At 39.1% G+C, this 72089-nt stretch overlaps 1 protein-coding gene, 1 non-coding gene and 1 pseudogene across 3 annotated transcripts in view; all 3 read right to left on the bottom strand.

Moving 5' to 3' along the window:
* EFNA5 (ephrin A5) overlaps positions 1-12969 on the bottom strand; it is a 278020-nt gene extending 265051 nt beyond the window's left edge. Inside the window, exon 1 of one of the 2 annotated variants that reach the window (XM_027100379.1) lies at positions 10947-12969. In XM_027100379.1, coding sequence (XP_026956180.1) covers positions 10947-11071 — 125 coding nt within the window. In that variant the 5' untranslated portion in view covers positions 11072-12969. The remainder of the gene's footprint in view (positions 1-10946) is intronic. The other variant, XM_027100377.1, reaches the window with a different exon arrangement.
* Positions 12970-14774: 1805 nt separating this feature from the next.
* LOC113617763 (small nucleolar RNA SNORA62/SNORA6 family) lies at positions 14775-14924 on the bottom strand. Its single transcript, XR_003431769.1, has one exon. It is a non-coding gene; the product is annotated as a small nucleolar RNA SNORA62/SNORA6 family (small nucleolar RNA).
* A 4629-nt stretch (positions 14925-19553) lies between these two features.
* Positions 19554-70754, bottom strand: LOC113617648 (PR domain zinc finger protein 14 pseudogene; annotated as a pseudogene).
* Between the last annotated feature and the right edge of the window lie 1335 nt (positions 70755-72089).

Raw genomic sequence — 72089 nt, 5'->3', positions numbered from 1 at the left:
CAGGGAAATATACATAATAAACAAACTGAGTAATCAGTCCTCAAATAACCAGATACTAACTCAGAACTCTAAAGTGAAGGAAAGAAATAATTTGTGAAAGAGATAATTATATAGTAAATAATCAAATACATTAATAGCATAGATGTACCGGTAACAGGACCATTCCAAAATGATACTCAAAATAATGAGATATTCAGAGTCATGATTATTGCTGACTCTCTTAGGCCATATTTTAAAGGACGGATACTAAATCAGGAATACTCTCCCCAATAAAGAACTGCTTTTTTTCTATTTAATTAACTGAATTCAATTGTCCTTTATACATTTTTTTTTTTTTTTTTGCTTCAGGGAACCCAGAGTTTTAAGTTAAGCCATCAGATGTGTCTGACCCCATACGTATATAATCATATGGAATATCCTGTATACATATACACACCCCACCATACACACACACACACACACTGTCATGTTGTTGTTTTCCCAAGAGTATAGTCGACAATAGTGATAGCAGAGTGTGTAATTAGTTTTCATTGTTCCCCTGACAGCTATAGTTCCATACAAGACCCTTTTCTTTTTAGGTGGTAACAGCTATGGAAAAAATAAACTAATAATAATAAACAGGCATTTAATTATGGGTCCTGCAACCATAGTGGGAACATTGCCAGAAAAGACTGGAACCTCTGGGACAGCAAAAACATATATTTCCAGGGGAGGGGAGAATTTTGTTCTTCAATTATAGTAATACTTAAAATATTGATGACAGGCATATGATAGAAAAAAATTTTAATTTTTTCCCAAGTCTCTATCGAGGATAAAGTAGGTATACAATGCTACATCAATACTAAAACCAAGAATACTATTGTATCTGTACTAAAATATTAATAAGAATAAAGGCATTGCTTATTAATAAGCAAAATACATAAAGAATAGCTTTATGTTTTGATACTATCAGTGAAGAATACAAAGATTCAGTTTCAATTTTGGGTTTTGCCTTGCTTTATACAGACTTAAAAAAATTAACACTTGTGATATCAAATATCTGGGTGCTATAGTCCCTGAGGCTTACTTCAATTTGTTTTATACAGTATTTAAAATAAGGCATCTCCCAAGTTGCTGTCATGGCAGACACCAGATCTGTCACTGAGGTCCTTTATCGCCTGATTAATTAGTAATTGGGAGACACATTTTGGCAGCTTTCATTTCCCTATTATTTTCTCTTGTTTGACACAAAACCCTGTCAGGAGCACCACTATTTGAACTGTACCCTTCTTAGTGCTGGGTCACTAAATTTTAATAAATGGAGTCCCTGCCAGAAAACTACAGAAATAAGCATAAAAGTTTATTGCAGCAGTAATAGTAAACAAATATATGAAGAAAATACTGAATGCCACAGTATCTAAAACATTAATGGTCTGTCTGAACCCTGGGGTTATTGGCGAGATTGCAGAGCAGAGACTAAAAGAAAGGACCTTCAACAAAACCACTGCTTTCACTTGTCTTTTAAAAAGTACATATTAGCTAAATAAAGCAGATAAATACTTGGTGCAGCAGAGCCATACATCTGAGTTTCCTCCATTATCCCAACCCGATGAATAAATCTATTGGGAGGAAAAGATTGATAGCGACTACAGGGATACAGACCCCTTCTAGAAGTCACAAAAGCACTGTCTGAGCCAAACAAAGAAACGTTTTTCATAAAACGTAAGGTGAGGAACTTAAAATTGAAGCTAAAAAGAATGAGATTTCGGAGAGCTACAAATAGCTACAGAATCAGTTTCGGGTTCTCCATCTCAAGTGTCAGTCACTTCAAAAAGTGCTGCTACGATGGTGGCTCAGGACACTTGTGTGCCACAGCAGTGGCCATGCTGTGTGGGTCAGAGGTCACAGCTTCCACATTCCGACATCTGTCTGTATTTTCTTGCCCTGAAACAATAGATGGGAACTAGGCTCATTTGCTCCCACTTTGTTTAACCTAATTGTTAAACACAAGAGATAATTTCCCCATATTTAGAATTATTTTTCCTTTTCTCCCTAATCCCATTTGATTCCATACAATTAAATACCATTAAAAATAACTTAACCAAAAGGTTAAGTCCCCTATATATTATTAAAGTTAGGCAAATGTGACAAAGCCGTATATCCCGCCGGCACCTAAGTACCAGAAAACATCAAGTATCATGCCCACCACCATCAAAATCTAGATAACAATTAGCACTACAATTATCCAACCAAAATAAGCCACGACTGCATCAAACCACAAAACTGCATTTTTAATAGGAGAAAATACTTTCATTTACTTTTATAATATGTATTTTCATAGTAAGAGGCAAGAGCTAATTGTGAATTATAGTTTCCACATACATAAATCACTAATAAAACTAGAATGGCTATTCTGACACCTTAGAAACGGGAAGAAAAAACAAAAGTATTTGTTAGTTCATTTAAAACAAAAAGGTCATTTTGAACCCTTGGTTATTTTTGTCTTCTCCATCAGTCAAAGAAAAACAGATGATGGATAGCAGAGGAAAGCGTTTTGGTACAAAAACTGTCAACTCATACTTGGACTTTAATGAGAAGTCCATGAGATGTATATCCAATCTTAAAACATGTATTTTATTTATCTCCTTTACATTGTACTTGCAACCATCAAAAATCCTACTTCTAATGAACTGAAGCAATCTGTGACATAAGTAGTATTCAATTTGTGCCCAGTTTAATCAGACTGACTGAGTCAGGTTACTTTGAAATTAGTCTTAAGACGTTCTGTTTTTACTTCAGTACATGGGAATAATGTTCCCAGACATCGTCAAACAGACGCAGTGGCAAGAAGTGTAGTATAAATTTTTGGTAAAGTTTACTAGACCACATGTTCCTCCAAATGTATCCAGAAATACAAAACATGGTGGAAAATATAACAGTCTCAATTAGTATACTCTCATAATTTTTAAAAACAAATATGAATTTACTTCCAAAATAATTTTCTATAAGAACCCACAAGAATGGTTTAGTAATGAGATTGTGAGAGCCTATATTCCAGGGACCAAAAAGGCTCTGGCTTCATATAACGCTTCTTAAAGCACCCCAAATGCTTCAGTTTTGGAGGTAACTATATTTTTATCACTACCACTTACTAGAGAAAGATTCCTGCTAACGCTGTGCAATTTGGAAAAAAAAAAAAAAATCAACCAACAAACAAAAAGGACTGCTTAGTACAGTAAGAAAAAGGAAGTCAGGGTTTGGGGGTGGTGGTGATAATAGGGGCTACTAATATATCACTGAGAAATTAACAATAAATTATAAGCTTCAAGAGAAAACTACATTTGTAAACATGGTACAGCCCAATATTTAACATGAAAATATAATATGCCTAGGTTTAAAATATATAATTACTAAGTTAAAATACCCTCTTTTTTGTCAACTAAATACAAGAAGATAGCATTCTAGTGAGCTCACGAATAACTTAAGATAGAGCTTTAAATGTAGAGCACTGCCAAAATGATCCCAAAGTGGTTTAGTCCTTTTCTATCGTCCATATTCATTTCCGGACCATTTTCATGAAAGAAGTAAAATCGGTCTTAAAACAAGATGGCTGCTTCTAGGGGGAAAGAAAAGAAACGCTGATTTAACTGAAAGCCAAAAAACTAGCTTTTCTAAATCAAGAAACAAGAACTTTGGTATATTTTTTTCTAATCTCCAAGTATATATTCATGCACTTCCACATGGAAATTTACGGATTACTCTGTGCAGTTACTGAAAATTATTAATAGCAAAGCAATTTTTTTTAAAGTTTTGATCTTTATGTGCTAATAAGGTGATTGCCCAATGCATATACATAGAGATGTCACAAAACCAAAATTCCCAATTGTCCTTCGTATCAGAATCATGATCATCAGTCCCAAAAATCAGGTCACTTGATAAGCAGTAACAGGAATAATATTTATATCTTATATCTCTTACAGAACTCCATCATAAAATGTCCAGTGATAGATATCCTGTTACAAACAAATCAACTGTATTTGGCTTTTCAAAGGTAATACCCTAGGAACTTAGCAGTTAGACAACCTCTCCTGGAACTGCACTTTGATGACCTTCCCTGAAGCAAATGGCAAATTAACTCTGTGACATACATACACATAAAAACTGAAAACATCTTCCTCCATTTTGAAATAAGTTTTTAATAGATTTTTTTTTAAAAATCACTCAAAACTATTTTTATTTCTCACTTGAGGGGAAAATAAGACCTGACAGTAACATTTTCTTCAACCTGTCAACTGTCAATTGCATGAAGAATGTTTCTCAAGATGACAAAGGTTTATTTTTCCTTATTGAAAATGATAGAATTCTACCTGAATGAAAGCTGAGCTAACCATCACTGTAGTACACTACCGTCTCCCAGCAACCAGCTAACTCAAGGAGAAGTTTTCACTGTTTTAAAATAATGGTTTTATTGAAATCTATGGCTCACTGTTTGAATACTATATTCAAAAGCCTAAAAATAAAGAGTTTCCATCTACACAGATTTCAGATTAGAAAACAGTGTAGAGACTTCAGTAGTTCACAATAAACCCTTCAGAGTACAATAAGGAGTATAGATTATCAAGAATAGTAAAATAGAAGGAAAAATTTTTGTTTATGCTCAAAACTAGGCATAATAGTTGTGATACAGAAAAACCTGCATTACTACTTTTTACTTTTAAACTAAGTTCTTCTATGTCATTATGCTGCCTTGTTTGTAACAGACAATTTTGAAAACATGAATACAGGCAAAATCCAGAGGAAAAAGATCTCCTGGTAGTGAGTAATATCCCATTCAGAAACACTGGAAGTTCAAATTAATCACAAGAAACTTCCACAAAACAGCTCAGGGTATAGGTTGAGACGCAGACTAAAATATAAATCTAATAATATAAATCAGGCCCTTAAAAGAGACAATAATTTATTGATGTTTAGCTGTCTAAGACCACCATCATAAGACAAATTACTAAAAGTGAATATTAATATCTCATTTCTTACACTCCTCTTTGAGGTTTTATACCTGAATATGAAGGCATTATCTGTCACAAATGAGGAGAGGCAATTTTTTCTCGGTTTGGAAGACTAGTCCTGACTGAGCATCCTGGGTAAGTGGCCAGAACTTCCTCACTGTGCTTAGAGACATACAAGCTTCCTTTTCAACAAAGACATTCTAATCAGGGCTGCTGTTTTAACAGTTTGTATACTGTTTCTGAAAAGAAAATTGATTATATGGCATCAGTTAACATAGAGTGGTTCATTATCTAAGATAAAATATCATAGCTTTTTAAATCCTCATTACTGCTGGAAGTTATTCAAAACCAACACAAAAAATGAAGAGGGCTGAGGGGTATCTTTTTTCAAAAACTATTAATCAAATGATATATATTGGACAAAGAAAAAAAACTAAACAATAAACCAAATGTTAGCCTCACATAAAATTCTGTTCTTATCATATTCTTATGTTTTGTTCATTTTCTATTTCAATGTTTTCTCTTCCTCAAAGGTACATTCTTTTGGCATATACTTCTAAGTTTGCAAAGGCCAGGACTCCTGAAGGACTAATTGTATTCATTAATTTTCTTGGCCCAGCATGAAGCTGGTAGCTTGCTTGGTTCATAGCAACAGGGGAGAAAAGGAGGCGCTCATCTTTATCTGTCCCATCCAACAGGAAATCAGGCCAGTGGACAGAATGCAATGAAATGCCTCTTCAGAGGCATCTTACAAGATTAAATGGCAAGAAATTCACAAGGCTAATTTGCCCCCAAATAACTAAGTGCTCCCTCCAAATCTGATCCTCAGTCTTCAAAGGTGGAAGCCTCTAGAGCTATTGATCATCAGCCAGAACACATATGGCAACAAGATATTCGTTCAGTGAGCCAATGGCTTAGTTAATACCACTAAAATCAACGAACAGGGAGTAATGAACTACTGAAGGCTCTCTCTGATTCTTTTAATCATGAAGAGTATATTGACCTTGGTCTCACACGGAACAGCCAAGCGTGCCTCAAACAGCACTGATGTTCCAGTCACCTAAGAAAAAGACAGTTGACTATTTCTGATAGCTTATTACGAATACATAACATAATGTATAAAATCAATGGAACATAACATCTCAATGGCTTATTTTGCTTTCAAACTTCTATGGAAAACTGGCCAAAAATAAGAAGCACACTTTTCTTCTACAAATTTCTAGATTAAACAAAGGGTAAGAGGGGGAAAATTCACTTCAGGTTTCCTACAAATGGATAAGGGTAAAAACACTTCAGGTTTCCTACAGTGGATATAAATTTTCATCACTTTGTTTTTAAAGCAGATGTTTATTTTTATTTTTAAAGCAGATGTTTATAAAATTCTGATATAAATATCAAAATAACAAAATTATCCCATTACATCTAATAAAATGATACATTACACTGAGGTTCAGAGTTAATAAAGTTAAAAGATTCTAAGTAATGTCTTTTACTTGAAGAACTTTTGTTTCTAACATATGAAGTATTATTTAAAACACTTAAAATTTCAAAAATAAAGTTATCAGGGTTGGTGATACAACTCATTCAAAACCAAGATCAACTTTCCATCTTTCCTCAAAACAAATTCTTAGATTTAGACCAAACTGATTTCATTTGTCAGTGGGAAAGGCACAGTACTGGTATACTGGTGTATATATATATATATATATATATATATATATATATATATATATATATATATATCACTGGAAGCTCAGACTTTCTTTAAATGAAACAAGTGAATTTTGAAAGAGAAAAAATATGCAAGGGCTATATGATCAGGGAAAAATGTTACTACTCTCTACTTAGTCACATACATATCACCTATACTGCCTGAAAGATTTGGGAGTGTTGACCTAGAATTCACATCACTTTCACAACTCAAGATTACATGTTTGCAAAACTAAATGGTGTCAATTACCTGCTACTCTAACATGAAATGTTTAATTTACAAGTCCAAAGAAAACATATGGTTAGGCTGAAATTTAGAAAATCCCAGATGAATTATAGGGATATCTTTTCCCATAAGAGAATAACATTTTAAATTGGTGATTCTCAAACCTTAACAGAAGCAAAGTACTAAGTGAAGAAAATTGGTACTCTTAAAGTATGCTGGTTATATTTGCCACTGTATTATTTTACTATTCCATCTATTAATGCCAACCAGTAGGAGACATGTTTAATTATCCCAGCATCATTTTGGCAAGTGGTCAAATGAATCCAAGAACTTTTCAACATACACAGCATTTGAAAGAATATTATCTTTGGAAGCACCAAACTGTTTATAGCATGTTTCAAATTAAGCGACATACTCTTAATATTGAGTCACCTCTACCTTTATAAACGTAGCTACTAAGGGAGAATGTAAAGGAAGTTTTATTATTGAAAGTCTTTTTTAAAGTTACTTAAAAGCTTTTTCCATTATTAAAGAAATTAGACACAAATACTCTATCCATAGTTATAATCTCCTTGACTTGGATCTTCATTACTCAAACTTACTTAGTAACAGGCCGGTTCGGAATTGAGCATAACATTAAAAGGATCTTTCTATTACTCTCACGATTTAGGTGAAACTCATACAACTTTTCAAACGTTTAAAATATGAAATGTGCATTTACAAAAATGTTATCATATATTTTTATTCAGACTGTTAGGTCTCAGTTGCTATTTCAGAGATCTGTAGCAAGTCAATACATAAAATCAATGTGGTCCACTGCCCAATAAATACTGCCAATTAAAAAGTTATCAGCATTTAAAAATTAAACATCTATTTCCCAGAAGTGAATGCTTGGGAAGACAGATTCTAACAGCAAAACCATCTGACAGCAAATACATTTTATATTTTTTTCCTCTGTGAACTTAGATCTATGGACGCTTCTGTTATCAAAGCAGTCAGTAATGAAACCCAATGCAGCTGATAAACTCCTATGACTACACAAGTTACAAAATAAGAAATTTAAATCCCGTGATCAAGATGTAATACTTAATTTTAATTTTATCTAAACATAATTTCAAATGAAGTCCATTAGTATAAGCTAAAATATATTTACTTCATTTTGCCACAATATCCATTTATTATCAGCTTAACGTGTCCGCTGAACTCTTCTTCTAAGAGAAAAATCTTTAAAGTCTCTTTAAGTTGCAATTAAAGTTTTCTACTTTTTTCCACAAGACTGAAGTCTCCTGATAATATTATTAATTTAGCAAAATCTTAAAAGATAGGATTTATGTCAAACCAAAAAGCATGGTTAGCTTACTTTACAAAATGATGGCATAGATGAAAAGAAAATGTAAAACATTAAAAGTTTAAAATTTAGTAGACCCCTGCAAATTTTCTAAAATATTTTTTCACTATCTTTTGTGATAAACTTATTTCTAAATTACTTATTTTGCATTTGGCTCCTTTTAAATACATCCAAGCTGACTTTTCTTCATTCATCAGAAAAGCACCGTCTTATTCCACATTTCTAAGATAAATCTGCCTACCAGTATCTAGTTTTAAAATTATATTATTTTTTAAAGTAAGTTTTACTGTGATAACATATGAAGATAAACACAAATCCCTAAAAATACTAAAGTTAGAGCTGAATCTTTTTTTGGGGGGGTGGGTTGCATGATTCTTTCTTTTGAACATTATCAAATTGATAATGATCAGAGAAGTATTTCCACAAACTTCAAATTAAAACACTGACTTGAGAATACTCTTGGTATTTTAAAATTCTACAGGTTAACTTTGGGCAGGTTCAAACACACCATGGCATCCTGAGCAGAAGAGTTTTCCGCAGGCAGGGCAGATCTATTAAAAAACATGACCCGTGACAAAAATCAGTGTGCTAATCTCAAACCAAACAACAGTATCAAAAGCATAAAACAGAGATAACCTAAGATAAAATGTCCTCAAACTAACTCAGACTAGTTTGACAGGTTAAGAAGGAGGGGGTAAGAGTGGGGATGTTGCTGATTCTTTCTGTTTTAACCCAGGATGACTGGAACACCCAAGTACCCAAATAAATTAATACCATGAGAAAAAGATTACACTGTGAAGTTTGGAGTGGGAAACAAAAGACAAGCAAGAGTAAAATGTCCCAAATTCAACTAACCAATTTCACTGTTGTTTTATTTGATAAGGCACTAAAGTTTAAAATATAAATTCCTCTGTTTCGAATATGCTGTCTAATAAAGCCCAAAGGGGAATAAAACCAACCAACATAATGAGACTTGCTTTTAACGCCATCACAACTGGAAAGCTTGCTCTATTTGTCTTGTCAGCTTTAATAAAAGGCATCTCCTCTGGCAGGATGGCTTCTCTTTCTCTTTTCCTAATAGCGGTAAGTGGCATGTCAAAGAAGAAATAGCTTCCCATCCCACACCCACCTTCAGGAGACTTTTTAAACCAAACTTTGAAGGATGTCTCCACTTGGCCCAAGCGATTCAATCAGGACTTGGGCTACCTGGGTGTGACTATCTTTCCTGAGGTAGCGGGGTGGGGGTGGGGGGGACTCTATCCCCGTTCGGCAACCGGTGTACGGCTCGTAGGGAAATCTGCTCATCTTCAACTGAGAGAACATTACTTCAAGCGGGGGAATCCCTCCTATGCCAGCATAACAAAGGAAGGCGGGAGGCCGGCGGAGAGGGCCACCGGGAGGTAGGAAAAACTAGAGGCGCCCACCAGCCCCCTCTCCCCAAGCGCGCTGGGTGCGCAGCAACCAAACTCTTCCCTTGGCCTCCGCGTTTCTTCTCCCAACTTCCACGCCAGCCCAGGGAAAAACCTGGGATTTTAGGTATAATCGATGCTATTTCCCTTCTCCTCGGCGGGCACCGAGACCAGCCCACAGCTGGAAGCTGGAAGCTGGAAGCTGGCCTCGGTCCCAGAAAGGCAGAGCAATATGGGCCCAGCGGGGCCGACTGCTGCCGGGGAGAAAGTAGGGCTTGGACCTGCTCTGGATCGGGAGGGGTCCGCCCGGCACTCTGGACAACCCCACCCCTACCCCTCTTCCAGGGTCCGTGAACAAGCCAGGGTCCAGCAGGAGCGCTAGGGCGGCCCCGGGCGCCCGTCTCTAGGTTCCCGCGTACTCGGCTGGCTTCGGAAGCGCCCGAAAAACGTTTCCAGGTAACCGCGCGTTTTCCTCCGGCTGCACACTGCCAGGCTTCGGACGAAGGGCTCCCACCTCCCGGTTCGGCCAACTCCAGCAGCTAGCTCCGCAAGCATGACGTAACCCGGCATTAGATCAAACTTCCTGGCACCTTGAGCCCACCGGGAGGTGGAGGAGGTGGGAGAAGCCTCTCTACTGCCAAGAGAGCCGGGACCAGACTGACTTAGTGGTCGGATGATTTCCTCGCAGTTAAGGAGGAAAATATAAACCTAAAGCTTCCGCTTCCCAGCCCCCCACACTTCCCCCAGCCAGTGCGCTTTCTGAGCGCACCGGGGAAAAGGGAAGGAAAAAATTTAAAAAGAAAACAAACAAACAAACAAACACTTTGGGGATGTTTAGCGGGTTCCCTCCACAGTCCCTGCGCAGCCACGCTCCAAGAGGGAGCTCCTGGCGGCTTGCACCCGGGGCTCCCCGTGCCCAAGCCCCGCGCCTGGCTCGGGATGCTGGCCAGCCTGCCCGGGTGGGAAGCGAAGTCTCCACTCCCGGGCTCCCGCCTTTTCCGAGTCTCCCCGGGCTTCGCAGAAGCATCGGGTCTGGGCAGCCCCGGGGACGCCCAGGGGCGCTCAGGCTCCCTGCCGCACCTCAACAATGAGAGGCACGAAGTGAGCGTTTCCCGCGGGCGCCTCGAAAGCCATCCGCGCCCGAGCGACGCAGACTCTGAGAGTGCGCGCCGCTGTCGGCCGATGCGCGCGGATCTCCGGCGCCGCCGCTCCTTCCGCAGGGCCCCGAGGCCCGGGTAGCCCCGGCTCTCCGCCCCCCATTGCCTTACCTGGGGTTGCTGCTGTTCCAGTAGACGGCGTAGCGGTCGGCGACGGCCTTGGAGCCAGGGTCCTGGCTGAACACACACGTCCAGAGCACAAGAAACATCAGCGTCAACATCTCCACGTGCAACATCACGCCTGGCCAGCGGCGGAGCCGCCGACGCGCCACTCCGGGGAGAAATCAGGGATCCGGAGGGAGGGAGGGAGGGAGGAAGAAGGGGCGAGAGAGAGCGGGAGCCAAATAAATATGAATAAATAAAAATGAAGAGGGGCGAGAAAAGAAAGAGGCGCACACCAAGCTGAGGAGGGGGAGGAGAGACAGAAATAAAGGTGGAGGAGTGGGGGGAATAAAGGCAAACTCGCACCCCCACTGGAGGGCTCAGGAGAAAAAAAGGAATCACAAGATGGAGAGAAGCGTGCGTGTGTGTGTGTGGTGGCGGCGGCGAGGGCGGGGGAAGGGGTGCCAAGCTGTGTCTCGGGCGGCGGCGGCAGGCCGGTCACCCCGGGAGAAGGAGGTGCGCGCCGGGCCGGGCGGCGGCAGCGCGGGTTGGGGCAGGCGGCGGCGCACGCTGCACAGTCACCGGGAGTTGCGCGCCACGGCCGCGGGGAGACATACACCGGCCCGCCGGGCCCGGCTCAGCGTCGGCGCCGCGGGGTGCGCACGGCTCCGCCGCCGCCCAGGGCCCTCGCACTGCGCCCCGCTTCGCTCCAAGTTACTTTGGCGGTCTGTAGGAAACTGCAGGAAGAGGGCTCCGTGTGGATGGGGGGGCTTCCCGCCTGTGGTCCTGGGAGTCTGAGGACCCCCTTCCCCCGCCTCCTCTGTGCTTTAACCCGGTAACCCCTGGAAATCTCGGAGGAGTCTCGTAGGTGCTACGGGTTCGGGGCGGTGCGCCGAGAAGGGTGGAGATCTGGAGCTAGAAACCCAGCCCCGCCGGCGTCCTGGAACTGGTTAAGCGGCAGCTAAGCGGGCGAGGAGCGGTCTTGCCTCTCAAACCTCAAAGAAAAGTTTGGCTTTTCGCGTCTTTCGGCAGGTCCCCTGTCGGAGTCGGACTGCGACGGTGGCGGGAGGCGACACCCTGGCCGCTGCCTGAGTCTCGGGGATTTCTCGCGCGTGCTTTTCTTGGCCGGGAGTCGGTGCACCAGAGTGAATGGAGAGCAGAGGTCTGAACCAGCCAGCCAGGCGGAGCTGGGATGCCGAAACCTGCAGGACGATGCCAATCCAACTGTTCAGCTGGAGAGCGGGAGGGGAAACAATCACTTTCAAAGGAATCCCTCCAACTCCTGGATGGGCTGATGTCAGTCTCCGATCGCCTTCCGGGAGCAAGAATGAGCCCCCAGACGCGGTGCCAAGAGCCCTGGGTGAGCTCTCAGAAGTGTCCCTGCGACTCCGACTGGTCCGACCCCAAGCCCGGCAACTTGTAGAGAGGCATCAATCAGTTTGAAATGCGAAAGGAGAAAAAAAAAAAAAAGAAAGAGCGCACGAGAGCGTGTGGCACCTCCCCGATGACTACATCAGAAAACCTTCCCGATCCTCCCGCAGCTGCTCCTCTTTCCCTCCTTGGGCACAGCAGCAACAAGAGGTGAAAACCACCGACAGAATCCCAAAACCTTTACCAGGCGGGAAAATAAACTTGAGTGCAGCAGCAGCACGAGCAGCCCAGGAGGGATTGAAACGACTGGCGAGAAGTGGAAAGGGGTAAAAGTCAGTTTTGCAAAAGAGAAAAAAAAGAGAGAGAGAAAAAATGCTTTATGGGAAAAATTTCCTCGGGCACGCCCCCTCGTTAATGACCTGCGTGTAAAGCCGACAGCAGCGGCAACCCAGCAGCAGCAGCAGCAGCAGCAGCAGCAGCCGCCGCCGCAGCCGTACCGGAGCGCGAGGCCGCGCGCGTGAACGTGGACGTGGGCGGCGCGGGGGTGGGGTGGGCGTGGAGCGCAGGGCGCGGGGTCGGCGGGCGGCGCGAGCGCCGGTGTGAGCTCCGGACCGAGAGGGGGAGGCGCCGCCAGCCCGAGCCTAGCCAGCGCTGCTGCTGCCGCCGCGGCCCGGGTCATGTGGGCTGCTTTTTTTTTTTTTTTTTTCCTCGCAGTTTACTTGGAAAGGGGTGGGGGGTGGCTGGAGCAGCCAGTCAGGGAAAGGCCTGCTGTTTGCTTACAGATCGGGTTTTTTTTTTTTCCTCTTTACTCCAACCGGATTGGTCTGCTCCACGAGAAAGAGGCGTTTTCCTAATCTCCTCCCTTCCCCACGCCTCCTAACCCCCCTCCCGGGCCCCACCTTCCAGAAACCTGACTAATTGAATTACTGGGAGTGCTGAGGCGCCCTCTCCTCCGCCCGAACCCGGCAGCCGCGTGTAACCCTTTGGATGCTGAATTCCGTCTGGCCTGAGGAATGATTTGACATCTTTTTAGCTGAGGGTAGGGTCTTTCAGTTACAAAGGAACCGGTTCCCACCCTGTAGCCGGAGAGCCGAAATCTGTCTCCGGGGCCCCTCAAGTGACACGCAGTCCCAGCAGCCGGCTGGCAGGCAACGACAGTGACTACGTGTTTTTGGAAATCTCTGTCCTGTTCTTCACTAGGCGCATTGCCCGGCGCCGGGATATCTGAAAACCTGAGCATCTCTCATGTGCCTTTCAACTCCCCTCTTCCTGCCAGGGATTTAAAGGTTCATGAGCAGGAAGCAAGACTTTTCTTTAAAGTGATGCTTTGAAAACACATTTTTTTTTTAGATCGAGAAAATCACAGGGTAAAGTGATTACAATTCAGTGCGAATCTTCGGCAGGGAGGAAATGAATGCGGCAGGGGAGCCCACCCGAAATACCGTACACCTTTTCTATTTCAACTCCGAGGTTGGTTCACTGCCCACTCCCCAAAGGATAAATGCTTTGAACGAACCCGGTGGGGGAAGAAATGGAGGTCAGGGAAGGAATTCCTTTATTATTGGAAAATGCCTTGCGTTCCCGGGTTTCTAGAGCAGGTTGCAGTGCCTCGGGCCCTCGGCCGCCACCGTCGCGCGATCACCTGACAGCGAGGCGGTCCTCGCGCCTCGGGACGTGCGCCGGTGTCCTCCAGCGCCCGGGAAGCTAGCCAGGCGCCCGGCGCTGCGGGGCTACACACTCTCGAGACTCGCCCTCGTGGGGTTCCGCGGGCTGGGGCCTGAGTGGTATTAGTCTCTCTAACTCTCTAGGGAATTTGCTGCGTCAGCAAGAAGGGCTAATCCCAAGAAAGAAAACAGCGTACTTTTGCTCCCAAACCTGCCTGTTCTTCCCTTTACTTATTAGCCCAATAAAATCAAAGATCACGTTCTTCCTCCTGCGCTTTCCAGTCCTCGAGCTCTAGATTTCCAGGCGCTTCGGAGCTGTTTGGAAGCGTCCAGACGCCCTCCAGTGGTTGGCCTGCAGTCCGCACCCAGCGGGGCTATTACCTGTAGTTCAGCCGGGATTGAGTTTGATGGAGAATCTGGGGTCATGAACAATACCGATTTGAGAGGAAAGGAACAGTCCATATCGCATGGGATTACCTGGATGTCACGGGCTCTTGCCTAGAAGTTGAGTAGTTTCTCAATTACAGAAATTTTTCCTATCTGCAGAGACCTGAAATTGTCCTAGAAAAGTAACTCTTCTGTTTTGTGAGTAGATATAAATTGCAATCTGTGTAATTATAGATTGCACTACAGGCCACCCTAACAAACCAAACACCGTCCTAAATTAAGAAATGTAAATTCAGAATATTAATACAAATTCTTCTCTACCATCTGTATATTTCACAAAATTCCAACAGTGAGAAGTCGGAAAACTTAAGCTAGAGAACTGAAGGATAAGCTTTAATTTTTTTTTTTTTTTTAAATTTGTAGCAAGTATTACTATCAAACTCCACTCATTGGGCCAGAGACCCTTGCGATGTTAGCGAAAAACTTGCCCCTCATGTAGCACACTACCTATACTTGTGAGTTCATCGGCCAGGGGCCTCAACTCCAAGCTCTAACAATGTGCAGTAAGCTTTAGTTTTTTAAATCAAATTTTCACTTAAAGCGTTATCTGATTCCCCCCCCCCCCCAGTTTTGCTGATGTTCAAGTTCTTGGTCTATTTTAGGGTGCACTTTTTTTTTCTGTTGTAGGAAGGATGCATTTCTTCCCTCAGTCTTTCTGATGGTAGCTCTAATAGGTGCTCCTACGACAGACAGTTTTGCAGGAAATGTTCTGGACCCTTTTAAGGGACATATGTATCTTTAGGAACATGAGAATTCATGACTCCTATCTTGGGGAAAATGCTGATTCTCATCGGAGAGACTTTCTGGTCAGGGAAATATCAGGTATCAGGGAGTTAGCAAGCTGGCTTCCTGTGGCATCAAAGCCAAAAGGAGTGAAGAAAAAGAAATCATATCCACTGATTTCCTATTTAAAACACATACTGTAAGAAAATGTGAAAAATCAATATATCAAAAGAATATGGATGTTCTGATATTTTAAATATTTCCTATTTGTTTTAAAGTCTGGATAGTCGCATTTTAAGCAGAAAAAGAAAATCATTTTCCTTAAAATGATTCAGGGAGCTGGAATAAAATGCATTGGAATTTGCAACTGTTCAGAACATAATTCAAATGTCTAGGAGAAATAATTCATAAACTTAAATCAAATGCCTCCTTCTGGGATTATATACCTAAGAATTATTGATATTGGAGTAACTAAGCAGCAATATGACAGATACACACTTAGATAAAGTTTGAAGAGAGGTATTATTAAATATACGTACCATTAGATAATGTGGTTTTGTCTCCTCAGGAAAATATTGAAGTGATTTGAATTTACACAAATCAGCATTATAGAAAATAATTATGATTAGCCCAGTGTCACAGAGGCAATGACTCTAAAGTTGGCCATTTAAAGGATAAGTAGCGTTTTGCCAAGTTCAGAAGGAGGTTCCAGTATGTCAGAGAGAAAACAGCAAGAAGCTAAATCACGGAGGAATAAAGGTGCAGGGAGTGTTCAAATGCTTTGAGTTCAACAACATTGAAAGAGGGTTGTAGGGAGCTGAGACCTGAAAAGTTGGTTGGAAATGGACTGTAAAAGGGCTTGGCTATATTCTAAATATATTTGGATTTAAAGCTACCGGTAACCGAGTACACTGGTGGTTTTAAAACAAATGACACTGAAAAAATGACACTGAAGCAATGCTTCAAATTAAAATACAGATAGGGATTTATCTTTCTAGTTATTTATGTATTATTTTTTGGCCTTGAACTATTTAGGTGGGTGTTCTAACCTTGCCTATGAGTTAGAATCACCTTGAGAGCTTTTTAAAAAAGAACGTGCCAAGGCCCCACTCCCTGTTTTAGGATAGGGGCCGGGATTTTGGATCTGTAATTTTTAAAAGCTCTCCAGGGAATTCTAATTAGCATAGAGAATAGAGAATCACTGATCTAGGTAATTTCTTTTTACCTTAATGAGTTCAATATTTCAGGGAAAAAAAAAAAAAAAGTAAGTTCTGTACTTAGGAGAAATGTCCCAGCTATCCATGAAGGCAGGAATGTTAATACTTCCAAGAACTGAATTTCATGATCCTCTCTATTAAAATGAAGTGATACTATAAAAATAATTTTCACATAGCACAAAACACAATACCATCTCCAAGACGTGGTTGCAGTGCAAAGCTTACTTTTAAATATGGATTAGTCTTCCTTTTTAGATTAGTCTGGACTTCCTTTTTGTATTAGCTGCCTCCAGATAGAAGTGGAGATCTATTGAGTCAAGTGTCCAGATAAATAAATGAAACAAGCTGGTGTATCAAACCCCACAGTCCAGAGACTAAGCAACTCTTGTCTAATATAGCAGTTACATCCAGAAGAAATAATAAAGGAAATAAACTCAGGATCAAAGATTTAAAAAATGATAATTAGATGAAAAAACTTTCTAACAGGTGACTAACATAATGGTACTTAAGCTAACTCCGCTATCTATCTTCCCAGAACTTTAGAATTCATTCCAAAGGCCTAAGAACCCAGGTTCTATCACCAAACTGTCACCCAGCTATCCTGTGCACAGACTATTTGAAGTTACTTAATGAAGGCTCCTCTCTTCTTTACCCCCTTTTATAAGAGCTTTCTCAGAATCTTTAGGAATAACTCTTCACTAGCTTTTCTTTCCTTACAGACCTTAGGAAATGCTCCTTTTCTATTTCTGATCTAGTTGCCTCTCCTGGGTGCAGCCTAAAAAAGGGAGGAAAAAAAACCTCTACTAAATAGAGTACCATGTCTTTACCTTCAGCTTGTGACCTTCAAATTCCATCATGAATTTTCCACTTTTCCTCATTCTCTCTTTAATTTTCTGGCACTTCCTGGAGTTTGCTTCCCAGCATGTCTTTTCTTGAAGTCTGTGCATAAGTAGAAGCAGTTTTACAAGTTGCTGAAATATCCTTAAAGAGGCATTTTTAGAATTTCTTACTTATGAATTGCCTATGTGTTGTTTTGCTCATTTCAAAATATAGTTTAAATAAGACCTACATAGCAAACTTTTTAAACAGACAGAATTTTGAGCAGTCATTTTGATAAACAGCTAAACCAAATAATTAGGCACACATGTAAATATGTGTTATGTTTCTGTGTATTACAAATGTGTATGTGCTTACATATAATTTCAAAAGAAGCAAACAAGAACTGGTTGATTCAATTTCCACATCACTTTTCATTAGCTAGACTTCAGTATATATACCATAGAGCTATGTGGCCAATATTCAACCATAAAGCTGATATTGGTAGGTGATATTATTCCCATGAAATATGTTTGTCTTGTCTTTTACTATTTGAACATGTATGTACTCTTACAGCTCTGTATTTCCCCTCTTCAAATTTTTAAATAAAAATTACCAAATAAAATCTATCTGCATTTTAAAAATCTAATCAATCAACTAAGTATACTATCCTAAAATGGTCTTTGTGAATTATTAAATAACATTACACTCCTTTCTTAAAGGAATACAGATTACCATGAATGCACATTACAAAATAAATAAATAAATAATAAATAAAAATTTGTATTTATGTTTTATTACAATGGCAACATAGATATCTGCAGCATACCTTTATTTAAATAAAAAGAATATATGTAGACTTTTCAGAAATAAAGTTAACCTGTACTTTTTTCTCAAATATATATAAACTAATAATTAGGATACTTTTCTCCCACCAGCTACAACTACCATCATCCAAAAAGCATGTAAATTTGTGTGCTTTTGCATTTTTTACTTGTTTAGAGACACACCCCCCAAGGGGGCTAGAACATATTTAAAAATTTAATTGATGCCATTATGTACATACACATGTAGCATATTTATGAGCATATATACAGACAGAGAAAGAACTTTTTTGTTGTTGTTGTTGTGGCCTCTCCCATTGCGGAGCACAGGCTCCTGACGCGCGGGCTCAACGGCCATGGGTCATGGGCCCAGCCGCTCCGCGGCATGTGGGATCTTCCTAGACCGGGGCACGAACCCGTATCCCCTGCATCGGCAGGCGAACTCTCAACCACTGCGCCACCAGGGAAGCCCAAGAACTTATTCTTCAATCAATATTCACCCAAGATTTTCATCAACTTCTGTGAGAATTCTATTTAAAGACGAGCAGAGGATAACCCTTAGTCAGTGAGCATGATTTCATGAAATAGGAAATGCTGTTTCTAAGCCCCTTTTTAGCATTGGCTTTACTTTTTCTCCCCAGATCTAAACTGGCTAAGCAAAATAGAATTACGGCAAACTAAGAAACTCTTTCCTCAAATTATGTGCATATTTTTTACATAAAAGTCTCAGGGGATATTTTGGAGTATGGATTTTTTTTTTTTTTGTAGTCATCTAAATAATTGTCTCAAATTTTTTCCCATTTTTCTTGGCCATGGTAGAGATGGTTTTTAAAGTATATTATTTATTTTTTAGGAAAATTGTCCTCTTACTGCAGATTTATAACTCTAGTCTGAGACTTCCAAATACCTTATGCCAACATTGTAAATTTTATTGTGATGTCATAAAGTTACAGTTAGGGTATAATTTTTTAAAGGCATTTCATTTTGTAGTTTGGAATAATAGTTATAAAGCTGGTCTCTATAGAAACCACTGCAACTTGTGATTTTAGAACATCAGATAATAATGCAGAGGATTATTGGCCAAAACTTTTTTTTTTTTTGGATTTTTAAAGAATTTATTCTGTTAAGAAATATAACAGGGGATGATGGCCACAGACATATTACAATTGCGGGCCCGGGGCAAATAGTAGAGAAAAAGCCTCCTTTTTTTTAAATCGCAATTAATCAAAGACTCTACTCCCAGTCCCTGAAATGAAATATAGTCCCTTTCAAGGTTGATGTTGAGTTTCCAGACCTTTAAGCACTATTAACAGCCAGCTTTCATTATTTCTAGGTGAATTCAGCAATACTCCATTCTTGTTAGAAATTGTGAAAGATGTTTCTGTGAAAGCCGTTAAAACCACAATCAAGAAATCTGGTAAATTCTGCTAATTGGTCAGTTCCATTATTCTGTTTCTCATCTCAATCTAGCTATCATTTGTTTGTAAGATACACCCATAAACAAGAAACATTAAGACAGAAATACAGAGGCACTGTCCTCAAACTCTCTGAGGGCTAGCAGTCTTCATGAAACTTCATGTGGGAGTAGAAGGCTTCTTGATCTGGGAAGGTTTTTCCACAGATGTAACAGGAACGGTGCCACGCTACTTGTGTGAGCGTCGGATATGGCTGTCATGGGCAGCATGGGACGCAAAAGATTTGGCACGGTACTTGCATTTGAAGGGCTTCTCCCCAGAGTGCTTCCTGATATGTGTGCGGAGTATACTAGAGGCAGTGAACGTCTTGGTACAATACACACAGTGGTAGAGTCTGTCTCCAGAGTGGACTCTCATGTGTTTGTTTAGGTTGGAAGATTGAGAGAAACATTTCCCATACACAGAACACTTGTGAGGCCGATGTTTCTCACGAATGTGACGGATCCGGATCCGGAGCCGTTCTCACTTCTCAAAGGATCGTTGCATAAAGAACAGGGAAATTTCCTGTCACCCTTGTCCACACATGGGGTGTACTTGAGATGCTTGTCTCTGTAATGTTTGTAGGTAAATACTTTTCCACATCTTTCACACGTGTACCCTTCTGCAGACTCTTCCGAGGGCCCAGATGCTTGATTCCACTGCTTTATGACCTGCAGGCTCACGGGAATGTCCAAAAACTTCTCATAGCAATCTCCATACCACGCAAGGAGCTCTGGGTTCTGGGAGATCTCCCTGCAGCTTTCATAAAAGATCTGCCCTTGACATTGTACGGCAACTAAGTTCTGCTCCGTGGGGAAACAAACACAGTTGACATAGGACATCCAGTTCCCTGCACCTCCTTTTCCATCAATAAAGTGGCTCAAATGACCATCTTCAAAGAGGTCCCACAACAGGGAATTATCCCCGTACGTCCTGACTTAGCTGGTGTTGACCACTTTACCCTGAAAGGGCCCGAACCTGACTCCTTTGTTTGTGACAGGGCTACTGAAGAACACACCAAAATGTGCCACTTCACTGAATTTCGTCCGTCCGAGGCAGAGACCTTCTGGTAGCTGAAGGGAGTTGTTATCCAGAGTCTGAGGCAGAGAATCAGACCCAGAGCTGTCTATGGGGACCAGGAGGCCCGAAATTGCCTGGTGCAGGTGGGCGGAGTTCTGACGGCTGGGGATGACCCCATATAGAGCTAAGTGCAGGTCTTCCTGGGTGAAGTGGTAATGGTGAGATGCCTTCCCCTCTTGGTTCATGAGTTTGGGGCCATCCTCAGAGCGCTCTCTTTGAGAGTGCAGCAGCCGAGCGCTCCAAAACTTAAAATGAGAAACATGTTACTGAAATGACTCTTTCTAAACTCAAGTCTGGAAGGAAAATGTGCCGTTAAAATGATTACCTTTTAATCAGAGATTCTCACTCTCATTTTCCATTAGTCTACCTTTTTGGGGGCATATGATGTATACTAAATTAAATAGGGTTTATTGGTTCATCTAGATTCTGAATTACCCTCCGTTCCTATGCATTAGGAGAGTGCTTTTCTTAGCCCTTTTCCTTGAAATTCATCAGGATCTTTTATGTGGACTAGCTAGTATTCTGTACACTTCCAATGCTTAATAAATATTACAATATAATATTAGCATAATAATAAATCATCTTAATGTATTACATGGGCTATTAAGTGAGATCCTATTCAGTTTGAGCCAAGACATCAAAAAGTTTTGTTTTCTCTATATGCATACAAAGTAATTTAAAAACTCCCTTTCCATGAAATGTCCTTGCATCCATAAGATGTCTACATGTTACAGAGTGAAGTGGTGAAGTGTGTATCTTCCAGTTACGTATTTCATTGGTTCAATTTATTCCAGGGCCTGAATTTGCCATTTTAATAAGAGGAAATTTAAAATTGGGCAGACAAAAATGGAAATAGCACCATTTGTCAAGTAAATGCCCTTTTCCCAATGGCAATTCTGAACTCTTTATAAAGGATTTCCAGGCCAGCAGCTAGGTAGTGTTCCTTGCCACTAAGAAGTCCTGCTTTGTCTGTGATTGGTTATATCACACACCTAGACTAACAGCCACTGAAAACATGAGGATTTTCTTTATAGTTACAGAAACAAGAATGAAGTAAAAAATATTCTGTTAATAAAATCTCATCCTAACTGGTTGCTATGAGGGAGGTCCTAGTTTGAAACTGCCAACAAAGCTAAAAATAAAGACATTTCCCCTTCCAAAAGTATTGTTCAAACACTATACATTTTATCTACCAATATGTGACTCAAATAGGATAAAAATGATTCAGAATCTGTGATAGATAGCAGAATGGCCAAAATTTTTTCTCCCGTATGGTTTAACTTTGCAGTTAGCCCCTTGCATCAATAGACAGTCTATTTTTTCACCCCTTGAATCTGAGCTGACCTTGGACATCCTTTGGCTGAAAGGCTGTTGAGCCAATTCTGAGCCACACCTCAAGAGGCATTCAAGTTTCCACTCTTTCTCTAGGAACCCTGCCCAATGGCCATATGGACAAGTCGAAGCTAGCCTTCTGGTTGATGAGAGACACGTAGCTCATTCACCCCCACTGTCCCAGGCAATCCCCAGATGCAGAGTTAACCAGCTGACTGGCAGCGACCAGCAGATACATGAGAAATTTCCAGCTGAGACTAGAAGAGCTTCACAGCTGAGCCCAGCCTAAACTGCCCACCCAAAGAATCCTGTCCTCAATAAATGGTCCTTGTTTTGAACAACTAAATTTTGGGGTGGTTTGTTATATAGCAATACACAACAGATTCATCCATTTCTTAAATTATCGGAAATAAAATTTTGGATATTATTCACCTCAAATTAATGTTATTCTTTCATAACTTTGATTTCCATTACTGAGTTACTTGGTGCTAAATCTGTAATTGGGGAACTTCCCTGGTGGCACAGGGGTTAAGAATTCGCCTGCCAATTCAGGGGACACGGGTTCGAGCCCTGGTCTGGGGAGATCCCACATGCCACGGAGCAACTAAGCCCATGCACCACAACTACTGAGCCTGTGCTCTAGAGCCCGCGAGCCACAACTACTGAGGCCGCACGCCACAACTACTGAAGCCTGTGCGCCTAGAGCCCATGCTCCACAACAAGAGAAGCCACGGCAATGAGAAACCCATGCACCACAACTAAGAGTAGCCCCTGCTCGCCACAACTAGAGAAAGCCCACACGCAGCAATGAAGACCCAAAGCAACCAAAAATAAATAAATTTATTTATTTAAAAAAAAAACTGAAACTTTAAAATAAATAAGTAAATAAATCTGTAATTGGTGACATGGTTTTCTGAATATTTCTAATAGGAGTGTTTGTTTCTGCTACTTCATAAATTTCATAGGGAGTCTTTTTTCTTCAATAAAAACTTTACATGGAACCCTAAATGAACACAATTAACATTCAGGCCCTTCTGATCCTCTTAGCATAATGTCATTTGCTTAGAATAGCAAGCCTGAAGAGATGATTTATCCAGAGGCGATTCTTCTTCTAAAGTGGCGTCCAGCCAGAAAAAAATGAAAAGGTAAAATCAAAGGAAGCTATGTTTAGCTTCATCTCAAATCTCCACATCACTCACTACATTGATTTAACGTCATGGCACCTCCATCTTTCAGCAGGAGGATCTGGCACAAGACAGAAACTGTAGTGACCCTGTAAGGGTCATCTTGCTGTCAGCCTCAAATTACAACATCTCTGCTCTTGTCTGACAGCCATGGCAGGACTGGGGATGTACAGCCCTCTTTCCATAGGTGGAATAGATGGGTTTCAAGGAAGTGAGATATAAAGTGAAATGTCATATATCAAGTCTTCTCTGCCTATAATTTAAAGTTCTAAAATGGGAGAAAGTTTGGTCAAGTTCCTCATACGCAATCCACCTAAGTCTGTTTATTAACCTGAGTTTCTAATCTGTGCCACGTAGGGTGGAGTCTAATCCAGACTCAAAGCTGTCAGCATTCATCTCACTTTCTTCCTCTGCAGCAGCTGAACCACTGGCCACACTTTCTTCTCGAGACTTTCTTACTCGTTGATGTTTGTTACTCCACATTTTCAGAGTTCTCGTCTTTTGTCTCCAACTAATTTCTTCTGCCTGCTTGACTATGACTCACAGCCCGGTGCCAGGCACATGGTGAACACAATACATATTTGTGGTATGGATGCCCAGCCCTTAAATATAGGTGTTTTTCTTTAGCCCTCTTTTCTTTCTTTACTGACATGATCTTTAACAATCACATTCATATTCATAGCTCTAATTATATTTTCTTTGTGGATCGGGATAAAGACCCCCATCAGTTCCCAAAATGAGAACTTCTCGCTAACAGACTTGATAAAGCAGTGGACTCAGTATTCCGTCAAGGGATGTCACACTTCATTTCTCGATTTCTCATTTCTATATCAAGTTGCCTCCGAACCAATCTCAGCCACCCACTCTTACCTCCATCCGATATTTACTGCATTCTGCAGCTGGAGTGATCTGTTCCAGAGGGAACCGTCATGCTCTACCAGTTAATGTCTTCCCATACCTGTCAAAATAAAGATAAAATTCTTAACATGGCTACCAACCCCTGCATGAGCTGATCCTTGCCTTCCTCTCTGACCTCACCTTACAGGACCCTCCTCACACTCACTAACTCCAGCCATAATGACTTCCTCTCACGTCCTCAAAGAAGCCATGCATCTCCCTGTCTCCAGGTGCCCCCTCTGCCTGAAACATTTACAGTCCCACCTGTTTGACTCATTCATCCTTCAAGTCTCAGCTCAGATGCCATTTTCTAGGGGAAGTCTCTTCTGACTCCATAGAATAGAGTAGGACTCCTCTAACCACATGGCACCGAGTTCCCTTCATACTATCAACACTGGTCCCCTGATTGAAACTGTATACGTGTGTGGCATTTCCTCCGTTTCCCCTTCTAGTTCAGTTCCTCCCCATCACCTCTCCAGAGCTTAGCACTGTACACAGCACACAGTAGACACTCTATTAATATATATTCAGTGAGGGAGGGAAAATAGTGTACTAGTACTTTACACTGTGTTTTCCCTTGTGTTTTCTGTGAGGAACCAGATCTCAGGGCTATACAAAACTTTCTCCCTCAGAAAGTTTAACCAGAGAGGTTCTGCACAACGAATCCCAGCAGAGATGTACAAAAACAGCCTTAAGGAAGTACTTGCAACCTAGAGCCAGACCTAAAGGAGGGTCTCTCTGTTTCTAAAGAAGGAAGGTGGCAACCTCAAAGGGAGCCAGTCAACTATGGAGCAAAGAAAATGAAAGGAACTGAGGCAAATGCAGTTCTAATTCCTGAAGTAGTAGTCCCAGGAAAGGGTGCCTGGTCAGCTTGACAGGTAAATCCAAATTGTAAACATCTCCACCCAAGAGTCTCAGCATAATACCTGAAACATTTAACTCATCTAATGTCCTCCTTTGTTGTGAGGCCTCCAAACATTTGCACACCCTCTCCACCCACCCCCCACCCTCCGCTGCGAGTAGCTTGCCATTCATTTATTTTTTCATTCATTCATAAATTTATTGAGCATCTAATATGTGCTATGCCTTGAGGATATAGTAGTAAGTAAGACAGAGCTGGTCCTGCCCTCACAGAGTATTACAGTCTATCAAGTGACAGACAAGAAAGCAATTTACCATAAAAGTGTTGGGTCCTAAAGCGTAATAATGTTGCCTGCCTGCCTAAAATCCTTTCTTCAGAGAATCTCTCCTTCTCTCATCCGGTGACGCTATCCATTGCCATGACATAGCACACTACCATACCACCGCACCCTTATCACCACAGGGTCAATCAGGCTGGTCAGGGCCTCACTGAGATTTGTGAAGGAAGCCAGGATTGAGAGGGCCTCTCTTCTCTGGGGATTTTGAGTTATGTGGATATAGGTTTGGGGCTGCCAGCAACCATCTTGCCTATGCTGGGGAGAGAGCCACCAGATCTAACAAATTAAAATACAGTACACAATTATTTGTTCAATCAACAAACACTTATTGAGCACCTACTCTGTGTCCAGTACTTTTCTAAGAGCTGAGAATTCATCAGTGAACCAAACAGATTAAAATCCCTGCCCTATGGTGTTTCCTTCCTAGTGGAGAGAGAAATTAACAAATAAGACTAACAGATAAAACATATTGTACACTGAAGAGTGATACATGCCACGTTAGGGAGGTAAGGGAGCAGCCACATGAATACAGGGAAAAGCAATCCAGGCAGAAGGAATAGCAAGCACAGGGGTCTGAGTGGGGAAAGTGTCCAGAGTATTGGGGGATGCCACCCTGGCTGGGGAGAGTTGAATGAAGGGACCAGCAGAAGGAGATAAAGTCCTAGGAGGTAATAGGGGCCAGATCTTCCAGGCATCACAGGCCTTTGTAAAGATTGCGACTTTTACTTCCACTGTGACTCTTACTTTGAGTGAGATGGGAAGAGTAAAGCGTTTAGAGCTGAGGGTCAGACTGATGTTTCAGAGGCTCAATCTGGATATTCTGAGAATCCAGGGCAGAGCAGAGAAGCTGGGAGACCAGAAGGAGGACTTATGTTAAGGACAAAGTCTGTTCTTGGTTAGTTGCTACTATCATTAATTACATTATATTCACATTAGGTAAGTTGTACATGTCAGGATTTCAGAATTACTATACACTTTTATGTTTTTTATTAATTTTTTTCTTTCCTTGGTACCATTTGACATTGAAGCCCAACGACGTTCAGTTTGCGGTTAAGGAAATGGTAATGGAGATACTTACATATCAATAAACGATCCCTATCCCAGGATTTCAGTTTCTGAAGCATTATTATATGAGGGGAGAGTTTAAACGTCATCACCCTTGTTCCTTGATACGACAAGTCAAAAAGCAACCCCTCTACAGCCAGAGGGCAAATTAGTTGCTGGTTCCTGTGTAGATGAATTATGGCTTAAGGAGTAATAAAAATTTTGAATTACTAAACAACTTACATTGAAAGAAATAAGAAGAGAGGAAAGATGCATGAGCTCAGGGAAAGGATTTTATAATGTACCCCAGTCGACTCAATGATAAATGTACATAATTAATCATAGATGCCATTTTTGCAAGTGATATTTTTAAATGATAGAGGCAATTATCTGTACAATTACATATGCACAGCAATGCATTATTTTCTGCTTTCAACAGGCAACCTACCCTACAGAATAGGTAAGGAAGAGACTTACCTAATTTAGCATCCTAATTTTAACCTCTATCTCAAGAGGACATTTTTTGGTAATTAGAGGAGGTTCAGAAAAGGAATGTAAAATGGTGACTCCTTGGTTCACCTACTATCCTGGTGAAACTATTTAATCACTATGGTTTAAAGTCATAAAATATAAGTTACATTCTCTTTTTTTAAAGAAACATAAAATAATTTTCTAAATAAACATTTAGAATGTTTTCCAATAAACATTCTGGAAATAAATTATAAAACTTGTGAAAATGAAAGAATATTTGCTACTCTTTTTTGTTGTTGGGGAATGCTTTTTTATTTTTTTATTTTTCTTTTTTTTAAATTCACATCTTTATTGGAGTATAATTGCTTTACAATATTGTGTTAGTTTCTGCTCTATAACAAAGTGAAGCAGCTATATGTATACATACATCCCCATATCCCCTCCCTCTTGCGTCTCCTCCCACCCTCCCTATCCCATCCCTCTAGGTGGTCACAAAGCACTGAGCTGATCTTCCCGTGCTATACAGTTGCTTCCCACTAGCTATCTATCTTACATTTGGTAGTGTATATATGTCAATGCTACTCTCTCACTTCATCCCAGCTTACCCTTCCCCCCCCCCCCAGCCCCCATCTCCTCAAATCCATTCTCTACATCTGTGTCTTGATTCTGGTCCTGACCCTAGGTTCATCAGAACCATTTTGTTTTTAGATTCCATATATATGTGTTAGCATACGGTATTTGTTTTTCTCTTTCTGACTTACTTCACTCTGTATGACAGACTCTAGGTCCATCCACCTCACTACAAATAACTCAATTTCGTTTCTTTTTATGGCTGAGTAATATTCCATTGTATATATGTGCCACATCTTCTTTATCCATTTATCTGTCGATGGACACTTAGGTTGCTTCCATGTCCTGGCTATTGTAAATAGCGCTGCAATGAACATTGTGGTACATGTCTCTTTTTGAATTATGGTTTTCTTAGGGTATATGCCCAGTAGTGGGATTGCTGGGTCATATGGTAGTTCTATTTTTAGTTTTTTAAGGAACCTCCATACTGTTCTCCATAGTGGCTGTATTAATTTACATTCTCACCAACAGTGTAAGAGGGTTTCCTTTTCTCCACACCCTCTCCAGCATTTATTGCTTGTAGATTTTTTGGTGATGGCCATTCTGACCAGTGTGAGGTGATACCCCACTGTCATTTTGATTTGCAATTCTCTAATGATTAGTGATGTTGAGCATCCTTTCATGTGTTTGTTGGCAATCTGTATATCTTCTTTGGAGAAATGTCTACTTAGGTCTTCTGCGCATCTTTGGATTGGGTTGGGTTTTTTTTTGATATTGTGCTGCATGAGCTGCTTGTATATTTTGGAGATTAATCCTTTGTCCATTGATTCATTTGCAAAAATTTTCTCCCATTCTGAGGGTTGTCTTTTCATCTTGTTGATGGTTTCCTTTGCTGTGCAAAAACTTTTAAGTTTCATTAGGTTCTATTTGTTTATTTTTGTTTTTATTTCCATTTCTCTAGGAGGTGGGTCAAAAAGGATCTTGCTGTGATTTATGTCACAGAGTGTTCTGCCTATGTTTTCCTCTAAGAGTTTTATAGTGTCTGGCCTTACATTTAGGTCTTTAATACATTTTGAGTTTATTTTTGTGTATGGTGTTAGGAAGTGTTCTAATTTCATTCTTTTACATGTAGCTGTGCAGTTTTCCCAGCACCACTTATTGAAGAGGCTATCTTTTCTCCATTGTATATTCTTGCCTCCTTTATCAAACATAAGGTGACCATATGTGTATGGGTTTACCTCTGGGCTTCCTATCCTGTTCCATTGATCTATATTTCTGTTTTTGTGCCAGTACCATACTGTCTTGATTACTGTAGCTTTGTAGTATAGTCTGAAGTCCAGGAGCATGATTCCTCCAGCTCTGTTTTTCTTTCTCAAGATTGCTTTGGCTATTCAGGGTCTTTTGTGTTTCCATACAAGTTGTGAAATTTTTCGTTCTAGTTCTGTGAAAAATGCCATTGGCAGTTTGACAGGGATTGCATTGATTCTGTCGATTGCTTTGGGTAGTATAGTCATTTTCACAATGTTGATTCTTCCAATCCAAGAACATGGTATATCTCTCCATCTGTTTGTATCATCTTTAATTTCTTTCATCAGTGTCTTATAGTTTTCTGCATACAGGTCTTTTGTCTCCTTAGGTAGGTTTATTCCTAGGTATTTTATTCTGTTTGTTGCAATGGTAAACGGAAGTGTTTCCTTAATTTCTCTTTCAGATTTTACATCATTAGTGCATAGGAATGCAAGAGATTTCTGTGCATTTATTTTGTATCCTGCTACTTTACCAAATTCATTGATTAGTTCTAGTAGCTTTCTGGTAGCATTTTTAGGATTCTCTATGTATAGTATCATGTCCTCTGCAAACAGTGACAGTTTTACTTCTCCTTTTCCGATTTGGATTCCTTTTAATTCTTTTTCTTCTCTGATTGCATGGCTAAAACTTCCAAAACTATGTTGAATAATAGTGGTGGCTACTTCCTACTAAATTATTCTTTCTATTAAAATGAGAAAGAAAAATTCAGCAACTCCAATAGGCAATGGCCTTTTTTTAACTTGATAGAATGAATACATCCGCTCTGTGCTATTTCTTTATCCTGATGGTCTTATCTTACAAAGGCAGTAAGCTGTGGTGAAGGGTTCAGTCTGGAATCAGACCAAACAAAACTTCAAATCTGCTTCAGCAATTTACTATGATTCTAACCCTGAGCAACTTACTTAACATTACTAAGCTTCAATTGCTTTGTAAAAGTGAGTCTAATCATATCAATCTCATAAAATATGCTGTGAGTAGTACAGGAGATAACGTTTATCAAGTATCTGGTCTAATGTCAGGGATTCAACACATGTTCAATACTGTAGGTAGTATTAATGTTAAGTCCTCCCCCTCAAGTTCTTTAACATCTTACCCGACTAAAATAAATCGTAATGTCAACTATCATTCACTCATTCTACCGATGTGTATTGAGTGCTGTGCATACTTACAAGATATCAGTGTATAAATAAATGAGTCATTTTGGATGTAAGTAAAGAAAGGATGGATTATTCAGGCTAGCAATTTTGATCTCTAACTCAGATTGTCTATAACTGGGTTGTCCATACGACAGCTACACACATGGTTCTTGAGCACTTGAAATGTGACAATTTTAAATTGAGATATACTGAATATGTAAAATATACTCCAGATTTTGAAAACTCATGTTTTAAAAAAAGACTGCAAAGTATCTCTTTACGTTTTTTTTGATATTGATCACATGTTGAAATGATAATATTTTGTATATACTAGGTTACATAAAATATATTATTTAAATGAATTTTTTTCTGTTACTTTTTTAGATATATGGCTATGGGGAAATTTTAAATTTTGTTACTCACATTTGTGGCTACAATTATGTTTCTATTGGGCGGCACTTATCTAAATATTTAAATACAGTAAGAAAGGAGGAAAGATTGGAAAGGAGGGTGGGAAGGGGGAAGGAAGGAACATAAAAAGAATCTTCAAGATCTAAAAGATATAAGCCTTAAAAGATCACATAGTGGCACAGTCATTTCTCCACATAACACCAATGACAAAAATATCTGGGAGACTGAGATACTGTACTTATAGCACAATGCCAGTTACTTGGCAAATGCCAGCTTGTAATACTTATTTGTTTCATGATCACCTCTCATATTTTAGGCACCATACTAGTTGCTACAGTTACAATGATGAACAAAACAATCCCGTCTATCCAGGAGTACTCAGTCTAATGAGAATTACAAACAAGAAAAAATTTTGCAAACTTTTTTGTTTTGTATTTTATATTGTTCTCATGGACATAAAAGATACAATGTTCTAATTTTCTTTCAGAGTTTGTACATACTTCTCCACATCTGACCCTTATTAGCATAATTTCTGTTTTGTTCTTGTGAAAATTAAGAGCAAAGGGATATCGAAAGTCATTTTTAGTTCCTCTGGCAAAAATTTCATTGACTAATATACTGCAAAGTTGTTCAGTAACAAAAATCAATTTAGAAGCACTCAGCTGGCATATATTTCTATATCATACATATCATTCTCACGCAAAATCATTCCTGAATCCTCCTACAATATTTCAGGCTGCCTATGTAGTCATGCTTGTATATACGTGTATGCAAACCATTTGCATTCAAATATGCAGAGCAAACCCTTCATTTTGGAGCAATCACGGCTCTCGCCCACCCCCTTCCACCACCACCTCCCCCCCACCAAGCTCTAAGAGGAAGGAGCCCGCAGCTCTGGCAGCTCCTGGCCTTTTGTCGTGCTGATTAGAACTGAGCTGAGCTGCAGGATTTACATCTTAAAGGAAACCAAGCCCTGGCCCCAGAAACCGATCGATCCCTGAAGGAGGAGGAGAGAAAAGGAAAAGCTTACAGGAGCCAGAGTTGGGAAGCCGAGTTTGGGGGGTGGGGGGGGGGGAGAGAGAGAGAGAGAGAGAGAGAGAGAAAGGAAACAGAGAACAGTTACCATGGCGAGCCGTGCAAGATATTGAGATTTGAGATGAAACTGAAATACTGAGCTATTGATAAGGGATGAGATTCTGAGAGAGAAGAGAAATGAAGGCAGAATGAGCAGAGGCAAGAAGATCCCAAGACTTGCTGAGGGTTATATAATCCTTTGGTGATTTTCTGAGAGGCTGCAATGAGGATTTAAAATGCTTTTCATTAATTCTTGCCTATCCAACTGGTGTTTCTACCTGCTTTGTAACCATTGACGCTGGTGAGAGCAGCTGGGTTAAATTAATTAAACAACGAGGCTGAGGCTGTTAGACTGAAGGGGCTCTAATGCTGTGCCAGCCTGTAGGCAAACCTAAATCTAAGCTTGTAAATGCCTCCAGGTTAGGAATGAAAATGCTAAGGACAGCCAATCACAAACAGCCTACTTGGCTTTAAACCACAGCCAGTCAAATAATTTCCTTTCTTTGCTTCCACACTTTCTCTATATAAGTCTTTCCTGAGCTCCTGTGGTCCAGTGTTCCCACCACTTCTGGTTTGGTGCTGCCTGATGCAAATCAGTTTTTGCTCAAACTTAAAATTTTTATTCTGCCTCGGTTTATCTTTTAACAGTTCAAAGCAGCGCAGCTCTCTCTGGGTTCCTGGTGCTACTTCAGTAACTCAGTCTGGAAAGTGAAGGTTGTCCCAAGCCCTGGGCAGCACAGTGGCAACTATGGCAGTCTCTATCACCCTCACCCAGAAGATGCTCCAGAAATACGGGCTGAATGAAAAAATCTCTGGGGTCTGAAGGGAGATTCGATGTTGGTATCTCCAAACACAGACTAGGTATGCGGCAACTGACTGAATAAACGCATCTGTATGGTTGGAGAAAGTGACAAGTACCGCTCCAAGCACGACCCTTCAACCTTCATGTTTGTGATGCCAAGAGCTAGAACAGACCTGGTTTAGTGGTTTTATTCAGCTGTTTTGTTTTGTTTTTTGATATTCAATTGTCCTTGACAAGAAATACACATTCTCAGTTTAAATACACAGGTCAATTTACTGCCTCTCCCACCTCCTCCTGCCCCAGGTTCCCTAGTTGCAGGGCCATCCCACTGTCTCTTCAGCACAGGGCAATCCTGGGGGAAGGGAAGACCAGGGTATGTTGCCTAGAAACCTGAGAGAAACCATAGAGTTCCAGGCGAGGTGCACAATAGAATCATCAAAATCTTGTTTAGGCCCAATCCAGAATAATTAAAATTGAATTCCTGGGCCTCTGTAATTTTTTCAAGTCCCTGGGTCATTCTGACACTTCGTTAAGAGAAGAGAAGCACTCTCCCCTTCATCCTGACCAAGTTCAAGTCTGAGTCTTCACTTCCGACATCATAATACCGTAGGGTACAGTGAAGGCCTCCAGGCCTCTACAATTTAGTCAATAGCCCAGGTGTGAATCTGAAGGGAGATTCCTTACTCTATCCCTAACTATTGAGACCTGATGCCTTGGCTGGCTGGGCCGGTCCCGGGTCATGCTGGCATCTTGGAAAAATTACTAACAGCTCCTCTTTCTCTCTTAAAGGAGCTCAGGTTTGGATGGTAATTTTATGGTCCCTCTACACATATCAAACAGGGAAAACCTAGCCTACCGTAGTATTTACCTGGGATTCCTTCCAGCAACAATGTTAATGTTCTTTCACTCTCTTCCTTCCTCAGATGTCTTTCTTTCCAGTCCTTTCTTCTTTCTCTTTCATCAGATAAGGCTTAAACACTCCAAACAGTCCATTCCCTCACTCTCCCCCCACCCGACATCCCTGAGAGTTTTCCTCTTCATCGCCACATGTGGAGAGCTCAGGAGGAGGCTGCAGCTTAAAGATTTTATCTTGTTTGTCCTGTTTGAGAGCCAGGAGAGAGGGAAGTAGCCTGAAGCTCTGTGGAGCCAGACCACCCCTGGCTTTTCTCCAGGAAAACTAGAGATATGGATAACTTGGATAAGTAGCAATATGGTCTATCAAGCACAACATTCAAAAGGAAATCACTGCAACTGATGAGGGAATCAGATATTGCCACCAAAGTGTGGACCTCAGACTACTACAGATAGAAAACGGAAACCATGGGATTTCCGGATTCACCCAAATCAGACTTCCCAAAAAGGAATGCGAAGGCCAGAAACTAGCATCTGCATCTTTCTGCATCTGGCTTAGGCTCTAAACTTAGTATCCTAATTCCTGTATCTCATACTTCTTATGCTTTGGTACTGGGTTTGCTTTTTGCTCCACCTTTGCCTTGTACCCTGATTGCAGTGCATTGTAATTCCCTCCACCCCCTATCTTGGGCTGACTCTCGCCTCATGGAGCTCTTCCTGGATTCCGTTTCTAATTCTGGTGATTCCCCAGGAACACAGGCCAGGACTAGGAACTATCACTTGGGGCAAAGATGATATACAGGCCATGTCAATGGTAGAGAGTCTCGGACATTGTCATGAATGTCATTGATTTTTCTTCATGTTTACTACCTGGCCTGCTCTCTTCTCACCAGAATTCAGAAGATTTCTCTGCAGAGCTAATACTAGACAGCAGACTGGATCCCCTGAATCTGTTCTCACATTAAAGCGTGATTCTTTTCATGACCCTCCCCTTCCATTCAGTCAGGCTCTCTGTTTTCATCATATTCCCTACCACCATCCTAAGCTGCCTCAGCTCTGCATCTGACTTTGATATGAGTTGTTAAATTAGTTTATGAACCAATTTTTGGATCATAAACTAACTACTGACATTTCCAGTTACAGAACTTAATTGTCCCATAAGGAGCAGCAGTTGCAAATTCAAATGACCACAAGGTGGGGAAGACAAGGTAACTGAATGAAGCAGGCTGGGTGGCAACTAGAGCAAGCTGGCAGGCACCTGCCCTGGATAAAGCGTCTAGCTGCTGTCCTTTCTCAGTGAACTGTTGCCATGAAGGAATGCTGGCCCCAAATGCTAGATCTTTCCAATTTTCCAGAAAAAAAAAAGGTATCTAGATTCTTATGAACAGTCTACTATTTTTTAGAATATTGATGACTAATTTTAAAACATTTAAATTTCATCCTGGATAAACAAAACTCATCTGTGAGTAGCATCTGGTTTTCTGGTTACCAGTGTGCAATGGCTTTTCTAGTGTATGCTCAGACAAATTTCTACATAATTTTAAACATGATTTTAATATGGAAAAATCACCTGAGGCAACCCAACATCAAGGGATGTGAAATGCTAAAGGATATCCTGGAAATCTACAGATGCTGGTGTTTATGCATAAAAATGACAGCAGCAACAACAGAAATTCCTATTAAGTGACAAATAGCCACTTAAGAAAATCTTTGAACGAAAGGAGATTTTAAACCTTCTATAAGAGGTCCACTGTGCGTTTTGTGCCTGAACACTTCATTTTTCATAAACAAAAAGCGTCTCATTGTCTTCCATTTTAAAACATCTTTGTCAGCGAAGATATTGAGGAGGTGGTTAGAGGGGAAAATAAAAACACTATAAAAGTTAGCAGTGAAATCAGTTAATCTCTTATCCCTTATGACAGTTTACATTTTGAGTGACAACTAAGGTTATCTACTTTGCAAATACTGTAGCTTTATTCTTGAGCAAGGTGATAGGAAAACACATTATTTTCCTCTATTACTGGACATTATCTTTTTAAAACAATCAGAATGTAATGCTTTAATACTTCAACACATGCAATACTTTGAAATGCAAAGTATTTCAACATGGGATGACAAAAATAGTCAACTGACGAAAATGCTAGAGCGGGGTTTCTCAACTTCAGTATATATAACTGACATTTTGAGTCTGATAATCTTTTGATTTGGGGGGGTGTCCTGTGCACTGTGGGCTGTTTAGCAGCACCTCTGACCTCTATCTACGAGACGCCAACAGTACCCTCCCCAGCTTGTAACAACCAAAAAGTATTTCCAGACATTGCCAAATGTCTGCTGGGGGCCACATTTGCCCCCGATTAAGAACCATTGCTCTAGAGGAAATGTTGTACCTCACAACTTGGATTTTGATTTTCCAGGAAAGTCTTAAAATGGTACTTCACACAAAGGGGAAGATATTGGAAAAAGCATCACCCCTGACTTCATGTAAGTCCTCAGGGGACTGTGGGGATTGGGGAGGGAGGTCTTTGAGGCAAGAGCAGTGAGTGTATACTGACAAGAAAGTTGCTGTGGGGGGCAGGCGGGGTCAACCCTAGATGTGAAATCCACTCTTCTTGACAATAATGCCGTGACAAGCAGGAACAAATAGAGATCTATCAGGCCAGGCAGCAACATCTGGTAGATTCCAAACTACATATGGGGAATTCCAGCCTTCCTCTGGCCAAGTCTGAGGAGAATTTTCAACATCTTGAAGAATAGGATGATACCAACCAGTTACACACTTAATAGGAAATCCTTTTTTTTTTTTTTTTTTTTTCCATTTTGGAGAGAAAACATTTTTCCAGAAAAACATGAAAGGTTATAATAGTGGTTGGAAATCAGTAACTCTCAATTTTTTCTTTGTGGTTATGGAAGAAATCATCAATTCCATTTCTCAATAGAACCTCATAAACACAACAGGCCAGATGCCAGAACAGAAATTAAACGGCTTTGTGAGCCTCAAGGGAAGACATACTTTAACTATGAAGTATTCACACCAAACTTTGAGAACAGTACACGAAAGAGAATAGGCTAGAGTAGGTGGTGTTCGCATTTGCTGTTTTTGACAGCACTGTTTATCAAAATAACTACAGCTTTCAAAGACAAGACTAATAATTTCTACTATACTGCTTTTCTGACCAGTAGGAACTATAAAGAATAAGTTCACTAAGTTTTGGGTTGAGTTTTAGTTCATTTAACTTGTTTCAGCCACAGTTAGATGTTTCAAAATGGTATCTTCCAGTCTCCTTTTATACTTAGTTAGCTTAAAATCTGTTTGGATGATACTGTAATGGTGGATACATATCACTATGTATTTATCAAAACCCCGTGGAATGTACAAAGAATGAACAGTAATGTAATCTATGGTTTAGTTAACAATAATGTATCAATATTGACTCATCAGTGTATCATACGTATCACATTAATGCAAGATGTTGATAATAAGGGAAGCTGGGTGGGGTGGAGTGGAGATGTGTGGGCAGAGAGGGCGTAGAAGGGAACTCTGTACTTTCTGCTCACTGTTCTGTAAACTTTAAACTTCTCTAAAATATAAGGTTTATTAAATTAAAAAAATCTGTTTTGTAAATTTTATAATAAAAAAACCAAGAGAGTTAAAATTCTTTAAGTGTCTTTTAAATAGGCCTTTTGATGATTGTTCTGCTACCTGCTTATTTACTGATGAAAGATGATTGTTCAGGATGAAGTGGGGAGAGGACAGGACTTCCTTCCTTGTCTGAGCCTGGTCCCTGACCACTCTCATCTAAACTCCTGGAATGCACTATTTGAGCACTGTAAACAGTGAACCTCGAATTGCATGACATTTATGCATTTTCTTCATATCAGCGATTTCACATGCTTTTATGGTTTTTCCCCACAAAATAACTTTTGAAGTAAAATTCACTCAAAACTGTTTATAATGCATTTTACATGACAGGCCAAATTTGTTTCTAATTAACAACATATACTATTTGCTACAGAAGCAGTAAGTTATGATGAATCAAAGAGCTTTTTGTTGGACTTTATGCAACAGCAAACAAGTTGTGTTGAAATATAGTAAATTTGTTTTCTCAGTGGCATTCTATTCACCCTGTCATAAAAACTGTTGGTTCCAGTTTTAATCTCTGCCACAATGGGACATTTTTCAACATAGACGCTTCTTGGATGGTTGTCAGAGACTCTCCAGGCTAATTAGACCATCATCTATCAAGGGAAGGCTCAGAGCAAAGCTTCACACTAGATGCTCTGAGGGGAAAGGGCAATCTAAAGAAAGTTTTAAATGATCCTGTGTTCAAAGGATACTCGTCCAGTTGAAAGGATAGAACTACATTTATGACAACATTAAGAACACACCCAAAGCAGATGAGTAAGCACAACCGAATTTAAGAGAAAGCTAGTGCTGAAAATTGCCAAACACTTAGAGAGTTATGAGGTATGGCACAAAGTAGTAAACTCATGGGCTCTGGAGTCCTAGAGACTCAGGTTCTACTCCAGACTGTGGAATCCTGGGCAGGTTATTTCACCTCTCTGGGTTTCCAATCTTGCATCTGTGGAGTGAAGCTAGGTGAGGTCATGTCTTTCGAGAGCTAGATTCATGGTAAGAGTGCAATAAGTGATAGTTTTATCATTACTGTTAAGAGTAGTAATAGCAGTAGTAGTAGTAGCAGTAGTTATACATTCTGAGAAAGAGACATGTTTTCCAAGAAGGTGAGACATAGTCAGACGAAGTAAGGAGACTGGATTTCAAGGTGAAAGTTTGTATTTCCAAAGAAGTTGGAAAGAACGAGTCACATTTTGAGGTAAGATTAAGAAAGGGAAGTTCCTTTGGGAGATTTATATGAAGTAAAATCAACGCAGTCAATATCATTTAGGGAATAATATCTGAAGGTTTTGGGGGAGGAGAGCAAAAAGTAGAAAGAAAACTGGTTCAGGAGTCAGAACACCGGGGCTTTGAACTAGGTTTTACCTTCCGAATACTAATTCCTCTGCTGACTAGCTGTGTGACTCTGGGAAGGGCAAATCCTCTCTGGGACTTGAGTTGTTCACCGATGAAATTGGATGTGTGGTCTTGGAGGGTCACACAAGACCTGTGGCAAATAAGAGTCTAAGTTCTTAGGTATACAAGAGGCATGATGAAAACAGGAAGACAGTTGCTCCACAAGCTCTTTGCAGAATTGATTGGAGAGGGAAATAGAGAAGGACCAGGAGAGAAAAGAGTTACATTTACAAAGTACTGTCACAACAGGACAAGAAGGATTGACTCTGTTAACTTGGTGCAGGAATGGATATTAAGAGGCCCATGAGTTGGGAGAATGGGAATAACATGAAAATTACTAAAATTGAGAGAAAGGAATTATTTGTAGAAGAAAGGGAACATGATAAGCTAATTTTTCAAAGAAGTTAAGTGTCAAGACATGGCAGGAGATCTTTAATATTGACTAATGAGCAATAAATTAGATTTGATATAAGTAGAAAAGATTATATTACACATTTTAATTACCACTTTATCATATTAAAGATTTCCTAAAAACTGACTATAAAATTCATATAAGAGCATAAAATTCCTAGGATAACCGAGACAAATTTGAAGAAGGAAATATGAAGGAAAGATTTGCTTCATTAGAGATCATGAATTACTATAGTGTACTACTATATCAGCTAAAATAATGTGGTGTTAGGGGAAGGTCAACATATCAATGAATGGAAAAGAAACCAGACCTATCATTGAATGGAAATACCTGGTCTTACATAAGACCTGAGTGCAAGAAGAGGTGACCTTAAAAGCCAGCAGGCTTTATAAGTAGCTTCACTCTCCATATGGAAAATAGTACAGTTAGAACCATACCTTACATATCATCCTCTAAAAAAAAAAATTCCAAATGAATTAAAGACATAAATGTGAACACAACATATTATATCTTTTCATAATGCAGAGAGGGAAGAAATTCTTAAACCATGCTCAGCAAGTAGAAAATCATAAGGAAAAGATTGATTAATTTGACTACCTTATTGTTGGTGAAAGAAACATACCAGAAAGCAATCTGGTAGAAGATGCATGCATTCTAGACCCAGAAACCCCAGTTGTTGCCATAGACTTTAAAGAAACTTGAACATTTATACAAAAGGAGACATGCTGCATAGTCTATATAGTGAAATATTGGAAGCAAACTAAATCATTAGAAGAATAAGTAAATAATTATGGCGACCTATTTAAATTTATTTAAACCTTGATCTACGTGTATTCACATAGGTAGAACTTAAAAACAAAATACTGAGTGAAAAAACCGAGACTGAAGTACAATATCGTTTATGAACTTTTTAAGAACTCACACAAATACTATTTACCAATTACGGTAAAATTGGTAAAATATACATTTAGTAAAAATGTAGACAATAGATAGGCAGGGTATATGCCTACTTTAGGATGGAAGCTATTTTGGAGAGCGAGGAAGGGAAATAACACCAGGGAGGGGTTTAAACATTCTCAAGTACATGTACCTATGTTTATTTTTTAAACAATAAAGAAAACCTGTTAGTATTTTAAAATTCTGAGAAGTGGGTAATGAATCTTTATTATATCACTCTTTATATTTGTCTGTATGTTTGAAATATTCCAAAATAAAAGACTGTTAGTAAAGCGCAGTGGGAAAATTTTTATCACTCTAATAATTTAAATATTATCTATGTATGGCTACTTGAATTTTAAGGCATTGTATTTACTGTTTTGTAAGTGTTTGGAAATTTTATTTCAAATTTTCAGAATGATTTTGTTTGTTTGTTTTACTTCTCCATTTCCCAAAATGTTGAATACAAATACATCGGAAAGAAAACCTGCCATAAAACACTGATAGTTACATCGCAAAAGCATTCTTAGCTTATAACGAGATTTATTTCATGGCTCCACTTCAATTTGATCAATTAAATGATCAGGGGCCATTACCAATTGAAAGGATTAGTGGATTAATAAAATTCAATTCACTAAAATTTACTTTCCAATATGTTTCAAACATAGAAGAGCTGTGTAAAATGAGGTATACCTGTAATTCCAAAGTGTAACTCAGGCTCCTGGGACCATAGACCCCTTTGATCTTGTTACAAATTAGCTCCTGGAAAGCAGAAGGCCTCCTGGACTCAAGTCTCCGGGGATTTTACCTCTGAAGCATCTCAAAACAAATAAAATGACTGAGACAGATGCTGGATCCAGACAGAATAGCAACCATTTCACAAAATTAACCCCCAAATGATGAGAACAGACAATTCTCCACATGTAATTATGGCTTTTGTTATTTTTCTCTCATGAAACCATTCTATTGCTCTGGCTTAAATGCAACAGATAGAGGTATTCAGCCTCGGCTGGCAATATTTCTGATACATATTTCAATAGATTATCCTGAATTGGCCTCCTGGAAGCATTTATGCTGACCAGTTTTGAAAACCTCTTTGTCAGCCCTCACCCTTACCTGCTAACGCCCAGCTCTAATGGATGAAAGCAGGGGGTGATAATAATCACTGTCTGCCCGGCCCTGAGTGCAGTGCCTGCGTCTGCAAAACAGTCTGCCTGGTGGGGGGTGGGGTGGGGGAGGTAACAAGGAGTGTAATTCAATGAATACTTGAGAACCAAGCTTGAGGGTTACTTTTTCTTTTTAAAGGAGTAGTGATATCAGAAGCAGGATTATGAAAAAGAAAGAGTTAGCAAAAATGGGATCTTTGTGAATTAGAATAGCAAGGCCATTTCAAATTGAATTACACAGGATCATGGCAATTAGAATTGGAAAAGATCTCTCAGTCTTTCTCTGTCAAAGCATGATTACTCCCAATGGTACATTCTCCCAAGCTTAGTTCAGTCCAATTTTAAATGATTCAAATGATGAAGCCTCGTTGGCTTCTCTTGGGATATCACTTCACAGTCTAAAATAGCTAACTGCTAGGGAAGCCCCCCCTATATATATTTTGTTTGTTTGTTTTATTTTTTGCCTTATTTCTATTATTCTGTTTTGTATTTCCCCAATCCACCTTAAAACTATTTGAATTTAATTTTAAATGGGTACAACCTACATTTAAATGATTAAACCCAGCTGAGTCTGGGTCTTTTTGGATGGGTTAATGTCTCTCTCTCTTTCTCTCTCTCTCTCTCTCTCTCACACACACACACACACACACACACACACACACACACAACACATGTACTCACATATACAATTAGAAAATATTACACAACCACAATGTATTTATGGGAAAAAATTAATAAGGACCATTAAGTTTTAGGTCATTCATTGATAAAACAATATAAAAAAATCAATAACCTACTGCCTTTAAACTGACAAAGAGGCAACAAACAATAAACCTAAATGTTATTCCACTTTGTGAATATTATATCTACTGTACATGAGTAAAATAATATGATCTAATAGAGTGTTTTCTATAGCTTATTCAGTATAAATAATGTAGATATACAATATGGTGCTAATGCCATAAATATATTTATAGAAATTATTTTATTGAAACATTTTTTGCATCCATTCAAACAAAAGTGACTCATACTTTCTTCGTAGATAGACTCATTCTTACACTAAATTTGGTTTGAGCTTTGAGTAAGTTGTAGAGCCTGGGGGAGCAGCTTGGAGTGTTCAAGGTTAATGGAGGTTGCTTAAGGGTATTTAAATTTGATCAAGATTTTATATAGCTTTCCATGTCCTTTCCAAAGATCTGCCCTAAAGTATTTTTCACACCTGTCAATCAACCAACCAATATCCAATCAGGTATGAAAATGAGTACCCTGGGAAAAGGAGAAAAAAATGTAAAGAAATGATTTGAGCTTAATTTAAAGAAATGGAATTTACCATTTTTGTAGGCATGATGTTTTTATGTCATCAGTTCACAAAATTTTGAGCTGGAAGGAGTCTTAGAACTAGGAATCTTTGAGCTAGAATCATCTAGCTCAATGATTATACAGTCATGGTGGAAAAATTATAAAGAGAGCCTATGCAGCAATTTAAACTTTTGAATTTGTCAGTTGGGTGAATTTTAGTTAAATATGTGGATTGAACATGTTTTTACACCAAATTCCTCCATAAATCTTGTGAAAATTACAACAAAGAAATTTAAAAGAACAAAAAGGAAGTGAGAGAAGCCACTAGCCAAGGAGACATGTCTATGCAGTTTTGTGAAGATGAAAGCAAATGGAGGGGTAACAATGACTTGAATGGAGGAAGTTAATAATATCTAATGATTTTTGAGCATTTATTATGTGCTAAGCATCATCATAAAAGTTTCACATAATTTAATTCAGTAAACCCTCACAACAACACTATAACGTAAGTAACATTTTTTTTTTTTTTTTTTTGGGTAAGTAACATTTTTATCTCCATTTAATAGGTGATGTTTCTTAGGCAGAGTAGGTTACTAAGAAAGCTCTTAAGTGACAGTAACTGGTATGTAATCCCAGAGGATCGAACTCCCACATCTGTGAGAGGGGAATATCAACGACAAGCAAGCCAAATTGCCCCACTCAACACCCCCAAAAGCTAAGTGGAAGAAGGAGTGTGAGCAGTAGGGTTGAATGATGGTTGAAAGAACGTAGAGAAAACACTTAGACCACTAGCTCCCCTTTACCACACCAAATGAAAGGAGATTTTGAACATCCAAGTGGATCAGAAGATTGGAGGAGTCTTTACGGCAGAAACTGATCTCCTTGAAAAAATATTTACAATACCTGACATTATGGGTTCCCATAAAAAAGCCAGATAGCCAACAAATCCCCACACAGCGGTGCCTGTTTACAAGCTCCACTCGTGTACGGAGAGTGCTATCAGATTTTACCGCATCTTTCTTAACGTCTGTTTATATCGACTGCTTCATCTTTCACAAAAAGGTTGCTTTACCCTTGCTTCTTTGTGTCTTATTTTCCACTGAATGCCAGACAGTGTGTGCAGAAGACCAATGGAGACAGGAAAATTTCGTCTGAATTTCCATATTAAAAAAAAAGAACCTTGACCCCTACCTCGCCCCATACACAAAATTAATTAAATATGCATCATAAACCCAAATACAAGACAATTAAGCTTTTAGAAGAAATCATAGGAAAATATATCCAGGACCTAGCAGAGCTTTCTTAAAGGGCACAAAAGGCACGAATCATAAAAGAGTAAACCGATATAGATTTCATTAAAATTAAGGAACTTGATTCACAAAGGACAACATTAAGAAAGTGAAAATAAGGGCTTCCCTGGTGGCGCAGTGGTTAAGAGTCCGCCTGCCAATGCAGGGAATGCGGGTTCGTGCCCCGGTCCGGGAAGATCCCACATGCCGTGGAGCGGCTAGGCCCGTGAGCCATGGCCACTGAGCCTGCGCGTCCAGAGCCTGTGCTCCGCAGCGGGAGAGGCCACAACAGTGAGAGGACCGCGTAAAAAAAAGAAAGTGAAATAAAGACACAAACAGGAATTATAAATCTGTAATACAGATGTATGACAAAATACTTATGAGATTATGCAAAGAACTCCTTCAAATAAATAAAAGACAAGTTATTTGTAAAAATTAAATGAAATACTTGAAAACAAACGTCGTAAAAGAGATGGACCTAGAGTCTGTCATACAGAGTGAAGTCAGAAAGAGAAAGACAAATCCCGTATGCTAACACATATATATGGAATCTAAGAAAAAAACAAAATGTCATGAAGAACCTAGGTGCAGGACAGAAATAAAGACACAGACATACTAGAGAATGGACTTGAGTATATGGGAGGGGGAAGGGTAAGCTGTGACAAAGTGAGAGAGTGGCATGGACATATATACACTACCAAACGTAAAATAGCTAGTGGGAAGCAGCCCCATAGCACAGGGAGAGCAGCTCGGTGCTTTGTGACCACCTAGAGGGGTGGGATAGGGAGGGTGGGAGAGAGGGAGACGCAAGGGGGAAGAGATATGGGAACATATGTATATGTATAACTGATTCACTTTGTTATAAAGCAGAAACTAACACACCATTGTAAAACAATTATACTCCAATAAAGATGTAAAAAATAATAATAATTTTAAAAAACCCCAGCATATCCAAATGTCCAATGAGCATAGGAAAAAAATACCCAACATCACTAGTCATCACGGGTATATAATTTAAATGACAATGGAATATCACTGTTAAACCACCAGAATGGCTAAAATTAAAAAGAGTGACTATATCAAATTTGGGTGAGGCTTAAGAGCAATTTGAACTCATATACTCTAGTTGTGTGAATATAAATTGATGCAAACACTTGGGAGAACTGTTTGGCAGTACCTACTAAGTCTAAATAAATAACTATTGTACAAGTCAGCAACTCTAGTCCTAGGTATATACTCAAGAGAAATGAGTTTATATGTATACCAAAACATATGTAAAAGAATATTAACAGTAACTTTATATATAATAGCCTCAAACTGGAAATAATCAAAATATCCATCAGTGGGAAAATAGATAAAGGAAAGTGTAGTATATTTATATGGTAGAATATTAAACAGTTACTTTTTTTTTTTTAAGTTTTAAAAAAGAATGAACTACTACTATATACAACAACATGGATAAATCTGCCAGGCAATATTTTAGTGAAAGGCAGATGTAAAAACATATATACTACATAATTCAATTTATATGAAGTTTAAGTACAGGCCATACCATCTATGGTATTAGAAGTTAGTGATCACCTCTCTGGGGGTCTTATTTGCAATGCTGAAATGTTCTGTATCTTGACCATCTGTTGGTTACTTGAATTCATACGTGTAAAAATTCATCATGTACATTTAATATCAGTGCACATTACTGAATATACACTATTCTCAATGAAAAATTTTAAAAGGCTAAAACAAGTTCAGCTAGGATCATGACATATTTGAAGAAACCTCTAAAAGAGAACAAAATGAAACAAAACAGACTATCCTTTTTTCCAGAAAGTCAAGAGTATATATATATATATATACATCCATGAAATAGAAAGCAGGAATTAAAAACATAAAACAAAGAACAGAGAAAAAGAAATAAGTTTTTTGGGGAAAAAAAAGATAAAATGTAAAAATTCCATAGAAAATAATGTTGAGGAAATTATCTAGAAAGCAGAACAAAAAATTGGGAGATAGTCCATAAAAGTTACCAGGTTTTTAAACAACCTAGACACTCCAGGGAAAAATGCTCATCTCAGGACATGGTAGTCCTTGCCCTCCATGAGTTCAGCCTGACCTTGGGAGGGCCTGGGCATATTTTCCTGTAACAAGGCTGCTCAGTGACTGCAACAGTGTATTTTTGATTTTTTTGAGAAATTATATCAACCCAGCTTGGTCACAACTATTTCCTCAACTATGATTGGCAAATATAATTTTTTGAAAACAATTGAGAAAGCACATTAGTTAACCTTTACTTAATTTTGTTTGGTAGGTAGAGGAAACATTTCAAAACATGAGGTCTATATGAAAGGGAGAGAATAACAAATATAGTCCCTGGTGGTTATAAAAACAACAGCAACAAAACAATAAGAGAGGTGGGAATAGTTGAACATACTGCTTTTGGTGTATCACAGAATTATTCAACCCTCTGCATTTATCCATTTTAGAATATTGTATGTTATCATTTCAAAGTCATTCCTGTTTTTCTATTTTCTTAAATAAATAATGTACATTCTAGAAAATCTGGATAATATAGTTAAGACACAAATAGAAAAATCAGTGATGTTTCTTCTGCACACAGATAATCACTATTAGTTAAGAATTTTTAGAGTTTTTTTCTCTTTCACCATATATATATATTTGGGGTGATAAAATCGAGATCATACTATATATATATATATATCTCAATACAAGCTTGAACCATTTTTTTAGTTAATAATATATTGTGGACATCTTCCTATGTATATAATCATTTTTAACTAGTAATATTTCACAATATGGATGGTACATGGTTTATTTACCATTATCTTATTGTTGGACAGTTAGCTTGTTTCAATTTTAAAATATTATAAATGATATAAAATATTTGTACTTTTTTTTTAACATCTTTATTGGGGTATAATTGCTTTACAACGGTGTGTTAGTTTCTGCTTTACAACAACGTGAATCAGTTATACATATACATATTTGTACATTTTTAAGGTATCTGATTCTTATTGCCAAATTGCCCTGAGAAATGTTACCTAAATTTACATTTACACCAGACACTGCAAGAAGTGCCTGTTTCACTGAGCTGTAGCCAAATCTGGAAATTTTCATTTTTATAAAATCCTCAACAATCAAAAGGGAAAAAAAAGTAACACTGCTTTTTAAACTTGAATGTCTATGTTTCTAATATTATTGAACATTTCTTCATATGATTGCTGGCATTTTAATTTCTTTCTTTTATGACTTGCCCATTCATGATTTTTTCCTCAAGTTTCAATTTTTCTTATTAAAGTATAAAATCTTTAATAAATTAAGCCAAGACCAATAATTTTCAAATGCTTTTTCTCTTTCGGTGTTTTTGTTTGGCAAATTATGCATGTCTACACGAAGGAACACGTGTGACGGGAAGATAAGTGGAAAAACAAGGGTCAGAGGGGTTGACAGCTCACAATACCTTAAGTGTGGACATATTTGAAGATGGCATCAGTAAATCAAGAAGGAAAAGAAGGCTAGAAGAAAATGGTTCTTATGGATAAGATGTATTTTGGGGAGTTTTCCATATATTTGTATAACATAAGTAGGGTATTAGCAGGATAAAGTCTCTCTCAAAATCTGTAAGTCAATTCTTTGAATGATGATAGAAATCTTTCTTTTGCAGAATGAATAAGTCTTTTTGCTAAACACAGATAAAAGCTTTTGCTCAATATGGCATAATAATTCCAGGAGGCTCACAGAAGCAAAACTAAGTCTGTCTCAAAGTGTCTTATTACAATAAAATCAAATTTAACCTACTAAACCCAAGACGTACATCACTCACTTTTCTTTTCTTTCAAACAATTTGTTAGTATATTATCATAAATGCTACCTGTCACAGACTGATAGCTGTCAGTAGCTCAAAACTATGAATAAAACTGAAAATGAATTTGAATATGGGAACCATAATAGCATTTCATAGAGAGGTGACAATAATAAGAGGTTGTGGCAGACAAGAAAAATTCTCAGGAATAAGGAAATCAAGAAAACTTTCTTCAAATCAAATAAGCTCCCAAATCAGTCTCACCAGAGTTATATTTCTACCAAACCTAACAGTCAATAAAATACTTATTGGCCCTTGGTAGTCTGTACCAATGGCAAGTTGAGTTTACCTTGTGAATTTTTATATTGTAAGTATGTATCAAGTTGCAGAGCATAATTTCAAAATAACACAATCTGAGTTTATGTTTCTTTCCAAATGATACCTGAAACTTTCATTAATATTTCTCCAACAGTGTAAAAATCTCACTTGAATTTTAAAATATAATTTTAATCACTAACTAGGATCAATAAACACAATATCTTTTAAAAGATCCAAGTCAATATATTTCAGATAAAAGAAGTTTCATCCAAATTTTAGGACTCAATTTATATTTCTTTTGCATTTTCTGGTTTAAAAAACAGTATTACATGCAATTATTTGGATGGATCTCAAGGGTACTATGCTGAGTGAAAAAAGTCAGTCTCAAAATTTATATACTTTATGGTTCTATTTATGCAACATCCTTGAAATGACAAACTATAGAGATGGAGAAGAGATTACGGGTTGTCAAGGGATGGGTGGAGGTAGGTGTGACTAATAAAGGGATAGCGTAAGAGAGTTCCTTTGTGTTGCTAGAACAGTTCCGTATCTTGATTGTGGTAGGAGTTACAGAAATCTATACACAGGAAAAAATTGCAAGAACAATACACACACTCACAGATAAATAAGTACATGTAAAAACTGGTAAAAAGTGAACAAAATCTGTACTCTCTGAACGGACATACTAATGTCCGTTTCTTGCTTTTGATATTGTACTACAGCTATATAAGTTGTCACCATTGGAGGAAACTGGGTGAAGGGGTCATGGAACTCTAGGCATTAATTTTGCAACAGCCTGTGAGTTTAAGTGTTTAAAAATAAAAAAGTGTTTAAAAAACATGTTTTCCACTTATCCACACATTTAACTTTATATAGACAATTGTCAGAAAGGAAGCAAATTAGAACTCTTAGCAGCCACTATTGATCACAAAAATTCATGCACTAACAATAATTCATTTTACTTATTGGAGAATTCCTCAGGTTCTCATGCAGTGCCGACTTGCTCTGACTTCAAACACATTTCTAGTATACTTGGTAATCTGTTTTTCTCAACTATAGCAGATACATTCATCTAATCAGTCAGCAGTCATTTATTCATTTATTTATGTTTATTCATTCATACTTTTGCTGACTGTGCCAAGTAATGTGATAAGCATGATGTCCTGATGAATGACACAGTTTCTGTCCTCAAGAAACTTATGACTTAGAGTGGTGATTTCTACACAGAGGTTCAGAGAGAAATGAGGAAATATGTATCTGAAAGTTACAAGCTTTTCAAAATACATACTACCCCATCCCCAAAACTCTTATATATCTCTGAGGAAGACATCCTCCCACTTCCTAGAATAGAGAGAAGATGATAAATGGGAAGGGAGAGGTGAAGATAGATGGGACCAGATCAGGAAGAGTCTTATATGTAGGAGCTTTGGACTTTATCCTTAAGGCAAGGGGGCACTACTGAAGAGTTTAGGCAAGGGGGTGGGGTAAATAATCAAATTTACAGTGTTTTTCAAGATTATACCAGCTTCAGCATGCAAATCTGGAGGATGGATGACTAGTTAAAAAGCTGTTGCAATGATTTGGGGATGGCATAATAATGGCTGTGGGGATAAAGATAAGTAGACACGTTTTTGAATTCATTAGGAAGAATAACTGACAGGATTTGGTGAGCAGTTATTCCTCATCTCCACAGAAATGGAGGTAGCCAGAGTTTACCCATTGCAAGGTGGAGAGGGTAATGACTGGGTGGGACATAGGAGGCCTTCCAGGTTTCCAGTAATGTTTTGTTTCTTGACTTGGGAGCTAGTTAAACTGATCTATTTACTCTGTGAAAATTCATTCAGCTTGTACACTTATGATCTGTGCACTTTTGTTTCTGTATATGTTAAACTATGGTTAAAATTTTACATAAATTATGTACATAGTAGCAAAAATGCACTGAGATGCTGTATGATTTGCATGGTAATGAAATGTATTCAACTGCACATCACATGGGAAGAAAAAAGATAAATTTTAAAGACTCCCCTGTCATAGTGATAAGTCCTTAAATGCCAATATATATATGCAAATGAAAGAAAGAATTAGGCCTTTGGGCTATCAACCATCACATTCAACAGGCTGAAAAAAATATGTGCAAAATTTGGCAATTTTGAAAGTACATGTTTTGTATTAGACCTACAGAGACTGAGAAAAGTTTTCTTACTGACCTTTGATAAAGATGAGTACGACTTTCTTTACTTAAACATCGTCTAGAGACAAGTCTAGGTTTACCCATAAAAATAGGTTCAGGGACTTTGTGTTTCTCATTGATGTAAGGGGCTTAGAAGATGTCATTTCATCCTAACATCAAGTATAAAAGTGAACAAACTGAAAAGTCAACAACTCTTCCTAGATCTGTCAGAGAAGTGAGGTCATAAGCAAACCCTTGCCCCCCAGATTGGAGAGAGAGACAGGCAAGTTCAGAGAATGCCAACCTACTAGAGCAGGAAACTCAGCAGAACCAGTGCTGGGGTAAGAAAACCTAAACGGTAATTGATGAATTGCTAGAGGCTCAGTGTGGACAAGTCTGAGAGTTAAAAACTCCAGGTGGACCCAGTCACAGAGGGTACAATACTTTCATTAGTTGTACCTACCACTTCCTCATATTGAATATCAGAGAAAAATCTCTCCTTGTGCTTCTGGCAGGGTGAGAGGAAAGGAAACCATTTTGAAATACACCAGAGCATTCTGTTTTTCTTAATAGAGGCTGCCTGAGGAGAAACTATTTTACGAGAGCCTAACCTGCTAGGATGTTATCAGAGCATAGCCTACCTGGGGGAAGTGAGATACCTAACTCCAGCTTCCTGTAGCCACCCAGATTCACCAAAGGAGGGAAAAGGGAGAAGGAGGGAGGGAGGGAGGGAGGGAGAGAGGGAGAGAGAGAGAGAGAGAGAGAGAGGTGCATTGGTGAAGTTCACAGTCCAGAGACGCAGGCTCACCAAAGGCTGAGACCTAATCATAGAACTGTAAAATGCTTTTCCTCCACACTTGCCTTGCCACTTCATTATTAAAGTCTTAATTACTGTAGTTCATTTTCCAAGTACATCATGTACACCATTCAACAAAAAATTACAAGGCATACTAAAAGACAAAAAAATCAGTTGGAAGAGACTGAACAAGCATCAGAACCAGAGTCAGCTATGGTGAGAATGTTAGAATTATCAAACAGGAGTTTTTAAAAACTATGATTAATATGCTAAGGGACTTAATGGAAAAAGTAGACAACATGCAAGAACAGATGGATAATTTAAGCAAAGAGATAAAAATTCTAAGGAAGAATTTTTTAAATACTAGAGATTAAAAATACTGCAACAGAAAAGAAGAATGCTTTTGATGGGCTCATTAGTAGACTGGACATGGCTGAGGAAAGACTCCCTGAGCTTGAGTATACAGCAACAGAAACTTCTAAAACTAAAAATCAAAGAGAAAAAAACCTGAAAAATTAAAACAGAATATCCAAGGATTCTAGGAAAACTAAAAAAGGTATAACATATGCATAATGGGATTATCAGAGGGAGAAGAAAGAGAAAAAGGAAAAGAAGCAATGACTAAGAATTTCCCCATATTAATGCCAGACACCAAACCACAGATCCAAGAAACTCAGAGAATACTAAGAAGGATAAATACCAAAAAACCCTACACCTAGGCATATCATATTCAAACTTCAGAAAATTAAAGATAAAGAAAAAAATCTCAAAAGAAGTCAGAGGGGGAAAAAATGCTAAGAATTACATCCACCTTCTCCTCCAAAACCATGCAGGCAAGAAGAGAGTGGAGTAAAATATTTAAGGTGTTGAGAGAAAAAATATCCACCTCCCTAAAATTCTGTACCCTGCTAAATTATCTTTCAAACTGAAGGGGAAATAAAGACTTTCTCAGACAAACAAAAATTACAGATTTTTTTTTTTTTTGCAAGTAGACCTACCTTATAATAAATGTTAAAAGAAGCTCTTTGGAGAGAAGAAAAATTATATAGATCAGAAACTTGGATCTACATAAAGAAAGAACATTTGAAGAAAGAATAAGTGAAAGTAAAATAAAAACTTTTATTTTTCTCATTCTTAATTGATCTAATAGATAACAGTTTACTCAAAATAATAGTAGCAACAATGTATTTAGATATATATAAATCATACATAATTATATATAACCATATGTGATACATAATTATATCTATGTATATATATGATTCTGTATGCTTATATATAAGTGAAATGAATGACAGCAATGAAACAAGGGACAGGAGGGAGATGTTAGGAATATTTTGTCATTATAAGTTACTCACACTACCCATGAAGAAGTGTAGTGTTATTTGAAAGTGTATTTGGATTAGTTGTAAATATATATTGTGAATTCTAGGGTAACCACTGAAAAAAGCTTTTAAAATGTATGATTGATATGCTAAGAAAGGAGAGAAAATGGAATCAGGTAAAGTGCTCAATTAAAATCTCAAAAGGTAGAAAAGGTGTGGAAAACAAAAATAGGAGCAAGGATAAAAGACAACAAATAGAAAACAGTAACAAAATTAGTATATATTAATCTACCATATCAATAATAACTTTGAACATCAATGGTCTAAATACACCAACTAAAACATAGAGACTATCAAAATGGATCAAAAAACATGACTTCTCTATACATTGTCTCAGAAAACCTGCTTTAAAGATAATGGCCCATTCATATCAAAACTAAAGGAATGGAGAAAGAAATACACTAATCAAAAGAAAGTGGGAATATGTTTTAAATTTCAGATGGAGCAAATTTTGAACAAGGAAAGTTACTGGGAATAAACAGGGAGACTATATAATAATACCCCAAAGAAGACATAGGAATTCTAATGTGTATGTACCTGGTAACAAAGCTTTAAAATACATGAGGTAAAAAATGGAAAAATCTAAAAGGAGAAATAGATGAATCCACTATAACATTTGGAGATTTTAACGCACTTTCATCAGAAATAGACAGATCCAACAGTCATATAGTAAATCAGTAAGCATATAGTTGAACTCAACAGCATCATTGATCAACGGTTATAATTGACATCTATAGACTAATTCACCCAACAACAGATGACTACACACTCTTCTCAAGCTCACATGAAACACTTACCAAATAAACCACATTCTGGATCATAAAACACACCTTAACAAATTTAAAAGAATAGAAATCATATAATGTCTTCTTTTAACCACAGTGGAATTAAACTAGAAACCATTAACAGAGAGATAACTGGAAAAATCCCAAAGTATTTGGAAATTAAACAACATACATCTAAATAACACATAAGTCAAAGAAGAAGCCTCAAGATTAAATTAAAAAATATTTTGAACTAAGTGAAAATGAAAATACAACATATCAGTATTTGTGGATGCAGCGAAAGCAGTGCTAAGAGGGAAATTTATAGCATTGAATGCAGGTATCAGAAAATAAGAAAGATTTAAAACCTAAAAACTAAGCTTCAATCTTAGGGAACTAGAAAACAAAGAGCAAAATAATTCAAAATAAGTAGATGAAAATTAATAATAAAAATTAGAGCAGTAATCAATGAAATTGAAAACAGGAAATCAATAGAGAAAATCAATAAAAACCAAAAGCTAGTTCTTCAAAAAAGATAAGTAAAATCAATAAGCGTCTAGCCATGCTAACCAAAAAAAAAAAAGAGAGAGAGAGAGAGAGAAGACACAATTGATATCAGAAATGAAAGTGGGGCTTCGCTGGTGGCGCAGTGGTTGAGAGTCCACCTGCCGATGCAGGGGACGCGGGTTCGTGCCCCGGTCCGGGAAGATCCCACATGCCGCGGAGCGGCTGGGCCCGTGAGCCATGGCTGCTGAGCCTGCGCGTCCGGAGCCTGTGCTCCGTGGCGGGAGAGGCTGCAACAGTGAGAGGCCCTAGTACCGCAAAAAAAAAAAAGAAATAAAAGTGGGAACATCACTATGGATCCCATGGACATTAAAATAAAGATATATTAAAATAAAATAAATTATATTAAAATAAAGATAATAAAGAAACATCATGAACAACTCTATGCCCACAAATTTGATAACCTAGATGAAATGGTCCCATTCTGTGAAAGACACAATCTACCAAAACCCACACAAGGATAAATAGACAACCTGAATAGGCCTATAACTATTAAAGAAATTGAATCAATAATTAACCTTCCAAAATAGAAATCACCAGGACTGGATGAATTTACTGGAAAACTGTACCAGAGATTAAGGAAGAACTTATACTAATTCTCTACAATTTCTTCCAGAAGATAAAAGCAGAAAGAATATTTCCTAACTCTTCTATGAGGCCAGCATTAACCTGATAACAAAACCAGACAAAGGCATTACAAGAAAACTACAGATCAATATGTTTCATGAACATAGATGCAAAAATCCTCAACAAAACACTAGCAAATCAAATCCAACAATGTATAAAAAGAATTATACACGATGACCAAGTGGGGTTTATACCAGCTATGCAAGGTTGGTTCAACATTTCGAAATCAATTGATACAATCCATCAAATTAACAGGCTAAAGAAGAAAAAACTCACACGATCATATCAATAGATGCAGGAAAAACATTTGACAAAATCCAACACCTATTCATGATAAAACTCTTGACAAACAAGGACTAGAAGGGAAACTTCCTCAACTTGATAAAGAATATCTACAAAAAAACCTAACAGCTAACATCATACTTAATAGTGAGGAACTCAAAACTTTTCCATTAAGATCAGGAACAATTCAAATTAAAACAATGAGACAGTACTACCCACCTATCAGAATGGCCAAAATCTGGAACACTGACAATACCAAGGATGTGGAGCAATAGGGACTTTCATTCATTTCTGCTAGGAATGCAAAATGTTACAGGTACTTTGGAAGACAATTTGGCAGTTTCTTAAAAACCTGAATATATTTTACCTACAATCCAGCAACTATTCTCCTTAGTATTTAACCAAATGAATTCAAAGCTTAAATTCACACAGATATTTTGCACATGGATATTTGCAGCAGCTTTATTCAGAACTGTCAAAACCTGGAAGCATCATGATGTCCTTCAGTAGGTGAATGGATAAATAAATTGTGGTACATCCAGACAATCAAATATTATTCAGCGCTAAAAACAAATGAGCTATCACATCATGAAAGATATGGAGGAAACTTAAAAGTCTATTACTATGTGAAGGAAGCCAATCTGAAAAGGCTACATACTGTATGATTCCAACTATATGACTGACATTCTGGTAAAGGCAAAACTATGCAGATGGTAAAAGATCAGTTGTTACAGGGGTAAGGGAGGAGGGAGGAATGAATAGGGCAAGCTCAGACGCATTTTTAGGGCAGTGAAACTACTCTGTATGATACTATAATGAATACTTGTCATTATACATTTGTCCAAACCCATAAAATGTACAACACCAAGAGTGAACAAGAGTGATAATGATGTGTCAATGTAGCTTCACCAATTGTAACAAATGTTCCACTCTGGGGGAGGATGTATGTCGATAGTAGGGGATATTGTGCATACGTAGGGGCAAGGGCTATGTTAAAACTCTCTTTACTTGGTGCTCAATTTTGCTGTGAACCTAAAGCTGCTCTAAAAAGTAAACTTTATTAATTAAAAAAAGGTAGGTTCAGAAAAACTTACACCAATTTTCACACTCACATTTAGAATTTCCCCATACACTGAACTGTGAAAACTAGAGAGAGATGATTTTATTCAATTGCTTTCAGAATCACTGACACCACTTAGGTCTCTTATTTTTTTGAGCCTTGAGGCAATGCTTCTTTTCGTGGCAGAAATATAGAGAAATTCTCTTCTTCTCATGCTACTTTCCATTTCATATTTTTATATAAGATTTCCATTTCATATTTTTATACAATCCTCTATGATTTTATATTTTTATAGAGAAAAATATTTCATTAAATCTCTTAAAAATAGCTTTTTGGTGTTTATGCTGAGGCTTTAAAAATATGCTAATAATTATTTTATTAATCTCTTTTACTTAGGCTAGCATAAATATGAACATATACGTAATTTCACTTTAATGCTAATACATAATACATTGTGTTTAGATTGGTTAGATATTGAAAAAGAAATTTTCAATGTGATTTTTTATTACCGAAGAAGTAATTTATGTACTTGAAGAAAAATGGAGAAAAGTATATGCTATCAGGTACATTTTGTGACTATCTGCAGGTGGTAATGTTTATGAAGAACGAGGCAATTTTTTAAAAAAAAGTGTTCATCCCTGAGCAGATCTTTTTCTGTCATCTAGTCTGTGCCCCCTTCTAACTGCACCTGTTATATTCAGAGATCATGTTGCATATAATGATATAATTATCTGCTTTAGGAGATTATTGATATGTTATGAATGAAAGATAATGGATCAGTCACTATGTGTGATTATAATTTTAAAAAACTGTTACCAATAATATTTGGACAATGAACTCCACGAAGAATGAGTAGAAATTGATTCTCAAGACTTGGGGAGTCCCGAGAACCAGTGGAAAAAATATTTTAAAAGACTTCTCAAGGTCTCAAAAGCAGAAAGTTTCTACAGACTCACTGAAAATTTTTTAATGTATGTTTTTTTAAAAAGTAACTCCCAATATATTTATAGAAATGGCCATCGGATGTTTCAAGACTTCATTCTCTACTAGAGAGTATTTCCTTCATACCAAATTTACTGACCTTACTTCTAATTATTTTCAACCTCATTTTTCTCTGATTTTACTTAATTGCCTATCCTCCAAAGAATTCCTATAAATGGTCCTAAATAACTATCTTTTAGTTTTCTTCCATGATTTCTGACTACTCTTCTATGCATTATTCTCTCTTCTGACTCCGTAGGGATAATGAGCTCCATGCTTTGACTCACCTGCTCAGGCCTCTTGAGAGATGTCTGAATGTCACCATGGTGACGGGGTACCACTCAAGGCCCTGTTGGGAATGGGATAGGGCTCAAGGGCTGAGGCATATGTCTGACAGAATGAGTTTAAGTACTCTTAGTTGGGAGAGAATAAGAGGTAGACAGAGGTACATAAAAAAACTAGGTTCTGATGCCAACAGGCCTTGGAAGCCAAATTTAATTTACTATTTCAAGAAACTAAATCTTGGTTTTGCAGCTTCTCTCTATATTCAAGTGTAAGGAGAGTCAAAACTAAGGCCCCAGAAATGTTGCTGTGTCATCTCTGTGTTAATGAACCTGGAAGGGTGTGTGTGTGTGCACGTACGTATGTGATACTATAACACTCTCAAACTAGGCTGAACATTAGGTTCCTAGTCTTCTATTTGTAGAGGTAGTTTGGGAGTAATTAGTGTTAGGGAAATAATTATTAGCAACCTTGTTTTATCAAAGTGCCCTAACAGAGGACAAATAATCCAGCCATTTATTTTTTTTTAATTTTTTTTTTTTTATTGCGGTACGCGGGCATCTCACTGTTGTGACCTCTCCTCTTGCGGAGCACAGGCTCCGGATGCGCAGGCTCAGCGGCCATGGCTCACAGGCCCAGCCGCTCCGCGGCATGTGGGATCTTCCCGGACAGGGGCACGAACCCGTGTCCCCTGCATCGGCAGGCAGACTCTCAACCACTGCGCCACCAGGAAGCCCAGCCATTTCTTCACTGACTGATTTTAGATCCCTATTGTTCGGAGATGTCCCCACAAATGCTGAACATCTAGGGAAACCTGCTTCCTTAAGAATCCATAATTAATGACGCAGTAGCCAGGGGCTTTCCTGGTGGCGCAGTGGTTGAGAGTCTGCCTGCCGATGCAGGGAACACGGGTTCGTGCCCCGGTCCGGGAAGATCCCACACGCCGCGGAGCGGCTGGGCCCGTGAGCCATGGCCGCTGAGCCTGCGCGTCCGGAGCCTGTGCTCCGCAATGGGAGACACCACAACAGTGAGAGGCCCGTGTACCACACACACAAAAAAAAAAAGATGCAGTGGCCACTTCACAACTGTGGGCTGGCATATAGAAAAAATATTTATATCTCAAGATCTTCAATACAAATTTAAATCTAGGTTTTTCATTACAAACTTTTAGAAAGCAAAATTCTAAACCACATCTTTTCTAAAATGTCAAAGATATTCCAATAACGTTCTCAAATGGCTGCAGAAGGGGTAAATAAGAATCGCTTATTGATCAAAGTCAAGAAAAAAGAGAATCACTGGCTCAAAGGCTAAAGTTAAAGAAAGATTTGAGGTTACAAAATGTGTTTTGAGTTTCAAATGCAGGAAGTAAAGAAATAACAGACCACTTAGGTAGTACTTTGTAATTCTAATTTCAAAGGTTTGGTGTGAGAACTGAAATGAGCATCTTTTTATATAGGAGAAACATTATAACCCAGCATCCTACATAGTTTCCTCCTCATTATTTGGTTCCATGTGCGTCACTCTCCAGTTGGACCCTAAGTTGTCTTGTCCAGCATGGTGCTAGGAACGAAAAAGTTTTCTGCCTCCGGAACATGCCCTCCGCAAATACTTAGGGATTAGGGAAATTTAAGGATAATGACTGGATTGGAATGCAGTTTCCTTGAGTGCTAGAGCAATGGGTCTCAGACTGGAGCCTGCATCATCTGGAGGACTTGTTAAAACAGAGTTTGCTCGACCCCCATCCAGTTTCTGATTCAGTAGGTCTAGGGATGAAGAACCTGCATTTCTAACAAGTTCCCTGGTGCTCATCTGGGGAGCACAGGTTGAGGGCCTTTGTTCTAGACCAGTGGTCTCAACCGTGGCTGCACATGACAATAAGCTGGGGAGTTTTTTGACTCCTCATGCCCAGATTATTATCCAGACCAATAACATCAGAATCTATGGTGGTCGTGACTAGGCTTCAGTATTTTTTAAAGCTTCCTAGTAGATTCCAATGTGCAGCCCAGACTGGGAAACACTGTTCAGTCTCATAGTTGTTCTCAGCCCAGGCTGTATATTAGAGTAACTTGAGAAAGCATTTTTTTTTTTAAATTGAGCTATAATTGACATAGTATAAAAATTACCCACTTCAAAGTGTACAAGTCAGTGATTCTTATTTATTCACAAAGCTGTACAACCATCACCACTATCTAGTTCCAGAACCTTTTCATCAACTTCTAGGGAGATTGTTAAACAAAGTTCTGATACCTCGGTTCTACTCTTAGAGATTCTGATTTAACTGGTTTACATGATAAAGGCATCAGTGTTTTTGTAAGTGCCTCAGGCAATTCTAATGTCCAGATAGGGCTGAGAATCACAGTTCCTGAGTTTGATTACTGACCTTTCAAGACTGTTTTAGGAGTTAAGACCTATTCAGGAGCTTTCACTGACCCAGGCAGGGATGTGGTAAGTACAGAGGAACCAGCACACATTTTCTGTCTAAACTCCTGCTTGTCCATTAAATATGGTCAATCACAATACAGGGAAAACATCATCCTTGATTTCTGGCGCTCAGAGCAGAGAGCTGGGTGGCCTTTAACAGATGGATCTGGAGGTGACCCTGGTAGCGAACCTGGCTCCACTGTCTGCGGCATTTCCCTGAAAACCATAGCTCCATTTTAGAGACTTCAAGAGCCTCTAAGGCTCTTTGGGCCCCCAGTAGGACTCATAGCTGTTAGTTAAATTTTTAAACATTTGCTTCCGTTGGTCTGATGTTTCAGTGACGGGCTTCTGTTGATTAAGGCACAGAAGCCGAGTTAGAGTCCTGGCTCCTGCAATTACTATTGCCTGATGTGGGGTAAAAACAGTTTCCTCATCTTGTAATAATCCCTTCCTCCCAAAGATATTTCTGTTATTAAGGAAAATAGTGTATTGGGAGCATTCACCTCTGCACAATTAATTCAGTAGAAAGATGATGAGATTTCACATCGTGTGATCTGGATTCAGTCCCTGGCTCTGGCCTTTTAGCTGATGTGATTTGAGCAAAATGTGAGCATTCACACTCTATAAAAGGGGAATCCATCAGTGACAACAATAATAATAGTACCTGACTCACCTTTAATAACACGTTTACATATTTTTGTGACGATAAAATGGTATAGTTCACATGAAAATGTTTTATATACTATGGCATCATATAAATGATTATGCCTTAGGAGGTAACTAGAGACACAGACTTATAAAAGGAGGAAAGAATGCATAATTTATAAATTAAGATGATTCCTTTTGCTATGTAGACAGTTTGAACTTTAGGACCTCAGTAACAAAAGGATACTTCTACAGATCATTTAAAAGCAGCTATTGGGCTTCCCTGGTGGCGCAGTGTTGGGAATATGCCTGCCAATGCAGGGGTCACGGGTTCGAGCCCTGGTCCGGGAAGATCCCACATGCCGCGGAGCAACTAAGCCCGTGCGCCACAACTACTGAGCCTGCGCTCTAGAGCCCGCGAGCCACAACTACTGAGCCTAGTGTGCCACAGCTACTGAGCCTGCGTGCCTAGAGCCCTATGCTCTGCAACAAGAGAAGCCACGCAATGAGAAGTCCGTGCACCACAACAAAGAGTAGCCTGCGCTCACCCCAACTAGAGAAAGCTGGTGCATAACAATGAAGACCCAACGCAGCCAAAAATAAATAAAATTAAATTATTTAATTAAAAAAAAAAAGATTTAGGGAGAAGGAGATCCTAAGTTGTATCCCATAAGTAGTCATTCTTTCACTTTTCCTGATTCTATCTATCTCCCCCTTTTTTGGGGTCTTTGCCTATACAGAATTGAGTTAATTCTCCTCTTTAGTTCGTAACACTTAACTGGTCCATATGAGGCCCCTCCTTCTAATTTATTCTCCTCCTTCATCTCCATCCCTGATCCCATTTCCCATCCTTACATAGTCCCTATTCTTGTGTTTGCAATGTGGATTCTTCCAATCTACCTTCTGAACATTTGTTTATATGTATATCTGTAAAACTACTTTTTAGTATGTATGAAATTTTTGACATTTACACAATTACCGTGCTATAAATTTCATTTGTTTCACTTAGCAGTAGGCTTTTATTTCATGTGGTAAGAATACTTACATGAGACCTACCTTCTTAACAAATTATGTGTATAATACATTATTGTTGACTATAGGTACAGTGTTGTACAGTAGACCTCCAGAGCTTATTCATCTTGCTTAACTAAAACTTTATGCCTGTTGATTAATTACTCCCTACTTCCCTCTTCCTTCAGTCCCTGGCAACTACCATTCTACTCTTTGATTCTATGAATTTGACTATTTTAGATACCTCATATAAGTGGAATCATGCAGCTTTTGTCTTTCTATGACTGGCTTATTTCACTTAGCAAAATGTTCTCAAGGGTCGTACATGTTGTCACATATTGCAGAATTTCCTCCTTTTTAAGGGATGAATAGTATTCCATTGTATGTATATGCCATTGTGAGATTGGTCGTCCTACTATATGATCTAACTCATTTTCTTTGACTGTTGCATATCATTCCATCTTAGGCAAGTGCTCTATAATACGTACCTATTCCCTTAGAGAGGGATACACAATGCCCCCCAACTCCCATTGCCCAAAAAATGGTGCAGTGCTCCTCCTTGTGTGTCCCCTTGTACATCACTGTACCAGGAGTGGAGTCCCATTTTTCTCTTGGGCTTCTGTCTTTCCTCGAAAATTTTTGAGAATTCCTAATATATTCTGGAAGTTAATGTTTGCCTGTTTATAGATGTTGTGAAGATCTTCCAGTCCATGAGTTACTATTTTTTAATTATTAATTAATTAATTATATTTTTGGCTGCATTGGGTCTTCATTGCTGTGTGCCGGCTTTCTTTAGTTGTGGCAAGTGGAGGTTACTCTTTGTTGTGAGTTGGGGCTTCTCAATGCGGTGGCTTCTCTTGTTGCAGAGCACGGGCTCTAGGCACGCAGACTTCAATAGTTGTGGCACGTGGGCTCAGTAGTTGTGGCTTGCAGGCTCTAGAGCACAGGCTCAGTAGTTGTGGTGCAAGGGCTTAGTTGTTCTGTGGCATGTGGGATCTTCCCGGACCAGGGATTGAACCCATGTCCCCTGCATTGGCAGGCAGATTCTTAACCACTGCTCCACCAGGGAAGTGCCCATGAGTTAGTTTTTAATATTGTGTATAGTGTTCTTTGTTCAATAGAAACCATGAATTATTTTGATGTAGTCAAATTCCATCCTTACTCTTCTTAGGGATTTTACTTTGAGGGTCTATTTTAAGATACCCTTTTCTGCTCTGAGGTCCCAAAGGTTCTCCTGCAGGGACTGTTTCATAACTCTATTATTTCTTTATCATTTGTACTTTCCCCAAATGATAAAGTTTTTCTTAATATCCATAATATTTCTTAATATCTTTTAGGTCAGGCTCCTTATTTGTTCTTCCTTTTCAAAACTGTCTTAGCTGTTTATGGGCTTGTATTGTTCCATGTTACTCTTAGAAGCACTTTATCCTGTTCTCCCAAAATATTCTGCTGGAATTTTTATTGAAATTGCATTGAATTTATAGATCAATTTGCAGAAATCTATATCTTTGAATTGTAAAGATATCAATCCATTCACATGATGTGACTTTACGTTTATTCAAATCTTTGTTCCTCTTTTATTATAATTTTAAAACTTCTCTATAAAGATCTTTATTAGATCAGTTTGTAGAGTGTTTTTAGCTTTTGTGTTATTGTAAATGATGTTTTATTTTCTACCGTATTTTCTAATTGGTTATTGCTGGTATAAAAGAATGCTACTTATCTTTGTTTGATATTTTATTTCTCGAACTTGCTAACCTCGAACTCCTTTATTTATTACTTCTCATAGTTTATTAGTTCTCTTGTATTTTTATGTAAATTATATAATCTACAGACAATGGCAATTCTGTCTTCTCCCTTCCAAATTTTATCACTCTTATTTCAATTGATTGTCTGATTGCACTGGCCAAAACCTCCAGTACTATGTTGATCAATAGCATTCAAAGAATTAGCCTTGTCTACTTCCAGACCCAATCATATTGTGGTTATGAAACTCACTGTCATATCTTCTTGGTTAGAAACGTGGTAGGTTTTTCCATAAGGCTGTTATCTTCCTGTGGTGGGGAAGGGGAATGGGGCAGAACCTGGCTAAAAAAGGAAATATATGAAAAGTCTTAGATAACACTTATAAAGCCAGGGACTCATTATACCAAAAGCTGGGTAATTCTAGTAAAGATGCATTTTGGGTTTATACTTGAGTGATTACTATAATCCAAAATAAATCCCCTTCCTTTATTTTCTCTCTATTCTCTCATGCCTTAAAATTGCTCTGAAGCCCCTCTGTCTTTAAACACCCCCAAACTCTTTCTTGATATGAGCCCACAGGCTTTTCTGTCTCTTCCTCTACAGGTCCTCCTTTCCCGCTTTATTATGTAGCTTACTTTTTCTCCTGGAGAAGACATAACCCTTCCTTTTTGGAAATAGAGTATCCAAATAGCAAGTGGATGCAGAAACAGGGCTGTGAACATTCTCATTATTAATTTTTATACTTTCTGCTTACATGACTTGGCACATTGAGGCAGATAATTAGATATCCAGGTAGAAATATTTGAAAACTCTAGTTCCTTTGGCTCTATATCCCTCTGCCCTATCAGTCTGACCACAATTTGTTCAATATGACATCTGCCTCCATCACCATTGTGTCCTATTTATGCAATGAAATGTAGCTTTATCTGTCTATTTATGTAGGCAGCTGTATCACATTTCGGATCCATTTTGAAATTACACTTAACTAAGCTTCTAGTGTTACCGAGTTATTTGTGTAGTTAGTTTTTGGATTTAATTCAAAGATTTTACATTTGTTCTTAAAATTCCATTCTGACGCTCTAACATATGAAGAGTTTTATAAACTGATTTCTGTTATCCAACGTACTACCTATTGCTCCAATCATCTTGTCATCTGTGGAATTTGACAGGAAGGCCATCAGTGTGCTCATCCAAATCTTTGATAAATATGTCAGAAAGGACAGGGCCAGGGAAGAACCCTAAGGCACACCACTATAAAATGTCCTTCAGCTTGACATGGAATTAGCATTCTTGGACATGACTCTTCAATTATTGATGAAGTCACCTGACTGTACTTGCATTCACTCCACATTTCTGCACATTATCCACAAGGTTTTCATGAGAAACACTGTCAGATTCCTTGCTGAAATACTAACACACTGTGTGTGCAGCATTTCCTTAACCTACCCAATTAGTAAATCCATGGATTATTCAGTTCTATTTTGGCTTCAAGTGACAAAGTTTCAACTTCAACTAGAATAAGCAAAAGAGATAATTCATAATGTACCTAACTGTACATTCTATACCGTCAGAGCACTGGCTCTTTCCACCTCTTGGCTCTACCATCCACTGTGTTGGCTCCATTCTTACATTGTCTCTCTACTCTTAGCTTCAAGATGACTACCCGCAACCAGGGAGTTTTAACCCAACAGTTACTCTGACATCCTAGAGTCTCATTGTCTCAGACAGGATCATGAGCCCATCTCTAAGTCAAACCCAAGGAGATGGAAGGATCTGAGCAGCCAGCCTGGGTCACATGCCCACCCTTGAAGCTGGAGCTGGAGTCTGCTTCACCCAAATTACATAACCTGAGAAAACCTCAAAGATAACAATGATATCAAAGGAAGAAGAATGAATGGATATTTTCTACACCCAATAAAAATGTCTCAGCCCTCAGTGTATGCTCCAAAGTATTTTCTTAGGAGCCTCACAACTCAAGGATTATTCACATTATGTCTACATTTGTATAATCAGTTACTTTATACAAATATATATATATATATATATATATATATATATATATATACACACATACACACACACACACACACATATATGGAATATATATATTCAACTATGTGTATATATATATGTCCAGTTGTTACACAGTTGGAAGTAAAGCTCTGTTTGGATAAACAATGTATCATCAGAAGTTTATTTCTACAGGGATGACTAATGAGTGTTCTCCACTCTGCAGCTGGCCGGCTGACTTCAAACCCACTCACCACAGAAATCTGGGAAAGAGAGTGGTCTACAGATGAGGGGTGAGGGTATCATGTAGGTATTTGTGGTGAGCTGTCCTGCAATGAAGAGATAATTTCTTGGTCCTGATTTATTTGGATGGCAACAGTAATATATGGTCCAAAATATAGTGGTCTTAAAGCAACAGGAAAGGTCAGGGGTGAAAGCTATAAGAACGAGAACTGTATTTGGCTTTAATATATCTATTACAATTCGGGGCTGAATTGCTTTTTCAGAAATGGATTCTCTAAAGGCACTTGATGATCTGATTGGTTTGTCACCAAAGTACTTTTCTATGTACTTAATTTTATTTGTTCCAACCACATTCAAGTCCATGGAGAAGTCTTACTCACTTGTGCAAATCTGCTAATGAGAGAGTCCAGCAATGAGTGCTAGAGAAGATGCTCTTAGGGAACACTTTAAGGGGATGCTCTTGCAGGGGATAATCTTGGGAACTTTTATTTCATGGAGCTTTTCTAGAATCATTTATAACCAGACTCAAGGACAAAATGAGGACACTTCAGGTCTGACTGCCTGATAAGAGCAGCTTTCTCATGTCTATGCTGTCAGGCATCCCAGAAGGAAAACCAATAGCAACAAAGGCAGGACCCCACTCCTGCTGCTTGACCACCCAAACAATACAATAAGGCCCTGGCCTGAACTGTATACCTGTATACATTTTGGGTAGTGTCTGCTACCTTTCCTGTTCTTATTTATCAAATGTCCTGTCTTTTGTGTTAGACAAACTTGATATTATCAGAGTCAATATCTAGGCAACAGCAGAATCACCATATCTTACTTACACTGAGAGACAGATATGCTGGCAGCAGAGAAATAACAAGAGGATTGTCAATTGTCGGGAATATATTAAGCTTTTCCTGAATGTAGTAGATATAAGAATGAAAGCAAAAATCTGTTGGGAATTTGGCTACTATGCTATGAATATTAGTACATTAGGGGACCACCTTCAGAGAATGTAGGGAAACAGTGGATATCTTAGGAATCCAATAGAGAAGACAAATAAGCCTCATGTTTTGACAAGGTAGAGCCAACCACATAACCATAGGAGTGTTGGGGCATCCTAGCACTTTTCAGACTGATCAATAACATTAAACACTGCAGTTAAGTCTGACAAAATGAAACTAGCAAGAACATATCAATGAACACAAAGAACCTGATCATTATCACTCCTAGGGTATAAAGAGCAACAAAATTGTAATTTATCTGAGGGTCCCACCATTAGAAAATAGGACAGAGTCTGAATTTCCTTTCTCATTTTCACAATAAGAAAGTCAATCCGGTGCTCTAGGCACTATTACATTAAATACTGATATGGAGTCACTGCATAGTAAGTTTTCCTTCTAAGAAATTGATTAATCCTTAATGAAGAATAGGGAGACAAAGCCCAACCTAAATGGGTAATTCGTTCAAATACAGTTGACTTTTGTCTTTAGAGTCATTCTTTTCCCATATTACATAACGAATGATTTTCTTTGGAATTTAATTTTTCGGACAGTAACACATACATACCTAATAAACCTTTCTAGATTATAAATGGACATTCTTGGAAAGTTTTCATTTGGTACAAATGAAAATGAACTAAAGCTAGCAGGGAACTGCCTTAAAACCTACGTTTCATGTCAGGCCCAACAATCAATAGTGCCCACTAAGGATAAAAATATATATATATGTGGTTGGCTGCAAGGCTTCTGCTCCTGCTGCTTTCTGAACCCTTTGAGGCTATCAACATTCTCTGTGCTTCTAGGGAGAAGTGGAAGGTACAGACTTCTGGAACTAAGAGGGCCCTGAGATGTCCATCTGCATCAGAGCTACACAGAGCCATGGCGTTGCGTCACTGTCAATTCAAGGGTTCAGTTCCATTCACTTCAGCTCAAAAGTTTTCTGCTGAGCACTTAAGTACAGAGGTGTAATGAGAGCTAGAGATAGGAAAGGTGCAAAAGACACAATTCCAGTCCTCAAGTTGCATATCATCTAGGACTTATTCAAAGCACCCACCCATGAGCTAAATAGTCAGGATCAATGTGTGATGATAATATTTACCAAGCTACATGCAGAGGTGCTAAGTGGGTGGAGTTATTTTTTGGACTGAAGTGTAAAGAAAATGACAGGGTCATCTTTTGGCCTTAGGATGCACTCACCTATGGTGATGCGCTCACCTATGGTGATGCACTCACCTATGGTATCACTGGAACAGTGTCCCAACTGAGATGTGCCTTAGGAGCTTTGGATGAAGAAACCCAATGGGGAATGCTCTTGGTAAGTTAAAAAGGTGTGTTTTCTGGAACTGAGTGTGTATCTTTCTGGAGATCCCAGCAGAGCACTGCTCAGAGGATGGCCAATGAGATGTTCCATACAACTTGCAGATGACCTCTAACCAAATAACCAGAAACTGGAGGGGGCCGTCCAGTCATTTCAGTCATTATTTTGCTGTTCCCCATTCCAGGATCACACAGAATCGGGAGCTTGCCTGGATCCCAGAAAAAAAGGGATCAGACTGCTAACTGTCTATTCCAATCTGAAGATGCTGACCATATTCCAGTCTGAAGATGATGACCATTCTTATTTACTGAGCCCATAATGGCCCCTTAAAGTTTTGTGGCTCTGCTGTTTTGAGACACAGTGACATATAGAAATCTTTGCTAAGGCTTTGAACATGGTCTCACCCCCTGGGTAGAACCTAAAGCCAATGTTTGTGAAGTTGTGCCTTTTGCGAGGGACATTGCCACAAAGGACACACTCAGTTCTCTATCTCAGCAAACTTTACGCCCTTTTCTCAATCTTAAGTAATCACTCTCTCTCTCTCCTGTGGCTACCTTCAAAGTCTTCAGGGAACTCAGGTTTTAAGAATGTGCCTTGCAAGGTATCAGTTAACACAAATTTCCCTCCAAGGAAGGAGACAGCCAAAAAGCTGGGCTGCCTTTGTGGAATGGGGTAGGGAAAAATAGATGGGGAGAGCTCCTATTAACTAATATTTCAAGGTGTTTTCCTGCCACACCTGGATATTTGGAATTTTTCTTATAGACAATGATGCTTTAAGTGGTAAAATGATTCTTCTGAGAGCAGGAGGCAGCATGGATTGGAGAGGGGAAGGCATTATTGGGAAACCAGTTAGAAGTATATTGTCAAAATCTAGACATGATGTGAAAGATCCTGGACCTTAGTAATGGCAGTGGCCATGGGAAGCAGGACAGACATTAGAGGCATATAGAGAAGACTTTAATCACTGACTAGATACAGAAACTGTATGAGAAGGAGTCAAAGACAAATGTGAGCTTTCAAGTCTCAGGGAGTGGAAGATATTGACTTGGAGGGATAGGAAGAGGAAACAGGGGACATGGAGATGTGAAAGTGTTAGCAAGATAGTCAGTGACATGAGATATTCAACCAGATGAGCAAGTTGTGAGGTTGAAATTCTGAAAATGAATTAAGGGCTACGGAAGAAAATTTGGGACTCACTTGAAAAAGGAAATAGTTGAAAATGTGAACATGAATGAGAACTCTGACAGAAAAGTAAAAAGGAAACCAAGACAAAGCTGGGCCCTGGAGTTTGCTGGTGTCTGGCACAGGCAGCTAAAATCCAGAAAACTGTCTCATGAAAAGGAAGAGAATCTCTTCAGAGATCTGACCCTGAAGCCTCAGGGTCAAGTCAGGGTCAATGAAACCAGACGTTTTAGAAAGAACAGGAAGAACGGGAATAGCCAACTCAATATCAAGTTGGGAAACTAATATTAAAAAGTTATTGGAGTAGATTTCTAGCATCTTTGTGAGAAAAGATTTAGTCATTTCGTGGGAAGACAAACAAGGAGTTCAGGAAAAACTAGGTGGTGAAGAAAAGGAGACAGGGCTTATAGACCCAGTCAAGAAATCTGGCTGTGAAAATATGGTGACAAATAGAACAATAGCTAGAGGGTATTGCAGAATAAAAGGAAGAGTTGTTTCCTCTTTCCACATACCTCAAGAAAATATCTTTTCTGAGGGCCAGAAGTATCAGCCAGATACTGTTGAAGGAAATAACCAGGTTTTATAAGAGTTTGCCATTTGTAATAGTTATAGTGGAAGCTGTTTGCCTAGATTATTTGGCTTAGGCTCTACCATGACTCAATAAATGATTAAATGTCCATTTTTGTGGCTTTCTGAAAGAGACATTGACCACCATGGCACGGTCAGCAAGTGACAGTGGGTTCTTTATTCTCTGTTGTCATCACAGTCAGTAAAGTTGACCACTCCTGCCCAGTGGCTGTCAGTTCACTGCAGAAGATACAGGAAAGAGAGCAAGAAGTTGCAAAGGAAATGTATACTTCAGTCCCACACAGAGATCTAAAGGGCTGGATCTAGACTTGTTCTCTTTTCAGAACTTGGAATTAGAAATAGGCAGAGATGGAGTCTCGGAGAACAGTGCCTCTGGCATTATGACTCACTATTTAAAGATTTCATTAGGAGGGGAAGTACATGTCCTTCAGTCAGTCATCAGGAAATCATGACTGTCCGCTTATTCTACCAAATCCTGCAGAATTTAGCTGGAGAGGGCAAGAATCTGGAGGTGGAAACTTCGACACTGTAAAGATTTCCTTGCCTAAATCCAATCTTTTCTATTTCAAGTCATGAAAACACATATTTTTAGATGGATTGATAGACATACACACATACAGAGTGCATATATATTATCTTTTCATAAACATTTACCTGTCAATGTCTGTAACTTAGGGTACCTTTAAATAAAATCCCAACTGAATTAACCTAAAATACGATGTTCTATATACCAGTTCCCAAAAGAAGATGAATCCTAAGAAGGACTACTTAAATTCATTCCAAAGAAAATAGGGAATAAATGAGAATACCAGGTAGAGTTAGAGGGTTATTATGATGAACTGATTTCTATATAATATGACGGAAGATTAGAGCTCATAGGGTTCTGCATTTTAAAATAAATCACTGCATGGAGGCAGAGGAAACATCACTAAGAATTTTGTTCTGATGTCTGGTTAACACTTTCCTCTCTTTAGAGCTTTCAATATTTCAGAGGGAAAGCACAGTTTAAGCAGTCCTTTCACCCATTCAACAAAAAAGGCATTGAGGGCCTCCCATGAGCTAGGCACAATGTTAGGCTCCAGGACAAGAAGGTGAACAAAAAAGACCTTTCTCATTCCTGGGGCTGAGAGGATAGTGGGGAGAGGGGGAGAGCAGTAAACAATACTGGCACTGATGAATGTGTAATTACAAACTGAGATAAGTGCTTTAAAAGAAAAGAATGGAGCCCTCTACAAAGCAAAGAACAAAGGACTCAAGGTGGAAGCGGGGTGCAGGGACTCGGAAAGGCTTCCCTGAGAAAGGGCTATCTGAGCTGAGAACCAGGTTGAGTTAAAGCTAACCAAGGAAGGGGTCGGGGAAAGCAGCCGATACCCAGAGAAGAGCATGCGCAAAGGTCGATCCCGCCCCCAAGCTCAACCCTCACAGGGGCCTGGCTGTGTGGCTCCTAGTTAAGGGTTTAGTCTTTATTCCGAGAACAGTGGGATGCCATTCAAGGGTTTTAAGCAGGTTGGTGACATGATCAGATTTGTGTTTTGAAAGAGCACTCCGGCTGCAACGTTGAAAACAAATTGGAAAGACATTGTCTAAAAGCCATTGTTTCACAAAGTAAATGCTAAGGCCTGCAGCTGTCACAATCACTTTCTTGTGGTCACCTGACCCCACTAATATTTTTCTGCCCCCCTGTGGACATTTGGAAGCTATTTGAGGCTGAGGATTAAGAATTTATTGATCCCAGATTATTATACGATTATGTCAACATTTGGGCTAGAGACACAACACCTTTCTGTCTGCTCAAAATTTTGATTAGCATGACTAATCACCATTCTTGTCCGTGATCGAACAAACAAGGCCTAACAAACAAACTTCCGCATTTTACAGTCAGGCACAGTATCATATTACCCTTCTCCTCCTTCCACCTCCATCGTTGTAAACGCTCATCATCTTTCTAGTGGCCCTGTCTGTGTTTTTTTTTTTTTTTTGCGGTACGCGGGCCTCTCACTCTTGTGGCCTCTCCCATTGCAGAGCACAGGCTCCGGACGCGCAGGCTCAGCAGCCATGGCTCACGAGCCCAGCTGCTCCGCGGCATGTGGGATCTTCCCAGACTGGGGCACGAACCCGTGTCCCCTGCATCAGCAGGCGGACTCTCAACCACTGTGCCACCAGGGAAGCCCCCTGTCTGTGTTTTGACACTCCATGTATCTCACCCTGTCTCTGACTTCCCTGGTTTCTCATCATGAGCCCCTGGTCAGTCGCTTCAACAGTGCTCTTGCATGACTGAGGACAGCAGAGAAGGCACCGTCAAGAGAAAGAAAGAGTCTTGGGTACCAGGTGGGTTCCAGTCATCCTGAGTTGTTTGTAACTTTATTGTAGAAAGTTCTGATTGCATAGGCCAATTTACCAAATTTCAACTAACCAAAAACCATGAGTGTGCAATTGCCCTCACCAGAACCCTGCATTGCCCTCAGGTTGCCTCAGCAGTAGTCCTGGAGCCCAAGGAGGGCTGAGCTGCAGTACAGGCTGGTGGTCTCGGCTGACATACACAGAGGAAAGCAGGGGCAGGGAGCCAGGCCAGTCCTGATGGCCCCAGCCTGGAGAACCCACCTTTCGCCATGCCGGCTATGAAATGCTGCTGTAGAGCTGATGTGCTTAGGGAGTATCCAAAACCTCCCCTCCACCGTGTGAAAAACTCTCTTCAACATTCCAGGCAAGTGGCCATCCCTTGGTGTCAATAACATGGCTTTAGTTGTTGTATCTTCCTTATATGGAGCCTAAGCAGACTCCTCCCTTAACTTCCACTAACTTAAACTAACTGTGGCCCCTGCCACAACATAAAAGGCAAATCCTTCCTTGACAAGGTGGCCCTTTAGTACTTTAAGTGTGTCATTATGTCTCCTCAATCTTCTCCATGCTGAAGCTCCCTATTTTCTTGCATGGGTGCTTCTCTGGTGAGGTTTCTAGGGCCCTGTTGTCCTGGCTGTACTTCTCTGGACTTGCTAGGAATTTGAAAAATACCATTCTTGAGAAATGTGTACTTGGCTGATTAAACAAGCTGGGCTCAATCAACTTTATTCTTGTATCCATTCTTTTCAAACCAGTTCTTTTTCCATCTGTGTACAAAATTTGAAACAGACCCCATAGATTCCACTATGGGAAATATTATTAGTCCCTTTGTTTGGGCACTAAAAATCTAATAACTCTGTCCCAGTCTAATCCACCCCAGTTTAGTCAAAATTCCAAATACATGTCCAGTTTAGGGCTTACCCCCCACTCCTGCTCAGATCTGACCCAGTCTTTGAAGCCTGGAGTTGGGAGCAGTGTGGTTGCCTGCTTTACTGTTTCATAGCTCTTCCTCTTCTTCTCACCAGCTGCTGTTCCCAACCACGCCAGGGCTGGGCTGGGGTAGAAGAGACTAGGGGAAACTGGCTGGTACAGTTAGGTCTGTTGATGTCCTCTAGGCATAAGACATATGCAAAGCTGATTCTCTTATGTGGCACTTTTGCCTGTTCCTCAGAGATGCTCTGCTGGTGACATCTAAGCCACTGCTTCTCAACGTGTGGTCCACAAATGAAAAATTTATTATCACCTGGGAGTTTGTTAGAAATACACATTTTGGAGCCCTTCCATTCTAAGGAATCAGAAACCCTAGGAGTATGGCCCAGGAATCTGTGTTTTAACAAGCCCTCTGGGTGATTCTAATGCAGGCTAAAGTTTGAGAAACATCGATCTAAACAATGGTTCCTCCCCTCTGGCTGGTCACTTACAACTTTGTTCACACCCTGGGTTCCTGGGCACATTGCACCTCCAGGCCTGTGTTCTCCTGCTGAGCTGAGCCCACAAACCAACCCCGGGAAACTACCCTTTCCCTGTAGCTAAAGGCGGCACATTTCCCTCCCAACATTATCTTCTCATTGCTGTACTCCTCAGGGGTCCCTGCACCTAAATTGTC

This window comes from Aethalodelphis obliquidens, unplaced genomic scaffold (genome assembly GCF_003676395.1).
Source record: "Aethalodelphis obliquidens isolate GAN/ISIS:26980383/991018 unplaced genomic scaffold, ASM367639v1 scaffold4, whole genome shotgun sequence".
Classification (NCBI taxonomy): domain Eukaryota; kingdom Metazoa; phylum Chordata; class Mammalia; order Artiodactyla; family Delphinidae; genus Aethalodelphis; species Aethalodelphis obliquidens.
The sequence above is the reverse complement of the archived record's forward strand: the minus strand, read 5'-3'. Positions and strand labels throughout refer to the sequence as shown.